We start from the raw sequence: 62,983 nt of genomic DNA, 5'->3' as shown, positions 1-62,983 counted from the left end.
AGATACCAACAGTTAAAGAAAAGACTAAGTTGCAGAAAGTATTAAATGTGCAGAATATGCACATTATGGTAGCTATTGTCATCAGAAAATTAATATTTTATATATCCAATTGAACAATTCAGTCCAATGTTTATAAAGTCAGTAAAATAGGAAGCCATAATTTGAAAATGGAATAAATTCTTTTACAATTACATGTAGATAGGAGTGTATTGCTATTTTGACTATAACAGTATGAAATACTTATATAATATGGACTGGCCTTGAGGGAGATACAACATATATTTCCCAAACTAGACTCATATTGCCCCGTGTCAAAGATGAGGGCAATATGGGTTTTGTGAGGGCAGTATAATGTGGTATATCCCAAAAGTTAAGCCAGTCAATATTGTTATTGTTATCGGGCCAAATCAGACATCTAGAGCAAATACGTAAATCAACCATGACAATCACATAGAACTGAAAAACTTTGTCAAACTATATAGCACTGTGCATCCAGTTCTTGATGAAATTTTTGATACACTGCAATCAGTGTATCTAATTTGGTGTGATTATTACGTCACAACATGCACGCAAAGTGCGCAGGTTCTCGTACGCATAATGAATGCGCAATGAAAATGACACAATACGGCACGGTGAATATGAGACTTTATTTCCTGCTATTTTAACCCTAAAGTAAAGTCCATAGGCTCTTCATGAGAGGGTAATATGGTCTCATATTTACTGATGATCTCTTTGAGGATTACAACAAGTGTAATATGATTTTTTTTTAAACCACTGCTCAGATGTCTGATACGGGTAATAATTATATAATATTGACTGGCCATGAGGGGTATATCAGAAATATTGACCAAGCTCAGATCATATTGCCCCGAGTCGAAAGACGAGGGCAATATGGTCTTAGCGCGGTCAATATTTCTGATATCCCCCGAAAGTAAAGCCAGTCAATATTTTTATTGTTATCCAAATCAGACATCTAGAGCAAATACAGACATCCACCATGACAATCTCAAGAACTGAACAAACTTTGTCAAACCAACACTGTGCATCCAGTGCTTGACCAAATGTTCAATACACTACAAACAGTGTGTATTTGGTGTGATTATTACGTCACAATAGAGTGCGCGCAAAGTGTGCAGGTTCTCGTACGCATAATATTAATAGATGCGCAATGAAAATGCGAGACCGTGGAAAATACCAAGGTATATTTTCACTCGTCTCTACACGCAAAGTCAATACGCGCAGGGAGACCAAGGAAAATACAAAGAATATACCCCTCCGTTCCCACTGCTAGTGAAAACTAGGGCAATACGGTTTTGTAAATGACCAGCTCAGATGTCTGATACGGGTAATAATACAGAATATACACTTACCATCGCCTAGGATGAAGAGAAAATCACATTAACAATATAAAGCCTGATCTTCTAATAGTCCTCTAAACAAGATACCAGAAGTTAAGGAATAATACACAGGTCTGCTCTCTTCAAGAATCATTTGCTACACTGATGCAGAATGCATGATTCTGCACCTATTAATCCCAAGTTCCATCCATTTCATTACTTTGAAGAGAGTTTATTTACACCTCCAGAAGGCCAGAATCCCAATTAAGTTCCACCAATTTCATTTATTTGAAGAGAGCTCATTTACCCATCCAGAAGGCCAGAATCCCAAGTTCCACCAATTTCATTTATTTGAAGAGAGCTCATTTACCCATCCAGAAGGCCAGAATCCCAAGTTCCACCAATTTCATTTATTTGAAGAGAGCTTATTTACACCTCCAGAAAGCCTAATCCCTAATCCCTTTGTTCACTAAAAACCATGTACTGCAAACTTTTTTAAATAAAAACCATGTGCTGCACTAGTGCACTGACACAGAATGTATGATTGTCCACTGCTTATATTGACAAGTTCAACCAATTTACTATCGGTACAATAAAATATAAAAAAACTAAAACAAATTACTTTCATTTACCGTATGTAAAAAATTGACAAACTTACATTGATAGTTAACACTCTCATGGAAGTACAGCTCTGCAATCATTTGAAGCACCTCCTTTCGTAATTCTCATCATATTCATCTGCTGAGAGAAAATGAGCAAATCTTTGCATTCAAGAGATGCCTTGAATTTACATTAGTTTTAGCAGAAACATCAAATTTGCTTCTAAAATTGAAACAATTACTTCATGCAGTGATATTAAAGTGCAATCCAACCCTTGGAATAAGTTGATTTGTATGAAAGCAGAAAAATAACAGACACAGAATGGCAAAATGAATCGGACCAAAAGTAGAAAAGTTATGAATGTATGAAATATGAGATCACTAATTCTATGCAAATCTCAAATTGGTAGCTCGGTCAGTGAATTGTGACGTATGAGGTGGAAAACTCTCCCATACAAAAATATCATTAATTTCTGTTTTTCTTGTAAGTTCCTTCTCTCTCGGGGCACTACTCAAAATATAGATAGCATATTAATGTAGGTCCTCTAAGAGAGAATAGACCATCCTGAATTTTAGTCAATTTATATGATAGAACAGATGGGAAAGTACTGGGTAGTCCTGCACTATATCACATTGACATTGGCGCTTCAGCCAATTATTTTGAAGTGCCCATGCGTATAGCCCCCATCCTGACTCTCCTTCACTACCACCCTTCACATACTTTACAATCTACCACCCTACTACCATTTACATGTAGCTCTTCAAACATTCTACCTCTACCACCATCCAACTTCTGCTACCATCCTACCTCTAATACTACTGGCACCTGGAGAAATTGTGCCTGTATACATGAGCAAACTTCATCATCATCATCACTGCTACCATCATCTGGTATTTTGGATTTATGTGTTAATATTATGCATCACCTGCAACAAGAAAGCTGATTTCTATCAATAAATTTGAGTTGGCTACTGCCTCCTAGAGCATGACATGTTATGTCACTTTACATGTTCACAATTCCAAATACAATTCAATGATACCTGGGGGGTGTTTCATAAAGCTGTTTGTAAAGGCGTAACCCTGGTAACTTTTGGGACATATCTTGAACTTACCCCTACATATACATAATAATTATGTTGTACATCAGGGTCTGCTCGCTATTCATAAGGACCGCTATTCATAATTTGAGAAAAGGGTCATTTTCATTAGGACCCTTATTCACCATCAAAGAAGAGGGTCGCTATTCATAATATGAGAATTAAGAGGGTTGCTATTCGTAATACAAAATCAGGGTCGTTATTCACAAGGACCACTATTCACAATCAAAGAAGGGGGTCGATCGCTATTCATAATACGAGAAGAGGGTGGCTATTCATAATACTGGAAGAGGGTCGCTATTCATATGAATTAAATAAGCAAACAAAATGATATTAAGAAAGGGAAATATTGGAAGGGGGACACCCTCACAGCTGTGGCGTAGCTATGACAGGAGGGCAACACATGGCCCAGAGTATTTGTCGAAAACATTTATTGAAAACTTACATTTCTGAACAAATAAAGAAAAAAGGCATGCCCCATCTACACAACCCATCATCCTGGACCCCATTCCTCCACCCAATCATCAATTTTCATCAAATTAGTTCATACCAACTCTATGGTCCCTAATATCATTAGATCTTCATAACCGCTCTTGAGCATTTAACCCCCCCCCCCCCCCCCCCCAAACTGAGAGTCAACATTATGAAAATTTACTTTGGTGACAGGACGAGATATTTTACAAGCAAACCACCTCAGCCCCCGGAAATAAATATATATGTCTGACATCTGAATGTCTGAGTCGTCATCATAGACATAAGATGAGGGGGCGGAGGTGTGGACTGACTGGGGATATTTCATATGTAATGATGTGTTTGTTCTGTAATTATCTATCTTGTTTCATGACAATTCACGTCAGCCTTACTCCTCGTTTGTTTTGTTCCCTTTACTGTAATCTTAATATTTTGGTTTGGCTGTATTAAGTAATTGCTTCTTTATTTTTCGTGTGTGAACCTGTATGCTTGTTAACATGGATTTGAATCATTATTGTGCGTATTTTCTGTGTTTGCTTTAAATCTATCATGTCTCAAATTCAATAATGTTTAACTTTTTCTGAACCTGCTGCATTTACCGGTAAAGTAAATGTGCTGTTCAATATTCAGATCGCCTATCAGCGAAAAACTTCCAAGGTCCAAAAGTGTTCAAGCCCCCTATCCCCCAAACAAAACACAATTTTAAAGTGCTGAAGGCATGTAAACATGGATTTGAATCATTATTGTGCGTATTTTCTGTGTTTGCTTTAAATCTATCATGTCTCAAATTCAATAATGTTTAACTTTAACAATTTTAAAGTGCTCCCCCCCCCCCCCCCCCCCCTCTCTGGGCAGTAACTAGGCTTATGGTCCAGTCCAACTCCTTTTGTTTTCGGTGTCAGGAAAGTTTCAGGAAATCAAGATTTTGGATAACTGAAGTTAGATTGATTAATATGATTACTACTAACTATCCTGACATATGACGATTCCTGATAAAATAAAAATCTTGAAACTCTACATTGGCTACAATTGAAGAGCTTGATCTGGGGGCCTGGTCCTTGACTTCTGGCACTGGATATGACATATGGCTAAGGCTATATAATTTGTAGGTCCATAGGTCCTATTAAAAACCACTTTCCACTAAACATTGCTGTATAAACAATTACTAGTTTCTAAAATAGCATGGGCCTGCTTGTTCTACTTAATGTCTCAGTGGCGTAGCCAGGATAAGATCAGTAAGGGGCAGAGTGGTGGGGCAAGATTTCTCACAAGGGGGACAAATTATGATAGGATTATTTGTTATGCTTTCCTTTATTTTTGTCATCACAGGAGTGGGGCAAACATATTAGCTAGGTTTTGAGGATGTCTCTATATAATTATCAAAGATAAAAGGTAATATATACTTTTAAAGAAAGACATATAATACAGGGGACGCCAGCACCGTTTGCACAAGGCATGACGGTCACAAAATCATATCTTATTTGGCTTCAAATGAAAAGCAACCCTCTTCTCATAAAATTGAATAGCGACCCTATTCTCGGTCCTTATGGGTAGTGACCCTCAATACAAATTATGAATAGCGCCCCTTCCTCATGTTTATGAAAAGCAACCCTCTTCTCATAGAATTAAATAGCCACCCTCTTCTCGTATTATGAATAGCAACCCTAATCTCTGTCCTTATAGAAGCGACCCTCTTCTCGTATTATGAATAGCGACCCACTTCTCGTATTATGAATATAGCCACCCTCTTCTCGTATTATAAGTAGCAACCCTCTTCTCGTATTATGAATAGCAACCCACTTCTCGTATTATGAATAGCCACCCTCTTCTCGTATTATAAGTAGCCACCCTCTTCTCGTATTAAGAATAGCGACCCACTTCTCATATTATGAATAGCCACCCTCTTCTCGTATTATAAGTAGCGACCCTCTTGTCGTATTATGAATAGCGACCCTCTTCTCGTATTATGAATAGCGACCCACTTCTCGTATTATGAATATAGCCACCCTCTTCTCGTATTATAAGTAGCAACCCTCTTCTCGTATTATGAATAGCCACCCTCTTCTCGTATTATAAGTAGCGACCCTCTTGTCGTATTATGAATAGCGACCCTCTTCGCTTATTATGAATAGCCACCCTCTTCTCGTATTATAAGTAGCAACCCTCTTGTCGTATTAAGAATAGCAACCCTCTTCTCGTATTATGAATAGCAACCCACTTCTCGTATTATGAATAGCCACCCTCTTCTCGTATTATAAGTAGCGACCCTCTTGTCGTATTATGAATAGCGACCCTCTTCTCGTATTATAAGTAGCAACCCTCTTGTCGTATTAAGAATAGCGACCCTCTTCTCGTATTATGAATAGCGACCCACTTCTCATATTATGAGTAGCGACCCTCTTCTCGTATTATGGATAGCGACCCTCATTTCGTATTATGAATAGCCACCCTCTTCTCGTATTATGAATAGCAACCCACTTCTCGTATTATGAATAGCCACCCTCTTCTCGTATTATGAATAGCAACCCACTTCTCCTATTATGAATAGCCACCCTCTTCTCGTATTATGAGTAGCGACCCTCTTCTCGTATTATGAATAGCAACCCACTTCTCGTATTATGAGTAGCGACCCTCTTCTCGTATTATGAGTAGCGACCCTCTTCTTGTATTATGAGTAGCGACCCTCTTCTCGTATTATGAATAGCGACCCTCTTCTCGTATTATGAATAGCAACCCTCTTCTCGTGTTATGAGTAGCGACCCTCTTCTCCTATTATGAATAGCGACCCTCTTCTCGTATTATGAATAGCAACCCTCTTCTCGTATTATGAATAGCGACCCTCTTCTCATATTATGAATAGCCACCCTCTTCTCGTATTATGAGTAGCGACCCTCTTCTCGTATTATGAATATCCACCCTTTTTTTGTTTTATGAATAGCCACTCTCTTCTCGTTTAATGAATAGCAACCCTCTTCTCATAGAATTGAAAAGCGACCCTCTTCTAGTATTATGAATAGCAACCCTGTTCCCGTGTTATGAATAGTGGTCCGTATGAGTACTGACCCTCAATATAAATTATGAATAGCGACCCCGATTTCGTATTATGAATATGGGTCTCTATGAGTAATGACCCTTGATGTGAATTATGAATAGCTGCCCTCCTCTCACATTATGAATAGCGGTCCTTATGAATAATCATGCCTTTATGAATAGTGACCCCTTTTTCGTTTTATGAATAGCGAGGTTACCCCTGTAGATCACCCCTGCAAAACAAGGGGTACGTAAAAGAGCTGTTATATTAACCAGCAGAGCCAATTGGCCCTCTGCCCCCTCCCCTACAATTAGTTTTGGGAAGTTTTTTTTGGGGTTGATTTGAAATTTCATTCGTAGAAGCGACTAACAAATACAGTTTTTAAAATGTAAAATTGCGACTTAGTCTTTTCAAAACGTACTTGCTTTGCTTACCCAAGCAAATACTAATTTGATTCTGAAAAAGAGTGGACTAATTCACACAATGGCCAATATTTCCATAACTTATGAAACACATATGACACAAAATTAACAAATACCTTGGACTTGCCCATCATGGGCGTCAATCCTTACGTAATACCTATTGTTCAGGGGGGGGGGGGGATGATGGGCATCAAAACAATATGGACTTGAAAATTTGAGTTGTTGATATTTATCGTTCTAAATTTCACAACTTTCAACATCAGAATGTGTAACAAAGCAAAGTACCAGTAGATCTACTGTGAAAGAAATTTGCTGAAAACACAAGATTGGTTGACTTTAAAAAAAATTAGTTTTAACCTTAGAAACTGCCATAGCTTAAAGACCCCCCCCCCCCCCCCCCCCACTCGACCAAAGCTTCAGTCTTGTAGTTGTATGATGGGGAGCCCTTTGTCTGTGCATCTATTATTAGAATACATACAATTACATGTAGGCGATTGAGGCCCTCCCCCCCCCCCCCCCCGATCGAATAATGAAAAAAAGGGAAAGAAAAAAGAAAAAGAGAGAAAAAAAGAAGGGAAAAGGAAGATAAAAGAAGACGATTAGACCCCTTCCCCCCTAATCCTAAATTTGCATTCAATTTTCTGACTAGACCTGTGCCCCCGTATGATGCCAGCTAGTCCCCCCTCAACTGCTGACTCTAGCTACGCCAGTGCATATGTTCGGGATGAATGATATGATGGAAACATTTTCAAGGGTTGTAGTATGTGAATATAATTACTGAAATAAGACTAAATCAGTACTAACGTTATGTAGATCTAGCCTATAGTCTATACAGACTATAGACAGCTCGCCCCTGGAAAACTCGACACAATACCCTGGACATCTCGCCACAATACCCTGGACAACTCGACCATGGCGAGTTGTCCAGAGTATTGTGGCGAGATGTCCAGGGTATTGTGTCGAGTTGTCCAGGGTTGAGATGTCTTTGTGGCGAGTTGTCTGGACCCCGTCTCATGATGTAGCTGCTAGCTGTTCGTTCCCCCAGTGATTTCTTCTTAATAACATTCTATAAATTAGGTACCTGTCCTTGTCTAGATCGACCCTCTAGATCTACAGATACTACGCGTACAGTATACACAAACCCAACATTACACTAGTCCAAATCAAACAACACAGTAACACTAAACAACAGTTATAGTACTAGTATTTATAGTATATTAGTACCTGCATGATCTGGCATGTACATCATGTACATGATGTAGGCCTAGGGCCAATTTATTGAAGATACATACAATAATGTATGTAGGCGGCTAGGCCTACCCTGATTTAATTAACATTGACTTGTACACATTATTTGATCTAACTGTTACTAGTGTTATAACTAACGGTTATCCTATACTTTAGTGCGTTTTATTATTTTGGGTTTCTAACTTCAGTTTAACCCTAACCCTAACCCTAAACCTAAACCTAAACCTAACCCTAACCCTAACCCTACCCTAACCCTAATCCTAACCCCCTAATCCTACCCTAACCCTAATCCTAACCCTACCCTAATCCTAACCCTAACCCTAACCCTATGCACGTAGAGCTGTTAACTGAAGTTAGAAACCCAAAATAATAAAACACACTAAAGTATAGGATTGCCTAACTAACCGTTCTACGACAGCACAGTCACAGTGGCAATTAATTAGTCAAGATAATCAATACAACAAAGATGATAAGGCAACAAGTATAATTACTCACCCATAACACCATCATTCTGTCAAACTGTACATAGGACTCCATGCATGCAGCATGCGCATCCATCAAGCGCCTTGGTAGTCTCATTTAAAGTCTATGCGATAATACACGCAGGAGCAGGCTCGTGTGTATTGTCAATGGTGATGACAACACATTTACCAATTTTCATATGGAAAGTTGTTGCTTTGGGCAACACATTTACCAAATCGGTAAAAAAAGCAACACATTTACCATTTTTGCAACAACTTTACCATTCACAGGCAACAACTTTACCAAAAATAGGCAACAAGTTTACATGGGAAATCCCTCTCTCTCTCTCTCTCTTTCTCTTTCTCTCTCTTTCTCTCTCTCTCTCTCTCTCTCTCTCTCTCTCTCTCTCCACTACCGTAAACATCCCGTCACTCCATTGGCATTGAAGTGTGTTACTATTATTAACTACAGTACGCCAAGATATTGTCATTCAAAGTTACTCCCTGGCTGAATGGAGAAGTTAAATTTGATTTCTCTCAATGGCTAAGCGTTCTCTGTAAAATCGAGAGACAGTCAAATGGAATTCTCTGTATCACGTAAAGCTTACTGTACACCATGCTCTCATTGTTATCATTAAAGTGGGTTGTGAACTTGAGAATGTGATATCATCTTTAAAATAATCTTTTTGTAATACTGGATATCTCACAATTAGGCTTGTGTTTCTTATCTAATTAACCATTTTCAAAACATTTTTAGTGAAGTTTTTTAAATCTAAAGATTTCTAGAGATTGGGAGAACTCAGTATTTAAAATTGAAGGTAGCTACATGTAGAACTTCATGTACAAATATTGTAAATCAGAAAGAGATGAACCCAACATTTTCCCATTAGTTTCTATTTTTAGGCAATTAGAAAGCTGTTTTATGGTCTTGAACATTCAGCTTTCATTCCATTTCATTTCATTTTATTCAGATGCAGTATTGATTTTTAAAATCATTCACTTCGAGTCTTTGACATTCAACACTGTATGTCTGTCTGTCTGTTTCTCTCTAGTAGATATAAAAAGAAAGATTATAAAAAAAAGCTTGAATGTGTGATTGTTGTGATATATCAAAGCAGACAAGTCAATCACATTATCCATGTTCTGATCCTGACCCTTCTCACCTTTTAAAACACAAATCCCCCTCGACAAAAATCTAGAGGGGTGACTCACAATATACCACAAACTCCAAGGCTTGGAACATAACTAATCCCTCTTACAATAGGCGCCTTGATAGAAGAGCTCTAATTGTATGCCTTCTTGGACCTCTTTGTTGGACCAAGCGTGAGCTAGCTCTGCTCTCCTACCAGAGAATTATACTGGAGGCAGACTTTCTGCTCCTACTCTTTATCACACTGAAATGTGAAAATCTTTAAAAGTTTCATATTTTGTCTGTCTGCACAACAGGGCAGAAAAATAGATGTTTGCTTTTCAATATGATGTACCGACAGAAAAAGAAAGTGAAGTTGTACTTACCAGTACATTTCAAGGGCAAACTAAATTGCATTAATATAAAAACTGATCCAGGTGTTTGTAGGAACTATCCAATATTGGGATTTCATGGCTTAAATGAGTGTTGTTCAAGATATCTGCACTTAATACAGTATTTTCTAGGCTCTGTGTGCTGTTTTAGCCACACTTGTATGTATTGATTTGTCTTCAAATTCCATATGGTAGTAATTTGCTTCTTATTCAGGTTTCCCCAATTTTAAGATTTCCTATTTTTAAGTTCTGTGCACTGATAAGCTGTTCCAGACAATGGGCCGAGCCTGTGTAGGTTAGCTTTCATGTCCTTTCATGCATTCATAACAGATCAGGAGTAGACCCGAAGATGAGAACAAGGTTGTATGGCCTGATGCTACGCAGTGAGCATCGACAATAGACTGGATCTCTCTATGCTGGATATTACAAACCAACTTTAAGCCTAAGACCTCGTGCACACTTAAGATTCTTTAAAAGAAGAAGCTTTGTGTGTTTTTTTCTTCACAGTTGTGTAATTTGTTGTGCTTGAGTCAACCCCATGGAGAAATTGCGGCCAGAGACATGTCAATAGCTTTCTCGGGTGCTCTCTTTATCTAATCAATATTACAGAATCAAAGGTTGAGAAACTAGACCTATATTGTGCATGGAGGGGAATTACATGTACATGTATGTGGGTCTAATCAAGGAGGTACTCCTGGGTCTAATGTGTAGGCCTGCACCTTTTGAATTGATATCTGAAGTACATCTAATTTTATTGTTGAACATGTACTTTAACTTTAATAGAGATCACCACTACATCAATTGTACCGGTATATGCTGTATATAGGGAAAAATTATCCCATGAGTTAGTGTGATAAAACATGTGAGCTGAAACACAATTTATTTATTGATAATTAGTTTAGAAGATTAAGTTCCCATTTCCTTTTAGTTTTTACATTTTAGTTCCCATGTATTCATAAAAATTGGAATATGATTGTTCATAGGTCAATTTTTTCAATTCTCTATCATTTCATTGATATCTTGTATAAGGCTTTTGATTTGATTTTCAATGCTTTTAATACACTTATATGGAAATAAATCCGAAACATGCATGTACATTTGATTTTACATGCTTCTCAAATAATTTCAAAATAGGATAAAAATGCCTGTAAACCTTAATGTTCAAATGAATTTATACATCAGTTACACCACCTAACCGACTACAAACTGACTGATTCTTAGTAAGTAGGAATTTTTTTTTTTTTTTTGTGGGGGGGGGGGGGAGGGTCTTGTCGTTAGGACTGTGGTATTTACATGTACATGTATGCAATAGTAAAACAGAATCTAATTCTGAAAAAAAAGAATAACTAACAGATTATGGAATCTTGCAGTATTCCTTTCATTTGCATTCCACTTCAATTGAGGCTTTGCAGACCTCAACAAATAGAGAAAAACAGCCAGAAGAGAACCGACTGTTCGTGTTTGCTGTCCACGGTAAAGGGTTAAGTGTGTATTGAGGGTGAATTGGCCAATTATTTGCACTGGCAGGAAGTCTCATAATGTTAATTGGGGCTAGCAAATGACCCCATGCCGAATAAATGTGAAGCCAAGGGCTGGCTGGCTGGCTGGCTGAGTGTGATATGACTCTGAGGTAATAATTGTAAGGCCAGGCCCTCTCTGACTTACAATGGATACCACTGTAGTCTTTCAGCTACACGCACATATTAACAGTATTTAAGTGTTACATGTACATATGTCTGAAGAATTGTGTACATTTGTAAATGAACTGTAACAAATATTGGGGGATGCGATGTATGATGTCATTTATGTCCCTGCCCCCCCCCCCCTTCCCCTTCAAGAAAAAGTTTGCAGTATTATTTCATAAATATCAAATATCGGGACAGATCTCCGAGTGTTAGACAGTTAGACATATCCCCTAATGATAATGGCAGAAGATTTAACCGCACTTTATATCGTTTTGTTTCTCTCAGCTGTAGCCAGCTATGGGCAGCTCATCCTTGCTGGAAGCGGTGCATGTGAAGGAGACAGTTGTTATGCAGGTGACTTGCTTATAGGTCGTGAAGACAAACTCTTTGCTTCTTCAACTTGTGGTCTGAATGGGAGGGAACCCTTTTACATTGTCAGCCATCTTGAGAACCGCAACCGTGAGATATTTCACTGTGACTCCCGGACACCATGGCAGGAAGGCGTCAACGACCTCAACCATGAAATCAAGCATGTGGTGACATCGATGGACAACTCGCAGAAAAAAGTAAGATGGTGGCAGTCGGAGAACGGCTTAGAACAGGTCTACATCCAGTTTGACCTGGAAGCAGTCTTTCATTTCACCCATCTTATCATGACCTTCAAGTCCTTCAGGCCGAAGGCCATGGTCATCGAGAGGTCCTCGGACTTTGGACACACGTGGAAGCCGTACAGGTACTTTGCCTATGACTGTGCAGGAAGTTTCCCTGAAGTGTCCAGAGCACCCATCAGGAATATCAGCCAGGTGATCTGTGAGAGCAGGTACTCAGCGGTTGAACCATCTACGGGAGGAGAGGTAAGAGACATCTATATAATTTATCAGGTTTATTGATTTGCTCAAGAGCATTGTCACTTTTCATGAGTGTAAGTGTTTGAATTAGAACAAACAAAAGAAGCTCTTTTGTCAGGACAGTTAGAGTACAGATGGATAGGCCTGTATGTAACTCTGGACGTACTGGTCTCAAATGGCCTGTCAGTTCTAGGAGGAGAGGATGTGCTACATATATATCCTGCTTTGTATGATACCAATAAAACTAGTTCTTCCTGTTAGGATATGTCATTTGTATAAAATTATGGCAGCTAATATTATTCCTTATGAAAAAAAATGATTGTATTTGTTTTAGAATTAATCAGGGTAGCTAACACCTTGAAATATACTAGATTGGCAGAACTGTTCCCTTTCTATTCATTTTTCTTTTTCACCACACTCTAAATTTGTGAAATCACTTGGAAATTTGGACTTGCCACTTTCCTTTTTTTCATCAGCATCAAAATCATTAACTCAATTAAAAAATTCTTGACTGTATTACTATGAAGCACGTGACGTGTCTATGCTCTAGATTCAAGGTTGACCTTCAAACTCTTGTCGAATACAGGTGATTTTCCGCGTGCTACCACCCAACATCCCCATCGAGGATCCTTACAGTAGAGAAGTACAGGACATGATCAAGGTGACCAACATCAGAATCAACATCACCGAGCTCCATTTCCTTGGCGATCACCTGTTCGATGATGGCGATGAAGTCTTCAACAAGTACTACTATGCCTTGTATGAGATGGTTGTCAGGGGTAGCTGTCACTGCTTCAACCATGCTTCACGCTGTGTACCAGCAGATGGTATGGAGTTCAAGCAACAGATGGTAAGGATTTGTTTAATGTCTTTAAGAGTTTACGTACATACAAAAAATATTGATATTGAAGATTTAAAGCCCCACTGTACTCCTCATAGCTACTTGCGTCCTCTATACAGCAAACAATGCCTAATTGGTGACCATTGGTCCCCCATGGTCCCCTTTTTTGTATGTTAATTAAGAGCTGATGTGATGAGACAACCACCTGTCAGTAACCATGCAGGGAGGACTAATACCTCCTGGCCAAACTAGTACAGATTGGCTTTAAAGTTATGCATTGTATTCAAATCAAGGCAAGATGAGAGTCATGTAGATTGTATCATAGACTCATGCCAAAGTTTTACAAGCATGTAGTACAAACCATAGTCAGTCATACCTGACATATAAATCATTAAATATTCTTATGGGTTTTAAAATATGGATGGATTTAGATGGAAGAGAGACAACTAATCATTGTGTCCAACAATTTTCTTGTACATCTTAAACCTGGTTAATCTATTTCCGGATTATTGACGGAAGAAAGGAGAAAGGTTTCTTTTAAAAATATATTTACCAATTTGTACACGTTCACATAAATCATAATCATTTTATAGATCAATGTCAAAGATCAGGTTTTCATGATACTGAGGTGACCCATTTATCAACATTTCCATTTAAGAATGGGTACTCACTTAATTTCTAGTAATTGCATGTATCAAGAACACTTTGGAATACACCATTCTATCACGTATGAAGTCTGCATTGCTTACAGGAAAGTGTATTGTTTATCCTGTATTACAGTTAGACATAACAGTCGTAAACGAAAATCAGTTTCCTCCACAGTCTGTTTTTACCCAATCCGGTTTGTGGGTTTAAGATTTTTTTTCCCACCATTGATATTAAATGGACCCAACAGTCATTTGTGTTTTTGATTTGTCATGTTTCTATGTTGACTGTTGCCATCATTATGTTTTGACCAAGAATGAAGCAATGTTTCTTTTGCTTCATTGAGAAGGGTTTATGTTGTTGGATGGGTGATTCCCTTCCCTTTTAATAGGCAGATTTGTGTTGTTTTTCTAATGAGGAAAGTGAAACTGTTTGTGGTCCATGGTGTTGGTCACCTTCCTATCTGTAGTGTACTTTATGTCCTACTGTGATGCCCAGTGGCAGATGGTGAAACCAGGTCACTCCGTGCCCAAAAAAATAATACATATCATGAACACTCCAGATGGACTCTGAGAGTTTCTAGTTTTGGTCTCTACCTCTCAACTTTCCCTGTCTGCTCCCCCCCCCCCCCCTTCTTCATTCTCTCTCTCTCTCTCTCTCTCTCTCTCTCTCTCTCTCTCTCCCTCCCTCTCTCTCCTTCTTTCTAACCCTCCATCCCTCCTTCCATCATTCCCTTCATCCATCCCCTTTCCCTCTTCCTCTATTCCATATCTCTTATTTTATCTTTCTGCCTCTGTTTCAGTCTATATTTCTATATTCCTCCCACTTTCCTATTTGGAAAATCCAGAAATATTGTGTAAATACAACCAACTGTTACTTGCTTCATATTTGATAACCTATTTCCAGCCTTTTTTTTCTTCACAAACTATTAGATGTTACTTCTGTGCAGGTGTTTATCTATGGTAGAATTCCAAAAATGTTCATACAATCTTTCTGATTGTTTTGGTTTCTCTTGTTTACACTATTTAAAATGAGCAGAAAATGTCTATTCCAGAAAGACGAACTTGCACTTGCACTTGTGTGAATTACTCACACACTGAAGTGATTATAGGCCAACATTATTAGATTTAACATGTTACACGCATACCTTCCCCAAGTGTGTTTCACTGGGCTCATAGTATGGGAGTAGTTTCTACTTTCTAGTAATTTCAAGAAAGAAAGAGAGAAAACATTATTGCGTGAGGGATGTTTCTTGAAAGGGGATTTTTATAGGACCAAAAAATGGGAAGAACAGGCGAGTGAAAGTTTTAGCAAAATCTGATCAAAATTAAGAAAGTTATGAACTTGTCATTAATCAAACACAAATTGGCAACTTTGCTCAAACTTCACTGACTTTAATCCCTCTCATTTTTATGCTACTATTAAAACAAACTGAATGTCAAAATGGACTTCCCCTTTAAGATCGCTATGTTTCAGGACCTTATAGGATAGAACTACCAAGGGAAAGGGAACTGTTGTACATGTAATAGGGACTCACCATTCCTTCTTTTTTTCTAGTTTAGGCTACATGTAGGCTTGTTGGCATGTTGACATGACACCTGACATACATGTATGAATCATTTTATTTGTGAAAAAATATCTTGTCAAAAAAAAGTTAACGATATTGCAAAACACTAAAGGATTGCCAATTCTTTTTGTATCCGAGTAGCCTTTATGATTGTTGCTCAAATATATGTTAGAGTGGTTGATATCTTTAGTTTACAATGGAGTCAAACCGAGATATAAAGGGCATTTAGAAGTTGCTAGCAAAACCCTCTTTATTTTTTCTTCAAATCTGGAGTTTTTACGAAGTTCTTAGGCAACTACATGTTACCTATAAACACAACAAAAACCTGAATCGAAAAAAAACTCACCTCTGGAGTGATTTTTTATAAACACCGACCAAAACTCCACTGGTTTTTGCAGTGTAAATGCTCGCTCTCAAAACACCAGTGAATTATTCCAGTTTTTTGGTCACTTGATTCTCCCCGTTCCCATGCTAATGCACGTAGAGCAGCAACAAGTAGCACATGCGCACAACACCACAAAAAAAAAAATTATCAAACACCATCGTTTTTTTTTAATGAATTTTTCCAGTAGTTTAAATGAGTTGGGTTTCTTTAAGTTTATCACATTTGTTTTTAATGCAATGTAAATGGGGCTAGTGTAGCTTGAGACAGCCAGTAGAGATGATCTGCTTGATCCCTATCATACCTCATCTTCTATTTCTGTGACATACCAGTTTGATGAAGTGTCTTTTCACTACCCCCATCAATCAAGAAGGTTATCTTATGATAGTAAACTAGCCTCCACTATATACACTCTGTCTTTTATCTAAACATTGCAAGCTCAGCAGCGTGTTTGATTTGGATATCCCTATCTATCGTCTTGAAGTGAATCAATTTTCTTAATTCCAAAAGGTGGTCTTATATTATATTCTTATATGATAAGAAATAAGCATTTTAAAGTTTTTTTTTTTTTTTTTTTAACAATCTACTCATTCAAGTTTAGTTCATTAATTTGAGGTTATTTGATATGAATGTTTTATATACTGTATTTTACATTTGTAAAACATTGCCCAATTCGGCCTTGTAGGCCGCGATGCATTGTTGTTCTTTTATTTTCAATAAAACCATTATCTATCCATATTATATAGGCAGAAATTATTATTAATTTTGTTTTATCTTTTATGGTAGACATAATTTTACAAATTTTTACGTTTGTGGATTGTATTTCAAAGTTTCAAAAAGTCCCTACGTGAACTTTTGGCAATTCTCCTTTCAGATAGAGTGAGGCTTTTAAACCTTTGACAAATTGATAAATATTCATAAAGAATGGGAGCATTTATAGATTCTCTTGTATAAATACTTACAGTACACACTTGATGCAACTGTTTTTAGTTTAACACCAAAAAAACTCACATGGCACCCTTTAACAAAGAAAATCACCCCTATGGCAAAAGAAAAACATGCGTTGGTCAGCCTTTGTACAAGGCTAGTGTCATTGATACCTAATTTGTTTTTGCTCATTAGCAAAGCAAGGCTCAATGGCATTGGATGACTTTTATGTCATAGCCGACACTGCATTTCAGAGGAGTCAATTATCGGTCCAGTATGTACATGTAGCCTATACCTTGATCGTATGCTCAAGTTTCCCTTTGGTATATTTTGATACATGTATGTATGATGGAGCTCCATTGAGAATATCATGTTAGAATATATTTGTTTTTACTTTGAAAGGTATCACACTCATAGAGAAAGTTACCTCAAAAATGGTATATTGAATCAAGTATACAGTTTTATAGATAAATGATTAGATGAAAACGGAATTGAAGGAGACATGTACACAGTAATGATATAAATCTGATAAAGGCTCTGTAAAATCTGCAAAGATAGGTGTACCGGTACCTAACTTTTCTTTTCATAGAACTTGTCACTTATGCGATGTCTAATTATTCACAGCCTTGTTCACTTGTCTCTCAATTATGTGAGACTCCTATCATACTGAGTATCATCATTTGTAGCGTGTGACGTTTGCATTGATGGCTAAAACTGACCGGTTTTAAGGTGAATAATGGAGGGGAAAATAATCTATTTCTTCCCAGTCAGAAGCACCGTGGTATGAATCATAATTGAGGGAGATTATGCCGACTTAATACAAGGACAATAGAGAATGTGTCACTAGCAGTGTCGGTCTATATTCTCTGATAGAAAGTACATTGGTCCAGGTGTTGCTTGCTTTAATACTTTGAGAGGGGTCTTGGAAGGGTCAGGGGGTGCAGTCTTGCCCTCCTTTTACCTAGGAGGCCTGCTTCTGTCAGTTATTAAAATATGGTCTTATCAAAATCTGAAAGACACTTCCGAGTTAGGAGTCCACTGATGGTGTGGTTATGATTTTTTTTGGTGAAAATTATCATACATGTATATTGTATATCTCATTTATATTAATAAAAAACTTTTTTCATTTTGAATAAGTGAATCCTTCTTTTACGAATTTTATACAAATAGATTTAGTATATATGCCAAGTGCGCTAAAGAAATGGTTGTCATATGGTGCATAGGTTAGTAGGTTACACAGTCTATGGAAAAGGATGTTGCCTGTTTTTACTGTAAACACAACGTTGGAAGTTATTGTGATAGATGATCTTCCTAACCTGTCTCTCCTTTCCAAAAAACAATAGTAGTAGTAGAAAAATACAAATTGATAACGTTTTTTCAGCTTACCCAAGCTACCTACCTATTATATATTCTGGATATGTCATTTTCTTTTAAAGTTCAAGTTTTAATAGATGGGTTCAGACAATAAATGTTATTCCATTTATGTGTTATTGTTTATCCTTAAATTCCTTTGCAGTTCATTTACACAATTCAAAGTATTATCTTGTTATCTTATGGGGTGATTTATCTTAATTCCATTTCTTTGTTCTTTGTGTGTATTTTATTTTGATAGGTGAACGGACAGTGCGAATGCATCCATAACACAGAAGGAAAGAACTGTGAGCGATGCGAGCCCTTCTTCAACGACCAGCCATGGAGACCTGCCGGATTACGAGGAGAAAATAACGAGTGCAAAAGTGAGTAACTGACAACATGCATTCAAGTAAATCATTACGATTTTCCTTATTGATATAGGCAAGTTCAAATCGTATGAGGAACATCCAGTTTGGGGGAAAAAACGTGTTTTCAAAACACATGACAGTCGGATGTGTCAACACACCTCTGTTTTTCCTACATGTAAAGTGTACTCTGAGATTGAGAGTCGGATTATGTTTTAATCCAGCTGTACACAGAAATATAATATTAAATTGCTGACCACCAGATTTTATTCATCTTGAAACACTTCGGACCATGTCATGTTGTTTGCCAAAAAGTCATTAGTTTATACCAATGTGAACACATTTTAATTTATTTGGTTGAGAATGAAAGACCAAACAAACAAAATTCTGTCCAGAGACTACCTGAAAAGAGATGTAGGCACTAACGTTCACTGATCACTTGCTGGCAATAGACATCATATGTTGAGAACCAGAAAGGTGTTAGCTCTATGCAGGAGTATAGGAGTTAACACCATCCTGGCTCTCAGCAGATGATGCACAATATTTCCATTTGAGAGAGTGAAGATGATCAGACCACATGGGTTTCAAAGTAATTAATGAAAGGTGAAGGTCATTATTAATCTAATTACCTCAACATGTGTAAAGTTACTTATGTTTGCATACATTTTTGCATTGTAAAGGACCCTATCAAATATTAGACTATCTGATAATTTCTTTAAAGACCTTAAATCAAAATATCTAAATATGATTGGCGGTATTTGAATAATTTCTCCTTTTTTTCCCTCACTATTTCAGGATGTAACTGTAACGACCATGCAACAAGCTGTCATTTTGATGAAGCAGTATACCGGCTGACGAACGGTGCTAGTGGCGGTGTATGTGATAATTGCTTGCACAATACCGTCGGTCGTAACTGTGAACAATGCAAGCCGTTCTTCTTCATGCATCCAGATCGCGACATCAGGGATCCAAACATCTGTGTTCGTGAGTTTCACCATTATCTCTTCCTATATTTGATCTATTTTGCGAGGGTGTGATGCATGAACAATGAGTGTTCACAAAAATAAATTGATTGAAATTGCACTGTTGATTCAAGGTGGCTTGAGAGAGTTCCCTAAACTAGAGCATCTAATGAGTTTTTGAAAAGAAATCCATGATGAAATTTGGTCCTCCTAATGCTTTGTTGCTTTGATAAAATTTAAAGAACCACAGCAGATTTGCCAGCTTAGTTTGTTCTGTGCTTCATTTTGTGATCTGTGCAAATAGATCAAAAGATTTGATTTTGATTTATTATTGATTTGTTTTATGGCTTCATATTGACATTGATAATGCTTATTTGTTTATTATAGTCAGATAAAGAAGATTAGAAACAAGATTCGCCATGCTACGTATTTGTAGATTTTGTGTTATATCTAATATGCTCTATTGGTTTGTGTCAGTTCTGTTATTTTGGTTATTTCTGTTATGTATTAGATTTAAGATCTATGTCTGACTTCATTTGATTGAACTGTCGATTGAAATAATTTGTTTTTGTTAGTGCTGATTTTTCAAGGGATGTGTGAGATAATGTCAACTATAATACAAATATTTCTATTGAACCTCATTTTATGCTTTAAGAAATATTTGATGGGAAAAGAGCCATTTAATTATTGAAAACAAAATTACAGAATAAAAGAGAACAGAAATGAGAGTAACTACATGTAACTGCAAGCATAAAGTAAAACCGATAGGATCAGAAACTCATATTCATAAGGTACATTTGGTAAACTTGTAACTAAGAATTATTTTCTGAATATTATCTTCTGCACATTCCCTGCCAGAACTAACAGAAATGTTCTCTTTGTGCATGCAATGTTGATGGGAGGGAGAGAGAGAGAGAGAGAGAAAGTTCTTGTGTGCTTTTCATTTGAATCCACTATTAACACTGATTTTATCGCCTCTGTGAATGGCCCGCCCTCCCTCCAATGGCCACTCCTAGCATGTAACTGTGATCCTGCTGGTTCTGAGAATGGTGGTGAGTGTGCTAGCCACACCCAGGGGGAGATGGTTGCCGGGATGTGCCTGTGTAAACGCTACGTGACTGGTCAACGATGTGACACCTGCCAAGATGGATACTGGGAACTCAACGAGGCTAACCCAGAAGGCTGCAGAGGTAACGATGCGATCCCTTCAAGAGACATGTCTTTGATGGAGGAGTTGATTTATTTGTTTTTTGCTTTAGTAACCCCTATAAGTTAAAGATCTCTTTGATTGGGAATAAGTTTGAATTATGTTGTGATGCAATATGTCAGGGTCATGTGTATGATATAGTAACACTTCATTTCATTATTGATGTTTATTTGTTTGTTCTCTGAAATCATAAGGATTCTTTCTTGGCATAAATGATATGCATGACAATTCTTTTCTACCAGTTTAACAACATTGCTACATTTAAAAGGAAAGATAAATCTGCTTATTTGTTCAATTTGAATGAACTATACATAACTTCTTCAGAAATTAGTGCTGGGGAAAATACTGAATTTTTCATTATATGCATCAAGATGATTTGACAATGTACAGTGTAAGTACTTCATGTTTTCATTTTTATGGAAAGATAATCGCTAATACGATAAAGGAAGTTTTGTTTTTCAGTTTATGGAAATCTCATCCCTGATACAATGAAGGAAGTTATTCTAGATTCATGAATTAATTTATGTTTATGTTGCTATTTCAGAATGTGCATGTGACCTTCTTGGTTCTGAGAATAACATGGGATGTGATAAGTCTACAGGTAACTGCAGATGTAAGAGATACGTCACTGGTCAAAACTGTGACAGGTGTTACGTAAGTATCAAACCTATCTATTGACTACTGTACATTAATTTAGCGCAGGGCAATTATAATAACTATTATTTACAATCATCCCTTTTAAGAATTTGAATTCAGATGGTTCTCTTATGCATTGCTCTTTCTGCTAAGAACAGGGTGTGTGTATTTACTTGATGAAAAGAAAGTATTGACTCAAAGAATGCAGGTTTAATAGTTAGAGTGCAGCATTTTACATGGAATAAATGAAATCATAAATATCCGTTTCCATAAATAGTCAATGCATAAACATTAAATTATCATTTTAAAAATCGTTATGATATATCATGATCATTATAACAATTGTTGTATTCATAGTTGCATGATCAGAAGTAGCTAAAACATGGGATAGATGTGTTTAACTCTAATCTTGAACCACAGGCTCATTTTATAATTTGCATTAACCTTCCTCCTCAACATAAACCACAAAGCTTATATTGGATGATCTGTTTCATGTTAACCCTATACAGGAGGGTTATTATGGCCTGAGTGCTGATCTCTATGGATGCAAACAATGCGAGTGCGATCCAGGCGGTTCGTACAACAACTCGTGCAACCAGGCATCGGGACAATGTCCTTGCCGACGTAACATCGGGGAACGCCAGTGCGGGCAAGTCAACTCCGGCTACTTTTATGTCAACATGGACTATTACACCTACGAAGCGGAGTATGCACGAGCTGTCGGCGATCTTTCCGTGAGTGTACATGTCCGTTGAACTTTGTTTAAAATTCATATCAATCTGGATATGTAAATTTTACCCTTCAATTATACACATCTTGAAATTTGGATTATTAAATTTAACTTCTCCTGCACACCAAATGTTCATTAAATTTAATATATATGAGACCAAAGTCAGGTCTGATATATTCATTCATAGACCTCTATTGATGCTGCATATGAAGACTCAGAGAAAACAAGAAATATGGCCTCAGGAGATGTATGCAAATGTTCTTTAAGTACAGGAGGCTTGATACAGGTTTTAATGTTAGGACTCTAAAGAGAGAGGTCCTGCATTGGTCATCACTAAAGCAAGTTTTCAAAAAAATTAAAGACGATACTATCATACGATTTATTTCTCATGTTACATTAGTCATTTGTTTGCTATGATTTTTCTGTACCATTGTCTGTTGTTTAATTATTTTACATGTGATATTTTCTTTGTTAGGACTCTAAAGAGAGAGGTCCTGCATTGGTCATCACTAAAGCAAGTTTTCAAAAAATTAAAGATGATACTATCATATGATTTATTTCTCATGTTACATTAGTCATTTGTTTGCTATGATTTTTCTGTACCATTGTCTGTTGTTTAATTATTTTATATGTGATATTTTCTTCGTTCACAGTTGGTTGACTACTATCCACGTATGAGAGAAAGTGAATACATTGGTTGGACTGGACCTGGTTTTATGAGGGTACACGAAGGAGGGGGCATTGAGTTTACTGTTAGTAATCTCCCAATGTCTGGTAACTACGATCTCATCCTCAGATATGAACCATTGGTAAGTGCCACGTATGTTTACTCCTATTGTAATGTATATTGGTAATAAATCGACAGATAGAGAAATTTCGATCCCACCGCTGCCACCTTGTTAAGATAGAAAACACTTCATTCAATGAAATGACCATTGATTGAGATATGGCTGTGCACAAGTTGCAGTGAATATGATCATGCCTCAAGAGGGCGGCAAACACAATGGTGAATCTGATTTGTACAGTGAAACCTGTCTACAAAGACCACCCAGGGGAGACAAAATAAGTAGTCTTTGTAGACAGGTGCCTACAGTACATGTTTCAATGAGAAACCATTTTCAGGGGGGAAACAAAATTGGTCTTTGTTGACAGGTGGTCACTAAAGCAGGTTTGACTGTATCATGTTAACTTGTCCTTTATTTATACGCTAAAGAGGAGTTCGTAAATCTATGATTAGATGAAGACACTTCAAACTTTAGTCATAGTACATTTTGGCTCCTGAAAGCAGGATGAGCATTTATCAAACATCATTTAACACAGAGTTATGCCCGTGTTTCTGTCAACAAATTATTCATAATGCACTAAAATTTCCCATGTTGAAGTTACATTGCTTGCTACTGATCAGTTTCGTGAATCTATTGCATGTTTCCTATATTTGTATCTTTGAGTTGTATTAAAGTGAGGTATTGTTGGTATCTGGACATTTTGTTGTTGTGGATTTATTGATAATAACCCAATTTGAATTTAATGTTTCTTTCAGCTCCCAGGCGTGTGGGAAGATGTTAGGATTACCATCAATCGTCCTGGTGACATCCCAACACAGAGTGTCTGTGGTAACACCATCCCTCAAGATGACCTTCTGGTGACAACACTGCCTTCAGGAAGCAGGTAAATACAGTGAATTGCGGTTTGGTCTACAACCAGTTCGTCTATTACCCAATTAGTCTATTCCCATAAGGTTTCCATAACACTACAGTCTATTGGGGAAAACGAGGTCACTCAGAGATTTTTACTTTTTTGAGGCACTTCTTGAGCATTTTGAAGCGCAATTTGTTTAGGCCTTCAATATTACACCATATCACAGACTCTGATATCACATAGGGCTGTGCATCTCAGATTTAACATTGTTAAACGATCCCTTTAAAGGGACTTTGTAACATTGTTCAGATGAGAGATAGTAGTGCTAAGGCAGTGACTTCAATGCTAGATGTACAATTAAAGATAATCTGAAAATCTGAGCGAAAACGGACCATTATTCATGGTACAAATTGGGAAAAACTGATCCAATCGATTCCTTAATTCTCCCAACTATACTATTACAATTTAATTACATTTTAGGTGAATGGAAATCTCACAAAGCAATAAAATGGCTCTACATTCCATTCCAGACATTTAAGTGTTGACAGATTTTTTATAGCCTGTTTTTATGTCTTTTTTTCATGGAAAAACGGTTGGGAATTCAAAAAAAAATTCAAAAAATGGTTGGGAGAATTAAGATTCAGAAGCGCCGCACATCGACGCCCGTTCGAAAAACCCGTTGAACTTGGTTAAAAATCTTCATATTGCGTGAATTAATTTCGGATTTGGGGCATCGTAGTTGGATAATCCATACATGCACACATAATTTTACGTGTTTTGCATCCTGATTCAACAGATTTGTGAAACCAACCATCACAATGTTACTAAGTACCTTTAAAGAGAAATGATAACGTGTTTGTCAGACAATCACCTAGTAATATGGAAAGATTGATTTTATTCACTAGGATTATTTTTGTGAAGTGTAATATATTGAATACCTACGTTTCTTTTTTATGCAAAAGTTATGTTTCATGTAATATTTACACATAAGAGAAACGGGGCTTGTAACTAGATACACTGGTTGTTGACAATTTATGTACATGTATTACTATGTTCAGTATGATCACCCCAAAAAATGTATATATATATATTGAATACTCGTTATTTGAAAAACTGTTATTGAATATCTGTTACTTTTATTTATTTATTTTTCTTTTTCAGACACGTTGTCCTGAGTAATCCAGTGTGCCTTGAGACAGGCAAGACGTACACCATCCGTGTCGACTTCACTCGATACAGCTCTGATAACCAGGATAGCAATGCACAGATTCTTCTCGACTCTGTAAGTACTGTTCAGGGAGTTACCACTAAAATCCCATACTGTAACGCAACTAACGTGTCCACATTATATTCAAAGAACAGTTTCAGAAGTGGCTTTGAATCAAAGAAGAGAATCATTTAGTGTTTATAGAATGACTGCATGAAAACATATGTATGAAAATAACTTTTGAAACTGAATATTACATTTAGGCACGTGAGAGTTTAAAATTGTTCATGTACATGTAAAGAAGTTAGATTTGTCCTAGTTTACCATGCTTGTAATCAGTCACATCACCAAATGAATGCAAACAATACTCCAATCTGACAAATTCTTGACCATTAGAGGTGATTTTTTTGGTCATTGTTTTGTCGGTCTGTTGTTGGTGTCATTGGTGTAACTATTTAAATGTATTAAAGCCCCACCGCACTACTTATAGCTACTTGCGCCCTCTATATAGCAAACAATGCCTATCGGTGACCATTGATCCCCATAGGCCCCTTTTTTAATGTTAATTGAGAGCTGATTTGATGAGATAACCACCTGTCGGTGACCATGCAGGGAGGTCTAATCCCTCCTGGCCAAACTAGTGCAGATAGGCTTTAGGGTGTTCAGATGCATTACTTTTAGTCTTTGTTCTTTCACATTTGTAGTTGGTTGTGATGCCGAGGGCAACCATCTACCCTATCTTCCAAGGACCCGACCCAATCGAGCAGTACCGTCGTGAGCAGTGGGATTACTACCGATGCGGAGAGGCACACATGTCTGCCGTACATTCACCTTTGTCAGATATCTGCAAAGAACTCATGTTCAGCATGTCAGCACTCGCCTTTGATGGCGCACTTCGTAAGTCATCTTCTCTGTCTTTATAACATACAGTCAAACCTGTCTATAGCAACCGCCCAAGGGAAACACAGAAAGTGGTCTTTGTAGACAGGTTCCTCTAATACATGTTTTAATGAGAAACTATTTTCTAGGGAAACTAAAAATGTGGTCCTTGTAGACAAGTGGTCTTTATAGACAGGTGGTCACTAAAACAGGTTTGACTGTATAATAATTGCATGTTTTTAGAAAGAGAACCATGTATTTTTGTGTGATTTGCTATTAATCATTTTCGTATCTGTATTTTTATATCATGTATTTTCTGCCAAATAAAAATAATAATAACTCTATTAAATTTTGTAATGAAATCAGAGGAAGGTGAGATGCACCATGTGAAATAGTCAAGAAGATGAAAAAAAGGCACATTTCAAAAGAATTCAGTGTTTAGCATGAGGCAAGGAATGGAGGGCTATTCTTCGCAAGATTTCCTCTTTACATTAGAATAAATGCAATGGTGTGGTAACTGATCTCATGTTTATATTATTTAGCGTGCCAATGTGATCCAACTGGCTCACTCAGCAACATGTGTGATGAGACTGGTGGACAGTGCCAGTGCAAACCCAATGTGATCGGTCGTACCTGCAACCAGTGTGCTCCTGGAACGTATGGCTTTGGGCCCGAAGGATGTACTCGTAAGTATAGTCCCATCTATAAGCTTCTGAAGATGTATTGATCACACAATACCCTTTTATACACATAACAGCTCACATATAACCCATTATCATTAATAGTGATCTATCAGTTTATGACAGGTTCAGTGACCCAATCAGAATTCTATATCAATTGTCTCTCCAAGTACCTCGGTCTTGAGCCAGTTTGCTGATTTTACTTGGTACGAATTCAAGTAATTTTACAAGAAAGGATGATGGTCAGGCGCGTACACGATTTTCCAATTTTAACCCCCCCCCCCCCCCCTCGAAAAAAAATCCTGCATACGCTACTGATGCTGGTTATGAAATAAAATGTGTTAAGCGTCATTTCTTGATTTCTTTATGCAAAGATCCTGATGTTAACAGTTTGATATCTTTATTCAAAGATTCAAATGCATTTGATTTTCTTTTAATATTATCTGTCAGTATTTAATGCAATCACATCTTTCTCATTTTGTACGACCATATTTCAAGTATCCAACTACCCATGCCTGTATACACTTCTCTATCTGCAGCCTGTGACTGTGACGGAACTGGCTCACTGAACGAGTTCTGCAACCAGCTAACGGGCCAGTGCCCCTGCAGACCCAATACATACGGACAGCAATGTAATGAATGTCAACCAGGATTCTGGAACTTCCCCAACTGCCAACGTTGTAATTGCAATGGACACGCTGACATTTGTGATCCACGTACAGGAGAGTGTATCGATTGCCAGAGCAACACCGCTGGGTTTGAATGTGAAAGGTACATTAACATAAAGAAAAAAGTTAGAATTTGCAAACAACCTGAGATGGCTCTAGGTCTACATATAATTGTGAGAGGTTTTGTTTTCAATATTAAGCAATCAGTGTTTTCATGATATAAATGCAAGCAGAATATAGTTTGGTTCATGTTTCAGTTTTATAAAGCTATAATTTCTTTTTCATTCTTCTTATTGTAAGATTTTCTTAATATTTTTTTGTTTTAAAGGGATTGGTAAAACGAATTCTACTTTGTTCTTAGAAGTACTTTTCTTCACCTCTGGATAAGGAAACTTCTTGTTTCCAGTACAAGGATAGCTTTATATTCAAGTGTACCCAGATTCGCAGATTGATTGTATTATATTGTAAAGAGTGTGTGTATTGATAGTTGACCATGTCACCAAAATCTTTGCCATGGAAGGATGATGAAACCTACTATTGATTGAATGCTATTTTGATTGTTTAATCAGTTGCAAGCGTGGTTACTATGGAGATCCCACAAGAGGCTCTGCGTTGCCATGTCAGGCATGCCTTTGCCCAGGAGGAGCCGGTAGCGGGAATCAGTTTGCAGAGTCTTGTCAGTTAGACCAGGCTACTCAAACTGTTCAGTGTGATTGCTTCTCAGGATACACAGGTAAGAAACCATGGGAATGGGTTATTGAAAAATGTCTGCACAGGTATGGTGACATTTGCCGATACAAAATATGTTTGCAATCTAGTAGAGTAACTAATGGAAAGAAATTCTGTTAAAATTATTGTGAGTGTTGGGTATATACAGTTTAGCAAAAGTCAGAGTATTACGTGACATAATAGAATAAGAAATATTACTGACTTCATTTCCTTATTAAAGGTAATACAAAGTTTTGAGAAATTTTGAAAATTCGGCGGATAGGCATTCTTTACACTTTTGATATATTTGGATGCCCCTGTGGATGTATTATAAGCACTAGTAAACTCAGCCCCTAAAACACTTCTGCTTTCGAGAAAAATTTTGATAAATTTCAAATAGCGCCTACGTCCGTACAATGGTAGCTGCGACCCTGAAAATCTCTGAATATGTAGTTGTGGTATATAATTTCCAAACGGGAATAGCTATCGGTCGATTTTAGTCAAGAAATAGTCGAGAAACATTGTTTTATAGCTTTATTAATATCTTGACCTTGAGAGGGAGCTATACAACATAAAGAGGTTATTATTTACAATTTCATAACTTTAGACTCGATTTCAACTACGGCAATGATCACTAAATATTGTAGGATCGCATATGCTTCCAATATGTAAATTTGAACCAAATTCATGACCTCATACCAAAACTTTGTATTACCTTTAATCAAATCGTACAAAATGGAAAAATATACGTAATGATAAAAAGCTGCCAATGACAGCAGGTGGCAGGGCTTGCCCTGTCGATATCCATTGTCAGATAAGTGAAGAAAGATATTTGATATGTTAATAAGCTGTAAAATGTTCATTGCATTATGTAATCAAATGTTCATTTTCACTGGTGTGTGAATAATTTGTCAAATATATCAATGTACCTTGAAGTGACTAATAAAAATTAAAAAGACAATTTCAAGACAAAAAAAAATAAGAAATACAGGTAGGGAATTATGTAGTGCTGCTCAGATGGTAAAGTCCAACTTTAAGATTTAAACTACAGTTTGTTTGGTTCTAAAAATACATAGACCCTGTTTGTTGTTCATCATGATGTTGTTATAGATTGCGTTTGGACACTGAGTATACGGCGTAGGCTTGGCTTAGAAGCAGCAGAGGATAATGACTATTAATGAAACATTTTTTCATCTTCCTCAAATGAGTAGATACATAATGTAAAAATTATGCTTATTACTTGTTATTTTTTCCCCTTAATTTTGTAAGTGCTGGGATAAAGTCAGTTGCTCAAGAGTATAACAGCTCCACCCAGTATATAAAGTCTTGGATATTGTGTTTGTTTTTATCAGGTATCCGCTGTGACCAGTGCGACAACAACTACTTTGGCAACCCAACTGAAGCTCGAGGTGTTTGTAACCTTTGCAGCTGTAATGGTAACACCCTATCCAGTACACCAGGAAACTGTGACGCCAGGAGTGGCAAGTGCTTGCAATGTCTCTATAACACCGATGGCTTCAACTGTGAACAGTGTGCTCCAGGATTCTATGGAGATGCAATCCAACGAACATGCAGAGGTATGTGACAAGAATATGTTGCTTCTTTCTGCCTTTTTGCATTGTGAAAGAAACGTTGTGGAATTGATCATCGATCATCTAACATATAAGTATTGGTGTGTAATGCAAGGTTCTGGAGTCATCAAAATGATAAGAAATTTGGCCCAGTCTTGGTAAAGTTACAAGCACTGTACACAGAAAGAGGTATATGGGACTACGCAATATCAATCCAGGCCGGATAGATATGAGAATTTTACAAAATCTATCAATTAGTAGGCGGTTTCCTGGCAAAATTTGTATCATCACGTATTAGTCAAAACATATCCTTTCACATGATTGGTAATTAGAGCTTCCATTTCATTTTTTGAGAGGGCGGCATGTCCAAAACTGGTCTATACCTTTAAACTGATCATCTGTCCTGAATACTCTGTTTTTAATTCATTTGTATCGGGTACACAATAGACCACCAGACAGTTATCATGTCATCAATGAATAAATAGAATGAAAATCTTATGCAAGCAGGAATTTTATAAAACGGTGATGTTAACAGGATAGTCCTCTCTGTTATCTTTATTTTGTCCTTGCTCTTTTGCATCACCATAGATTGCCAGTGTAACGTTCTCGGAACAGACCGCTCACAGTGTGACCTGGATAATAACTGTGGTGTTTGTGACCCTGTAAGCGGTCAGTGTCCATGTCTACCTAATGTACTCGGTCAGCAGTGTGACCGTTGTGCTCAAGACCATTGGAAACTGGCTAGTGGCACGGGATGTGAGGCGTGTAACTGCTGCCCATATGGAGCAGTCTCATCAAGATGCGATGAGGTAAGCTGCAGAAAATACAAAATTATTGGCAGTTGTTAGTCACTAATACAGTCAAACCCGCTTTAGTGACCACCTGTCTACAAAGACCACCTGTCTACAAGGACCACATTTTTAGTTTCCCTTGAAAATGGTTTCTCATTGAAACATGTACTTCAAAAGGAACCTGTCTACAAAGACCACTTTTGTGTTTCCCTTGGACGGTTGCTATAGACAGGTTTGACTGTATATGTAACTGATGACAATCAACTTGTAAATGATTAGACTTTTGAGATTGATATTAAACATGAGGGAAGTGATAGTCAGGCTAGTCATTAGGTGTGTATGTGGCTCCTTCAAGATGGGCACTTCTGGTTGTGAACTAAATGGTGAAGTTCAAGAGATCTGAAAACATGTGTTGGGATTATTATAATCTTTATATGAGCCTATGGTTTCAATAAGAATAAGTGTAAAGATAACTGTATGTCCCTCTTCAGATGGTTGATTTCAATGAATTAGACTTGCTAGGAACCTGATTACATCACCTGGCTTGACCAGGACAACTGCTGACAAAATGCCTTGTCGTTGAACAGAAGCAGAAGGAAGGAAAAAAATATTTCAACTCAAGTTTTTCAATTACACACCACCATCATAATGATTCAAATCAGAATATTCAACCAAAGTCTTTGCATTACACTTGATGAAACCAAAGAATTCTTCCTGATAAAGCGTTTCAATATTTGATCTTTTCATACAGTTCACCGGTCAGTGTGCCTGTAGGTCTGGCTTTGGTGGAAGGGAATGCTGTGACTGTGAGGCTAACTTCTGGGGAGATCCTAGGGATGGATGCTATGGTAAGATTCAACAACATCTCATGAATTACAAGAAAAATGAGAAGAAAAAGAAATATCAAGTTTCTAGTTTCAAGTTCATTTTTTTTCACATTTCACAAAAAAAAGAATTCACATAATTGACAAAATTAGAACATAATATGAAATATACTCAAAGTGTCACATTATATAATTGATTCTTTGAAAAGACATCATAATTAATTGTATTGAATAGAAGGTTATACAGGGTGAAATGTGAGGAACCTATTGAATATATATACTCATGTATGAACATGATTGTAAATTGTATGTGAAATTTGTATAATCTTTTTATAGATTAATTCTATAGATTAATATCATCTATTTTCATACTGGCAATGCTATACTTGTGTCTTTTGAAATTACATTTGACAAATTACAGTACCATTTTCATAGTTATGATAGGATTTAACTGTTTTTATACACAAGGGCGTATGTATTTGTGCTACAAGTCTACTACCTCTTTCATTTTGTGATTGTGATATGATGTACATGTACACTGTAAACTTGCTGTACAAAAGCCTATTTCCATAGATTCATTCCTACGTAGTCGAACACATTCCTTTCTTATAAAAGAATGTGATTATGATGCCCAAGGATATATATATATTTGAAGAGTTTAATTCCAAAAGGAGCTAAATCCATTTTTGTAAGTTCAGAGAAAAAAAAATTTGTTTACCAGATTTTGTACAGGCATCTATGGAAAAGAGATATTAGATGTACTTTGTCATAATTGCTCCCAAAATTTAGGTAAATAATTTTGTTGAAAGACAGGTACTTTAGTGAACAATGTTCTGATATCGATAATACAATATTCATCAAAAGTGGATTTAGCTCCTTTTGCACTTTTATTTCTTTGTTACAATTAGAATATGTGACTCTAATGCCCCATCATTTGTGTTCACATTCTAGAATGCGACTGTGACGAGCAAGGGTCAGCTACCAGCCAGTGTGAACGGGCTACGGGACAGTGTGTATGTCTTCCAGGAGTCACAGGGTACAGGTGCGACCAGTGTGCGCGTGGCACCACGGGAGAACTGCCACGCTGTGAACCGTGTGGAGAATGCTTCGATGACTGGGATCTCACCATCCTCCATCTCAGAAGTGAGTTCATAGCAAAAGCTCCAGGGTTCCAGACTGATACCAGTCATTTAAAAGTCCTGGGGGTGTTTCACAAAGATCCTAAGTTGGACTTAAAAATCATGGATAGCCGTTAGCATCTTTGAAAATATTTTGTGAAAGTTATTTTAAAAGGCATAAAATGTTGATTCAAATCATGCATATGTTCTATTATCAAGGAAATTTCATGTTCTTGATATGGAATTTATGTAAAGTCTGAAATAGAAATCTGTTAAATGTCATTTTTGATATGCCCTAAAAGATAATATATTATGTTACAGCCTAGTTATACATTAAGACTAGAATAAGCTGTAGGTCTATGTGAGACTGGATAATATTGCTGTTAAATGAATCAGGAGTTTTAGGTGATAGTAAAACTTAACAAGATGCTAAAATTCTTTATAACCCTTCCATTCTTTGACATTTTGATTCTTAATGTACAGGTGCATATAAAAGATTTTTATACAAAGTGGTATTTGAATTTGAATGAATATTGGAGATTCTTTCATTGTACTTACTCTGAGAAATAAATAATCACTTTGGTGATATTAAATTGTACCAACGTCAGTGCGTGATTACTTGTCACTCCTTCCATCACAAACTATGAGTAGAAAAGATGATTGAGACTGACATTAATAATAATAATAATAATAACCTAGGCTTCTATAGCGCATTTCATCTTCAGAGAAAATAACAATGCTCTTTACAATACTAAAACAACAAAATTACACATAACTACTATTTCATGAACTAAAGAAAATATCAAAATAAGGACAAGATTAATAATAATCAATCATTATAAACATCAATTGCAGAGAAATGAAAGCAAATTATTGAAAAGTGCAGTAATCTAACTTCATTAACATCTATTCTTGCTGTTTCTATTTTAATCTAGATGAGACTTATGATCTGATTGCTCGCGCTCGAAACATCAAGGTATCTGGAGTGTCGGGTGTCTATGATAGAGAGTTTAGCCGTCTTGAAGGTCTGGTAGATTACGCTGAATCTCTGATCAGAGGAGCACCCTCTGTGACGGAAACGGATGTAGATAACATCCAGAGTGAGCTAGATGATATCAGGTACGTTTGTCTACGTCTCTCTTAAAGGCATCGTTAAACAATGTTAAATCTGAGATGCATGGCCCTACTTGTTATCAGTGTCTGTGATATGGTGTAATATTGAAGCCCTCAAAAAGTTGTGCTTCAAAATGATCAAGAAGTGCCTCAAAACAGTAATAATCTTTGAGTGACCGGTTTTACCATACTCGTTTCCCCCAATAGACTGTAGTGTAATGAAAACCGTTAGGAAAACGCAAAATTTGATTTTGATTTCCAATCATAAATATCTTGATAATCAGACAGGCGATCGGCTTGTAAAAGTCATGGGGTTCCTGACTGACCTAAAGGTTTATAATTATCATTGCAACCTGAGCTAAATCAAGGATTTTTTTTAAAGGATCTAAGACAAAGTTACCGGATCACTTCAAAGTTGAGAAAGTATTACTTATGGGAGCTTTTTATGCGGCTCATTGTAAAACTGTGTTTAATGAATTTTGTCTCTTTACAAATGAAGGTACTTCTGCTACTTTGCAGATTTTAGATTAGAATTTTGCACAGATAGCTTAGTGAATTTGTGCGACTGTTTGAAAATTTTATGGTGCCATTTGCAAAAGGTAAACTAGAAGTTATGTATAACATGAAGGTTTCATGTTTTCTGCTTCTAATTGACTGTATAATTATGCATTCATATCATTGGACCTTAGGCATTATGTTTTCAGGGTGACTATCTTTCACAATATTTTATTCTGTGAACATTAATTTTTTTCAGCAAAGTAAATTTTACAATTAAAAACAAAATTAATACACCCTCTCTCGGTTAAGGCAATTTAATTTGCGAGTAGACATCGCACCATCAATGTTTTCAGATGCGCATTCATTGTTGCGTCACTGCCTGTGCTGTGCGCTCACATCATATTGACATGGGTGCCATTTTAAATTATGAGTAAACAACTTTTTTTATACAGTAGACTTGCGGGTGCACCATGCACCAACTTTGTTTACTTGTAATTTGATGTCAGTGCATACACACTCTTGTAACTGTGAAAGGGTGTATTGAGGATTGAACTTTTAATTCAATACACCTTTTTAGTTGAATTTGGAATATATAAGAGATAATCTCTGTTCAATCCATTTTACAGAGCAACTCTTGAAGAATACCGTCAGCAAGTACAGGGTCTGGAAGATATGCAGAGGCGTACCCGTGGCAACATCGCTCGCGCAAACCGGGAGCTTGATCTTCTAGAGAGGGAAGGCGACGAGCTGCAAGCAGATGCCGAGAGATTGCAGAGAGAAAGCTATGATTTTGGAACAGCAAATGTAGAAGGTACCTCTCATTTGATCGATGTGACTTGTGTGTCTCCGTTTAAAGCTCCACTGCACTACTTAAAGCTACTTGCGCCCTCTATATAGCAAACAATGCCTAATCGGTGACCATTGGTCCCCCGTGATCCCCTTTTTCTTAGGTTAATTAAAAGCTGATTTGATGAGATAACCACCTGTTAGTGACCATGCAGGGAGTTCTAATCCCTCCTGGCCAAACTAGTGCAGAGGGGCTTTAAATGAAGTTAAAGCATTCAAAATACCAGCTAAGATGCTGATGCGGATTTAATCTACAAACATATAGATAATTATAAATAGAAAGTGGATTCAAGTAGTATGCAATACATGGATAACAAAAGAATCATGATAAAGTAGTACATGTATATATTCTTTGCAAAGTACTATTATTTGTTACAATTCAATTCCTTTTTAAAATCCCACTGACATATGCAGAACGTCTTGTTTAAGTGCAGTGGATCACAGGCACAGACGTGCATGTAAGAAATAAGACAATTATGAAAATAAATATGAAATCTCATCTTAGGAAAAGTATCTAAGAAGGAAGTGACCTGAGTGAATACCTGACCTCAATGGTTCTTTCTGTGGACACGTAGATAAACTAAACATTTGAATATATAAAAACCAAACGTTCTGCTTATCTATTAAACCTAGGTGCCATGAACAGCATCCTGCGCAGTCAGAACCTATCCCGTGCAGCCGAGGGTCGTGTTGATGACACCCAACCTACGCTAGACCAATCAGCAGCCGTTCGTCAGGAGGTAGAAGATCTGATTGGTGAACGGAACGCAGCCCTTGAGAGTGAGAGGCAGGGATATCTAGACAGGTTGGATGATGTGGATAATCAATTGACAGGATTAGAAGGACTTCTTGCAGGGCTCAATGAAGAGGTACGATATCCATCTCTTATTCTAGAGCTTTTGCAATCATTAATTTTCCTTTTTATGCCTCCGTTACGAAGTAGCCGCAGGCATTATGTTTTCGGGTTGTCCGTCCGTCCGTCCGTCTGTACGTCTGTACGTACGTCCGTACGTACGTCTGTACGTCCGTACGTCCCGTTCTCGTGATCGCGTTATCTGAAGAACCGATTGATGGATTCCTGCCAAACTTTGGTCATGTATGTATCTTGCAGAGCTGATGAACTGATTAGATTTTGGGGTCACGAGGTCAAAGGTCAAAGGTCACAGGGCTCATTATGTATGCAAAAACAGCTCGTGATCGCGTTATCTGAAGAACCGATTGATGGATTCCTGCCAAACTTAGGTCATGTATGTATCTTGCAGAGACGATGAACTGATTAGATTTTGGGGTCACGAGGTCAAAGGTCAAAGGTCACAGGGCTCATTATGTATGCTGAAACAGCTCGTGATCGCGTTATCTCAAGAACCGATTGATGGATTCCTGCCAAACTTAGGTCATGTATGTTACTTGCAGAGCCGATGAACTGATTAAATTTTGGGGTCATGAGGTCAAGGTCAAAGGTCACAGGGCTCATTATGTATGCTGAAACAGCTCGTGATCGCGTTATCTCAAGAACCGATTGATGGATTCCTGCCAAACTTAGGTCATGTATGTTACTTGCAGAGCCGATGAACTGATTAGATTTTGGGGTCATGAGGTCAAGGTCAAAGGTCATGCGGCTCATTATGCATGCAAAAATAGCTTGTGATCGCATTATCATTAGAACAGATTGATGGATTCCTCCCAAACTTAGATCATGTATGTATCTTGCAGAGCCAATGAACTGAGTAGATTCTTGGGTCATGAGGTCAAAGGTCAAAGGTCATGGGCTCATTATGTATGCAAAAATAGCTTGTGAACGCATTCTCATTAGAACTGACAGATGGATTACTATTTAACTCGGGACATCTTGCAGAGCCAATGAACTGAGTAGATGTTAGGGTCATGTGGTCAAAGATCAAAGGGTCATATATGTATATGAGAAATTGCTTGTAATCACGATATTCTGAGAACCTGTTAATGGATTACAATTGAACTTGAATTTGAACAATTTCTTCTGTTTTGGTTTGTAAAATTGCTCTATGACGGAGGCATCATTTCGACTGCGCGCAGTCGAAGTTCCATCTAGTTTTGTATCTTTCTTCTTTTTGCCTTCTACTATTTTCCTCCATTTTTACCTCTCTTTCATTTTTCCCCCCAAAAATCTATAATTTCTTAGCTACATATTTTTCTATGTATTAATTTCTAAGCATACTTTGTTCATGTTATATTGTAAAACAGCATCTGAGGAACTAACAATTCAACAAGCTCTGCTTCTAGTTAGTTCCTCTTTCCTTGTTCCTTTATCTATTATATTTGTTTTTTCATTGTATTATATATTCTGTAATATAATTATTCATTGTATTATGTTTTGCATGAGAAATAAAATCATTTGAATATCATTTGGTGTTAATTCACTCGTTTCTTACATTCTTGAACCCATGGAACGAAAGTGTAATATAACGCTTAGAGACTTTGGTGGTAAGCGCTTTATAAGTAACGTTTTTATTATTATTATTATATTGTGCAAGTGTATTTCATCGCAATCTGTTAGCTGTTCAAGAGGAATTTTTTTAAATTTAATAATATTCCCCTTTTATATAGCGCCCAATACATCGATAGAACGATAAGCGCTTTACAGATATATTTTTACCCGTTATTGGATTCAGGCTAACCCGCACACAATGTATGCACATTTTCCACTCCCTGGGAAGCATTCCAGCCAGTCGCCATTTTGCAAGCGCACACTTGCTCATCCAACCACATGAACTTTCCTTTTGCCAAGGAATTTACTCAAAATTTCAGTTCTCTAAATAACTAATCAGTTAATTGTATGATAAATCGAAAATAGATGAAACCTTGACTTGGAATGATCATTTACACCAAGTTACAATGTGCATTTCCAAAAGTATTGGAATAATCTCCAAGTTAAAGTTTCTTCTACCCCATGCAACCTTATTCCTACTATATAATTCGCTAGTTCTCCCGTATATAACATATTGTAATAGTGTATGGGCAAATTGTGGTTCGACAAAAATCAATTCTATTTTCAAACTGCAAAAGAAAGCCATACGTATTTGTACAGGTTCGCATTTCTTAGCTCACACTGATCCTTTATTCTATAAACTTAAAACACTAAAAATTTTCGATCTGAACACTACTCAAGTAGCAGTTATTATGTTTAAGTACATTAATAATCTGCTTCCACCATCCTTTGATAACATGTTTAGGTTTAATAATTCCGTTCATTCATACTCTACTCGCATATCTGGAAACTTCCATCTTACAAACCCCAAATTATCAATAACACACAAATCTGTTAGACATTCTGGCCCGGACATTTGGAATGATTTACCCGACAACATAAAGTCTTGTTCAACCATCTACTCCTTAAAAGCTACACTTAAACGACAAATAATACAATCATATGCTCCCCCTCTCTAAATTAGTATAACAAAACCGTGACTTATTTATTCTTTATCATGCAACTGCTCACTGCACCTGCACTTGCACCGCACCCTCTTGGTCACTCAGTTTTTCGAAGAGAGTTATGTCGCCAATTCTTTTTACGAGGCCGCCATCCATCTCCAGCCTAACCGCTCACGATGGTGGTCTCCTGCGTTCCAAATTACCTCTCTAATTTATTGAAAATATTTCATATTTCTTATGTTATTGTATGCTTCGTACATGTTTGTCGAATGATATAATTGAACATGATTTTTCATTTAATTACTTTTGTAAACATTGTATTCATTGTATTTGTTATTGTTCGAAATTTTGTACTTTGAATTTGAATTTGTATATTTTTGAACGCAGAAATAAAATCAATCAAACAAACAAAAATCAAAATAAATCGAAAATGGAATAAAACTGAGCATTTCCCCTGTCTTTACCAGATCTGTGGCTCACCCGGAGATTCCTGTGATATTTGTGGAGGAGCAGGGTGTGGCCAGTGTGGAGGACTGGGGTGCGGTGGCTCCGTTCAGAAAGCAGAAGATGCACTCCGACGAGCGACAGAAGCGGATCAGAAGCTGGACCAGAAAGAAGAGGAGGCTCGTAGCATGCTGGATGAGGTATGGATATATGTGCAATCGTAGACATGGGGCATATTGACAAGTTTAATCACTTATTAAATACGCATAGAAGTGGGCTCTCATGGGGAATTTGGCACCATTCAGGCGTTTACCCAATATTATCAGGTGTTGTCAATCACCAGGATAATCCTTTAGTTTTATGACCGGCAAGCATTTTTTTAATGCTTTGCATTTTGCCGCCAATTCCCCTACCCAAATGGTAAAGTCATTATCTCACTTTTCCCTCACCCAAAGACTCTCTGAGAGACTAGGTGATATTGCTTGATAGGACTATGGGTTTGCTGTGTGCAGACTTGTACACCCATTAATGTTTTTTCCACCAAGTCTGGTGTCTTTCTGACTAAGTATTGAATTGAATTGAATACCAGCCCAGGAAATTTCACAAACCAACACAACATATTATATGAGACATGTGTGGTGAAGAGGTATTAACTGTTATATATTTGGTGTGTATCAGATGATGCAAGCCAAGGACCGTACTGGTGAGGCACAGGACTTGGCCCAGCAAGCATATGACCAAGCACTCCTAGCTAAACAAGAAGCAGAACAAGGACAGATCAACATCAAAGACCTCATCAACAACATCACAGACTTCCTTGGACGATCCAAGTCAGAACCCGATGATATAAGACTTCTTGTGAACGAAACCCTGAACACCAAGATCTCTCTCTCACCAGAAGAAATTGAAGGTGAGTGTTATTAGGCCGATGTTTATGTTTTAATGATACAATTTCCTGTTAAATCCAGGACGTTCTCTAGCAGCAGCTCTGAGTATGTTTGATCTTTATTGAAACTTTGAAACTTTTTTAGTCTCTGAATAAGAAATGATGACTTATAAGAAAAGAAATGCTTTTTGAACACCCTTACCTGAACATACAAGAGATGAAAATTATCAATCACTAGGAGCTAACATCAGTGATAACTTGAGACAATAACAATGCTTTTTTAGAAACAATGTGTAAATGTCAATTATTGCATTGATATTATTATTAGAATATATGATCACAATATGATACTTATCATATTAAAAGAAACCAGTGATATCAATTTGTGGTATTTTTTTTATGAACAGACCTTGCCGAGCAGATTGAAGATATCATTGCAACCTTGGAGAATATTGATGAGATCATCGCAGCGACCCGAGATGACCTCCAACGTGTCAATGACCTCAAAGCTAGAGCAGATGCAGCCAGGTATTTATCAACTTCCATTTTTCATCAGTTAATTTTTTTTTAGGATAATTAAACCTCTCATAGAAAATTGACTTGGCTGAAGCAGATTTGCTGCTCCAACATCCAATCATTAGTGATGAGCTAATTATCTTTTAAAATATGGTGTCAAGTAATGAATAGTTTCTTCACTGTGCCTATCAAATGAAAGTACTCAGCACCAACCACAACGATGGTCTGAAGAAGCTTGCAGAACAGCCAGTCAAAGCTTAGCAAAACATGTCATTTTTTTTTTGTTACTGAATGTGAAAATGAAGTATTTCCCAACATAAATCACTGGTCAGGTTGATTTGAGAATATCCTGTAATCGTTATCAATGGTATGCTAAAACGAGTGATCTTATGCTATGGTCACATTACCCAAAAGTAGCCTGCTCGGCGGCCGAGCGGCAAGTTTTTAACCAATTCTGCCCGGCGGCGGCCGCCCAGACACCGCTCGTTTTTAGGGCATCGCTCGGTCGCCGCTGAAGTTTTAGCGCGGAGTTAAAATTTGGGCGGCGCCTGCTCACTTTTCACTCGCCGCCCAAAATACGCTCGGTGCCTGGGCGGTCGCCGCCCGGGCATCGACCTAATCGCTGGGCGATGCCTAATTCCAGCAGCGACCGCGCAGGCTACTGATCGGTCGGTCGCTGCTCTGATTTGTGACCATAGCTTAAGCTAGATAGAGCGAGATATAACGGTTTTCTTCATTTTGTGTAGGGAGTATGCTGAAGGTGTATTGGATTCTGCTGAGGATGTGGTACGTGCTTTGAATCAAGCAGAGGCTGCGCAGAACATTGCCGATAATGCCATCAATAATGCTACTGAAGACATCGAGGATGCAGGAGATTCTCTTACTTCGGTAAGTTGTAAGGAGACCAGGGGGGGGCGTTTCACAAAACTTTTCATCAGTGACAAATGACAGATTTTGTTATAAGCTACTGAAATCCTTGCTTCTGATTGGTTATCAGCAGATTTGTCACTGATTTTTGTCATTTGTCATTGGAAAAAGGCTTTGTGAAACGGGTCCCAGGAGGAAAGCTCAGGGGAACAAGATGGGAGAGACAGGGGAAAGAAAGATGTAGAGGGTAGTAAGGTAAATGAATAAGAGGTGGTAAAGAGAGTAAGGGGAAATATATATATATATATATACAGTGAAACCTGTTTATAAAGACCACCCAAGGGAGACAAGAAAAGTGATCTTTATTTACAGGCTCCTTTAGTACATGTTTCAATGATAAACCATTTTCAAGGGAAACAAAAAAAGTGGTCTCTATAGACAGGTGCAGACATGCCAACCGTTCCGATTTTAACGGAACTGTTCCGTTTTTGAAGTTTTTATAGCCCTAAAAAACGGAACGTTCCGATTTTGGGGAATTTGGCTTTCCATACATAGCATTGATCCGATCGAGTGCTGAACGGATTGCATTGCGCAAGGTGCGTGCAGCGTGCACTGATATGTACGTACAGTAGCAGCGTGTTGCTGCGCGCCACGTGCACTCTGATATGTGTTTCCGTACGTAACATTTCCGTACGTAAATACTTGCGCTGGCAAATCTCGTAAGTATAATTTCTATACATTTGCACGCATATCAGCGCAGCATGCATGCATTGGCTATCGCGGCTAGCGCACCGTATATGCATAGGGTCCCCATGCAAAGTACGTGTTTCGAGGTACCGTATACTTTGTGATTTGTGATTTGTCTCGGAAGAAAATCTGTCAAAATGAGCGGAACAGCAGCAAGACGAATTCAGAAGTACAAACAGGAATACAAGGACCGATGGCAAAAAGCTAGCCCGCCACCTTCCCACCTCGAACCTTTCGAGTTCCGCTAAAATTGTGCGCTGCGGAGCTCCGAGGGTGCGTTGGTATCGCTGGCAAACTCTCGGGCGGCTAGCTCCCCACGACGGACCATTCGCGGTATGGCGAGAGTGTGTGTGTGAGATACGATTTTGGATTCGAGAACGCACATACCACAACCGTGCGCGTCATTTTCAACTGTCGTATGTCTTTGACAAATTTTACATGTACGATTTTTAGTACAGATACTTGGTCAGTTTTCTTCTTATATCTTTGGTTTTACAACATTTAGAAATATAATTTCTTCAAATTTGCTCCTGACTCGGTTCAGACTAATTGTCTGATGTGTTTTCAAGTCAATTTCTTGAATATATTTTTTTGCATGAATTTGCCTAAACCTAGTATGACACAAAAATTACCCATAAACTTGGGTTGAATTTTAGGGGAAATGGTCCCTAGAATAGGCTCAGATTGCACCAGAGAGCATCTGGAAACCCAGAGCTTCCAGGGCCCTAAAGCGGGCCCTGGACCCCGGCTAAAAGGACTTCGCGCTCGTGATGTGCGCTTTGCGCACATAGTGTACAGATTTCTGATTTTCAAATGTTGGCATGTATGCAGGTGGTCGTTCTATACAGGTGTTCTCTAAAGCAGGTTTGACTGCATGTATATAAAACATAGAATGTCATAGAATGTCTATGAGACTGAGACAATTCCGTGGTCAGTGGGTTAATGTACTTTTACTGATGACTGACTTGAAATGTTTCAAAGGGTACAGGTCATTACTCTCATGTCATTCCGTGCTTCTACTTTTTTTTATCCAGATTGAATCTGAGGCCCGCGATGCCAAGGACAAATCCAACAACCTTCTTGATAAGATAGAAGCCATGAAAGCGCAGTTGGAAGGTGTCCAGCTCAAGGTCACAGATAACCAGGAGAAGGTCACACAGGCGGTTGACCTGGCAGAGATGGCCGAGGGTCAGGCTCTAGATGTTGCAGGCGTAAGTAATGTCTTTAAACGTTTAGTCATGGCTCATGATATGGGGTAAAAATAAATGTTCTCTGAGAGGTCATCGTCAAAAATTCTATACCTTTGGAAGATTCAGGATCATTAAATGGTGCTATTGCGAACTTAATTCCCAACATTGTTGGTACTATTTTACCAAAAAAGATAGTAATGAAGTTCATTTTGTTTTTAATAGGATAACTTTTAAAGTAATTTGAAGCAAAGCAGAAAGACTTGACAATGATAAGACAAAGTTTGTCTTTAAAAAATTAAACAATGGACAAGATTATTTGTGTTTTAATCGTTAAAGAAAAGAAACTTTGCATTTGTGTACAAAATACCTGTAAATTCACTTTCAAGAAAAAAGAAAATGATGAGGTATTCAATGTCATGAAATAGAATTATCTTTAAAGCCCAGGCAGTATTTCTTGGCTCTCGGGAAGTATAATAAAGCTAATGGAAAACACAGTACATAATTCTATTGCAGATGTTACTGTATTTTTGTTTTATGATTTTATGTAAACAATATATAAGGCATCAATGCTGAACACACCCGTATTCCTCCTTTGTGTACAGAGAGTTGAGGAGATGGAGCGAGACTTCAACCAGACATCCGATGAGGTCATGGCTAAGGTCGCAGAGGTCGAAGGGGCCAAAGGTCGTGCAGACACTCTCTTCCTTAATGTCATCGCATTTGAGGAAAAGATTACTAAAGACTACGAGGATCTCCAAGGTAAGTCATGAACCTTTCATTAACTATTCATCTTATAAATGTATAATTTATGGCAGCAAAGAAAACATGTTGAGTGAAGAGTCAAAACTCATCACTTCAATATTTAGGAGGATAAGTGAATGTCTTCAAAACTTCAGGCTGTTGGCTATTCCTCTTCTGACCTATTTGCTGTCATGAATTAAATGTCAACCATGATTTCATCAAGCCTCATCTTGTAGATAGATGGATGGATGATAAGTAGATCACATGGATGCAATGTGCAAGGTGATGTAAGAGGGTAATTTAAAGATAGTCTGGACCTTGTTGCACAGATGTTGAAAATAGACTCAAAATCACTTCTCATTTAAAGAAGTCAATTCAGAGCTTACCATATCCCGTTATAGCTTGTTCATTTCATTCGTTTATAGTTATACTAAATCCTGTTCATCTTGTTTATTTTTGTTCATCCGTTGCAGAAATGGAAACTACCTTTAACAACAACAACGCCACACTGCACGACCTTACAGCAGAAATCGCTGCATTGAATATGAAAATGATGCAGATACTAATGGATATACAAACCAAGGCAGCTTATTACAGGAGCTGCACTGAGAGTCCTACTGCCCCATAAAGAAAAAGTAGATAATTTCCCATAATTGTTCCACTTCTCAACAAAAGTTGTAGATCATTGAAGACCAGTTTTTATGGAATTAACTTATCAAAAAGATATGGTTTGATAAGTAGACCTTAGCATCATTTCCCCCAATTACATTACCTCCTATTTTTAATAGTTAAAATATACTCAATACTATGTATGAACTCGTATGTGGGTTATAGATAGTCTAGCAAATATTTTTGCATTAAAAGCTGGCTGGATGTTCTTTCGAATGAACATTAGAGTGATGTCATCTTGATTCAACGTGTTCCGATTCATTTAATGATCTATTCCATCTAGCCATTGAAGGCACCTTGGAATTGATTTTTTTTTTTGTAATTCTTAGTTGATCTTAACTGTAAACCCACACCTCTACCTTCATGTACTTAAAGGCTGTCATAGTGTGCTATATCATTGACTTTGTGCACAATAAAATTGTCTATATTTGCTGTAGAGGCTACACTGCATAACTAACGTTTTTTAAATGAAATGCTGTATTTTCAAGTTTAAGTGCCTTTTATGCTTACATAAATGTGGACATTTTTTATCAACATCAGTGTCGGGTGTGTTTGTATTTTTTACCCCAAAAGTATTGAGTCTTGCACTTTTCTATCAAAAGCAAGATCTGATTAATATAGTAATGATTGTTTTATATGACAAGATATTTTCACTATGGTGCTCAGTAAGTTATTTGCATTTTTACTGGTTGTTGATGTTATTAATATTCTCAATTTGTTTACATTCTCACAACTCAATTTACATTTATTGTGGAGAGTTCAAAAAGATATGATGAGAGATAGTTTAGTGATGAATTGGTTTGTTACGAAAGTGTTTTTTATTGTAATATTGGACAACATGTTGGTGAGATATATATCGAGTGTACAGTTGCTTGATGAAAGTCTCTTCGGCCAATTTCTGAGCTTCCTCGGATTTAAAACCATCAATTATTTGACTTCTGCTAGAGTCTTTGAAATTCAAATTAAACATGATTGGAATTGGCAAAGGAATGGAGTAACGTCACTGCCGTATTTATTCCCTTTCACCCTATTTGATCCATGATTCCCGGTTCTAACCCTAGATTAATCCGTGGAAGAGATATGTCTTGAGATAACAAATAACCATGGTTTCATTGTAAGTATATGTAGTTTAGAAGTTTACTGTACAGAACAAAACAGAATGGCAAAGTAAGTGTGAAGAAAAAAAATTGTAAAGCTTTTTATACATAATAATAACTATTTAATCAGTAGATATCAATTCATAGATAAGTTTCTAATTTCTGTACAGAATTCAAACAGACCAGTCAGTATAACACAAAATAACATTATTGAATGTTGTTTGAAAATGTTTGTGTATGTATTATATGGTATAATGCGATTGGGTGCTTATATGTAGTTTTGTTTATTTACAACTGTTGGTATCATATCTGTTGTTATCTATTTATGTTTGACTCTAGGATTAGGTTTTTCCATGTTTGAGTACTTTCTTTTCTAATTTTGTCCGTTCTTTATATCAGTGCGTGTAAGTATAGCATGCCAAACACACCTCTCTCAGCAATTAAGTAATCAGGGCTCTCCAGACAAAACTGTCCATAGATTCAATTAGATTTGACTTCTCACTAGAAGTGGAGTCATGGCACATCACCGTCATCGCATAAATTCTCAAGGGATGACTAAATCATGTCACATCAGAGTCCGAGTCATAATTCCATCTCTAATAACTGACTTTCAACTCGTGAGTGCTTCTAAGGATTCAAAGAAAATACACACTTATTTATAAAGCAAAGTCATGTGCATTTCTACTGCCTGGTTTGAATGATATTTGTGAATCCATTAAATATTTCAATAAATGTTTACTGAGGATAAAGTAGCATTCAAGTATAATTAGAATGGGCTTTCATACCTACATGCAGCAAGTATTTTCATAACTATGCAACACTTTTGTTACTTTTTTAACTAGCAAAATGAGAGGGAAAAAAATGTATCTGGCAGATTTTAATAAACCCTGTTCATGTAAATAAACTGATCCTGTGATACTCATTTATCAGATTACAGAGCTATCCTACGAGTGAGAGAAGGGTGAAGAGAGATCATTTAGATTATAGAAGTTATATCAATGTATGAACTTTTGTTTTATGTTAGCGGGAAAAAGGCCTCAAAGAGGAAGAGTGAGAGAGATGGAGACAGACAAACAGACACAGAGGGAGAGAGACAGAAAGAAAAAAAGACAGACAGAAATACAGACATAGATTGAGAGAGAGAGGGGCAAAGGGTGGATAGATAGGTGCATGGAGAGAAAGATATATTTCGAGAGAGAGGAATGGGATCATGTATCTGGCAGATTTTAATAAACCCTGTTCATGTAAATAAACTGATCCTGTGATACTCATTTATCAGATTACAGACCTATCCTACGAGCGAGAGAAGGGTGAAGAGAGATCATATAGAAGTTATATCAATGTATGAACTTATGTTTTATGTTAGCGGGAAAAAGGCCTCAAAGAGGAGGAGTAACAGAGAGAGACAGACAGACAGACAGAGAGACAGACGGACAGACGGAGAGAGAGAGAGAGAAAAAAAAAAAAAACAAGGAAAGGCACAAGACACATATTTAGGGGCATGAAACTACAATGTCTTGTCTGATCAAAATTCATGACTACATGAAATGTGTATGTCTAGTTATAATCAAAATAATAAAGCATTTCAAGAGAATTACTTCCCGTATTGCATTACTAGTACATTATATTACCAGTATATTGCATTACTAGTATATATTGCATTATAGTACAGTATACAGTACAGTACAGTAGTACTAGTATACTACTACATGGGAATAAAGCGTACACAAAAGAGAAAGACATTATAGAAACTGTCCGTTATAATTGTCACTGACAATTGTTTTGCCATATGCCCTAACATATTTGAACATAGAAAGTACAACTAAAAGTGGTTTGTTTGTCGATCTAAAAACATAAAACAAAACAAACTTCCTATGAACTATACAGGTGTATAATAATAATAAATCTGGATCTTTATAAAACTTGATACAAAATGCCGTCTCTAAGAGCTTAACATATATTATTATTGCAATAGCATTTTACTAGTTTTATGAATACGATCCATTATCTCTAGTTAGGTACACATACGGCTCCAACAGGAAAATGGTGTTCATTTTAAAAAAAAAGCAGATTCCTAAGTAAAATTTAGTGCTGAAAACAAGGGCACAGACTGATTTTGTTTTTAATTTGGTTTTTTAATAAAATGTGCCCATAGTGTTTAAATGTTATTTTAGGAGCCAATCATTTTTGTATGCATTTCAGAAGTATGTTGGCTGAAAATGCTCGCCTTTTTCAAACATACAATGACAAACAGTATCGGTTATAAGACCCACAGTCCACAGAAGACCACAGTCAGGAGCCCTGCATTTTGATGTAGATGTGTTATAAATAAATAAATAAATAAATAAATTTGCTCTAAAAGGGCCCAAAGGATCGGCTATTCTAGACAGTCAAGAAGATTGCGATAAACTTTTTTTTATGGGGTAATAGGAGCGCTTAAAGGGGAGCTTCAGCCTCAAAGCACCCCGGACGCGTCTTATTTTTTCGTACCACGACGAAGTTGCCGTGAGGGTTCAAATCTCAGTTTATTTAGTTTCTTTACCTTTATGAATAGTGAAGCAAAGCAATAAATAATCAAAGTCTAATTGTTTGTGACCTCTTTGCAAGCTTACGTAGCTTGTTATGTATGAAAATGAGTCCATACTGGAATCTGGGCTCGCCGTGGTACAAAAAATAAGACGCACCCCGGACACGCTACTTGTTTATCATACATGATGAAATTCGGTGGGAAATTTGATAACTTAATAAGTTCCATTTTCTTTTCACGAGAAAAATGTCACCAAAAGACATAGAGGGCGATTGACTCGATGCTGAGGATTACAAAATCATATTCATGGATACCATCAATATTTGATTCCACTGAATTCTTTAAAAATCCATTTGTTAAATAACTTTTGATTATGGGTTCATTTTGTACTTCTGACATTTTAGAGGAGATGAGCTCCATACCCGCCCCCTAAAAAAAATCAGTGCTCACTGAGTTGGAATAATTTTTGTTTACCTCTTTTCATGAAAAGATTGTGCAGTATGATATATTCTATAAGATAAAGTTTATATCTCCTCAGAACTTTATTGAGTAATCTAAAGATTCATACTAATCAATACATTTCAAAGAAGACAGAAACTTTGTATATATCAAGAATAAACCATATTGTCACAATCATTTCATGAAAAGAAGTAAGAAAAAATATTCAAACCGATGGGCCACATTGTATATATATAAAAGTGCGAGAATTCTTAACTCTGACATGACAACGAGTGTTCCAGATAATGTAGGCGTGAAGAAAATGGTCTAGGAACGTGAGACGTAGCTGTACTTTACAATTTTATTACGATCTTTCGGCTTGTGAGGCCTTCTTCAGGTTCTGAAGTGCAAACATATACAGAAACAAATACATTGTATGAACAAATATACATGACGAGCATCACGAACATAGCAAAAATTAGTACGAGAAATACTTCGGAATAAACTTAGAAATGATATTAAGTTTGTATGCCATGTATATTTGTTCATACAATGTATTTGTTTCTGTATATGTTTGCACTTCAAAACCTGAAGAAGGCTTCACAAGCCGAAAGCTCGTAATAAAATTGAGCTGTTGGAGCCATGATGAATTGAGGTTTTCTGGTCTGTAAAGACAGCTACGTCTCACGTTCCTAGACCATATTCTTCACGCCTATATATATATATATATATATATATTGAGATAAACATTTTGAGGGGGATGAGGCAGTTGTTGTAGACAAACAATGGAATCTCTGCCGATATAATAATAACCCTGCAAAACTTTTTTCAGATCTTCTACGAAATATATTGTGATGTAGCTTTAAACTATTATTTCCTACAAATTTGTTTTTTTCTCTCTCCACTTTTAGAACCTCCTGGCACGCCTGGGATTGCCATCCCTGCTGCCAGTAAACTATTTTGTATATACTCCCTCTGTGTTGTTAAAAAGTTCATGTTATTAATACCGGTGTGTTGGCTCAGTCAGTAGAGCGTCCGCCTCACTGAACCGGGAGGTCGTGGGTTCGAACCCCGGCAGCGTCATACCAAAAGACGTTAAAAGACGGGAGTTGCTGCTACCTTGTTTGGCGTTCAACAATAAGGTATAGAGCAACGTCGATACATATGGCGCTGCTCAGTGGCTGCCGGGCTCACGATCAATTAGGCAAAAATAATTTCCATTTTCGGTTTAACTTAATAAAATAAAATTTCGGAGTGGACTTAAAAAGATTATTATTATTATTATTATTATTGTTCAAGCCTGTTTTAAAGGAGGCTGAATCGCGGGGAAATATTTTTAAAAATCAGCCATTTAAATCTTTTAAAATATATAATCCTGTAATAATTAAAGGAATTGGGTATCCTTGTCTCAGATTCTAAACAAAATCCTGGATTAGCTCATGCTGCTATCATAATTATAAACCTTTAGGTCAATCAGGAATCCCATTACGTTTACAAGCCGATCGCCCGTCTGATTATCAACATATTTGTGATTGGAATTCGAAATGCCAAAAACAGTTTTTCCAATGGTTTTCATATCAATATAAAAATTCCTGGCTAGTTTTTTTTTATAGTGTGCATGAACTTTAAAAAGAGCCCAAAAGACGAAAAATTTGCTCTATGTGCGATTGGTTTTGCAAGTCGATATACGTCGTAGAGAATGGAACAAAAACATGGTTTGACGGTATTATAAACTTGATGGAACTTTTGGAATCATTACTTAGCCTCTATACATTTTCTACTGAAATCGTTTGGCACATGTCATTTATTTGTAATCTTGAACATTTAGTGTAAGTTTACTTGAATTATCTGAGAATACATTTTCTACCATTACTACAACTTTTCCAAACAAGATAATATTCCTTTTTTTTTTCCTTCTTCTTTTTTTTTTCAGGGCCCCATGGAAGACCACTAAGTATTGGTGAATGGGCTACCCTGTCAAAAGATTAGAAATAAATAAATAAATGAATAAACTTAATATTATCCTAGTTTAAGGAGCATTTGTATTCGCTTTTCTTTCTTCTTTTTCCTACTCTCTCCCCCTCTCTCTCTCTCTCTCTCTCTCTCTCTGTCTCTCTGTCTCTCTCTTTTTCTCTCTCCCTCTCTCTCTCTTCTTCTTCTTCTTCTTTTGTTGGGGGGGGGGGGGGGGGCAGCCTGGATGTACTTCCCATGCGTTGAGTCTGACCTGACCCTCACTACTCCAACTGCAAACCATACCTCCGTTTTACAAGGTTATGCACGTATTCTTCCAGGCTAAAAAATTGACCTTGTACATGTAGGACTGTAATTATGATGTGATGAATCGTTAACGTTTATCATAATAAACGATTGTGAAATGACCGTGATGTTGTATTTTGTGACTGATATCGTTTACAGGTCTATCTCGTCCTTTATATCCCCTCGATCCACAATATGAAGTTACCCTGGCCTATATTTCTGTCATTTTGTCCTATTCTTGCCAATCCCTTCTCTCTCTCTCTCTCTCTCTCTCTCTCTCTCTCTCTCTCTCTCTCTCTCTCTCTCTCTCTCTCTCTCCGTCTCTCTCACTCTCTCTCTCTTTCCCCCCCTCTCTCTCTCTCTCTCTCGCTGTCTCTCTCTAAGCAGGACATTTGCCATATTATGATGATTATAATCGTAGTATATCAAGTAAAATATGCTCCGTTTAGTACTCATCCGAGATATTATGCATTTAAAAAAAAATCATTTAGTTGTGTGAGAAATTTAATTTTCAGTATAAGTATTAGCGTAATGTACTCGGATCTACAAGTGTGTAGTTGGTGAAAAAAAACTTTTTTTAAGGGCTGTTGTTGTTTTTATATCCGTATAATAAAATCAGATAAAATATACATACAAAGTAATCATACAGAGAAAAAGAACAAAACGGCTGGTAGTCCATTTTCAGCTGCAACTATATTATTGCTGCTGGTCTTCCATGGGGGCATGGGGCTCAACACGATAACCTAAAATCAAAACAATAAATTTCTTCAAAAGGACTGTAAAAATCTATGCATATTTATATAGAAAGTTGGAGTTATCTCCTTCCTTTGGTAAGCTTAATGCCGTACTAGCAATGATATCTGATTTAAAGGTAAGGAACACAAATCGAAGAGGATATTTCTAATTTCTCATTTATGTACATTTATTTATGAAAAACGCACCCCAAATAAAGTACACACTGAAACGCTCATACTCTCTAGAAATTGTATGCCCATTGTTGATTTTTAAATTTTGATTCGTACGAGATGTATACATTTTAAAAAAAGCAATACGTTTTCACCTAATCTATGACCCCGAGCCAAAGTTGCATAGTATTCGAAAGGATCCGTGAATGGAGAAGAAGCGGAAATATATACTTCCGTGATTTCACGGATACTTCCGTATATCATTTTTTAACAAGTTTATGAATTCCGGATGAATAACAGCCGGTATAGATGGAAAAAATATGTATTTTTTGATATATTTTGTATTGTTTTAACAGTGTAACCCCGTCAATAGTTTTATTACTTTAATAGGTGGGCGCCCCGCATGAATGAATAATAGGCCTCTATCGAAGGTATTCATTTTGTTACATGGTGAAATAATAATTAAGGTGGTTTTTCCATCATAAAGAACGATATGTTTCATCAGGAATTACTACTACTTACACTACCACTATCATTAGGTTGCATTATGGTGGATTATGGACTATTGCAGAAAACTAAATACATCCCTGTGCCTGCATGTTTACATGTGTATATCCAGTAATACCGAATGAAAAGATTAAATTCGAGGGAACTTCCTTCGATATCTTCTCAGGAAAAAAATAAAAATATAAAAACTATAATTGTTCATTTTAATAAAGGTAAACTCAAATAATATGTAAAATATACCAAATAATACTTATAGTTTCTCACTTAAAGTATCAAAGATAACATTTGTTACGTAAGCATAATGCAAAAGATGTGTATCATTATTATCACTTCAGCGCGTGTGATATGTTTAAATATAAAGAGAGAGAAAGAGAGAAGATCAGAGAAGAGAAGAGAGAGCGAAAGAGGGGGAGAGGGAGAAGGATAAACAATAAGTAAAAGCACTTATAATCAACTTTCTTAATTTCCATTCAGGTGGGGTATCGTCGTGGTCGTGGTCGAGTGGTTTAAGGCGCTTGACTAGAGATGCGAAGGTCGAGGGTTCGAATCCCGACACGGCACTAATATCCTTTGGCAAGATATTAACCTGCACTTGCTACTCTCCATCCAGGTGTCATAATGGTACCCGGTAGGATGTGGCCGTCATTGTTGGTCAAACAACTTGTGAGCGTCAAGTAACGCCCGGCTGGAATGCTCCCCAGGGAGTGGAGATTGTGCACACAGCGTGTGCGGGCAGCGCATATTTTTTTTACACAACTGTTTAGCCACTTCGGTCAAATATACTGTGCAAACGACTAGACAGAGTCTAGTATTAATAGCAGTTTTGTTGGATTGCTGGAGCTGTACATGTGTGTAGATACTCGTTATTTGTTTCGGGTTAAATGTATCCTCTCTTCTCTTTCATTATGTATTTCTGTGTTCTCCTTCAATCTATCATCTTCTCTTTTGTCATGTATTTCTTTCTTTTTTCTTCAATCTATCCCTTTTCTCGATCCTTCGTCATAATTATACTTCTTTGTTTTTCCTTCAATCCATTAAGTTCTCCTTCGTTATGTATTTCTTTTGTTCTCCTTTAGTCTAACCTCTTCTCTTTTATTTCATGTTTTTATTTGTTTCTCCTTCAATCTATCCTTCTCTCCTTCGTCATCTATTTCTTTGTTTCAATCTGATAGATTCCCTTAATTTCTCCCGTATCTTTTTGTATTTCCCTGTCATTTTCCTTAGATCTATGATCCTCCTATAGCTCTTCAATTATGTATTTCCATGTCCTTCCTTTGACTTATCCTCTTCTCTTTCCTTATGTATTTCCTTGTTTTTCCTTCTCCATATCCTCTCCATATCCCCCCACACCCTTTCTATCATCTTCCCTTCCCTCAGTGTACGTGCTTGCACATAATAGTTCGCTGACGACTTAGACTCTTTCACCAGAGCCCTTCTTGGAATTTTTTCGCGAAAATGGCTAAACAATTGTGTAAACAAAATATGCGCGGCCGGGCAAGCACTGAATCCAATGCGCGGGGTGCGCATATTTTTTTTACACAACTGTTTAGCCACTTCAGTCAAATATACTGTGCAAACGACTAGAGACAGAGTCTAGCATTACCCTTCGCAATTTTGTTGGATAATTGCTGGAGCTGTACATGATTGTGCAGTGGCGGATCCCCCCTTGAGAAAAAAAATCATGTAAAATCACGTGATTTTTACCTTTTTGGGGGGTTGGGCCCCCCCCCCTGGCGCTCAAGGGGGGGTGCAAATTGAAATTTTTTTGATGATCAAAAAAAAAAAAAAAAAAATGTGCTCACTACCCCCCCCCCCCCCCCCCCCCCCCCCCCCCCCCCCCCCACCCCCCACTGAGCGAATTTTTAGCCGGCGCGTTTTTCAAATTTTCGGGAGCAAAAAAAAAAAAAAACTTGGGCCCCCTCCCCTAAGAAATCCTGGATCCGCGCCTGTGATTGTGTATAGGGTCTACATAGTTTTACTCGTTATTTGTTTCGGGTTAAATCTATCCTCTCTTCTCTTTCATTATGTATTTCTGTGTTCTCCTTCAATCTATCCTCTTCTCTTTTGTCATGTATTTCTTTTTTCCCCTTCAATCTATCCTTTTTCTCCTTTTGTTATATTTGTTTTTCCTTCAAGCTATATCCCCCAGTTCTCCTTCGTTATGTATTTCTTTTGTTCGCCTTCATTCTAACCTCTTCTCTTTTGTTTTATGTATTTCTTTGTTTTTCCTTCAATGTATCCTCTTCTCCTTCGTCGATCATCTATTTCTGTGTTTTAATCTGATATAGATTAAGTTTCTCCTTCTTTATGTATTTCCCTGTTTTTCCATAGTCTAAATCTATGATCCTCTTAGCTCTTCAATTATGTATTTCTATGTTCTTCCTTTGACTTATCCTCTTCTCTTTCCTTATGTATTTCCTTTTTTCCCCTTCTCCATATCCTATCCACTATCCTTGTTTTCCCCTTTCTATCATCTTCCCTTCCCTGGGTGTACGTGCTTGTAAGTGCGCTGACGACTTAGACTCTTTCACCAGAGCACTTCTTGGAATTTTTTCGCGAAAATGGCTAAACAGTTGTGTAAAAAAAATATGCGCGACCGGGGTAATAGTATATTTGTAAAGCGCTTAGAGACATTTGTATGAAGCGCTACATAAAAATTAAATATTATTATTATTATTATCTATATACCTCCAGTATTATATCGTAAAAGAGTGTTTGCGGTTTAATTTCTTACATCAGTTGGTTCTACAGGCACGCGCCATGGTGGGGTTGGGATGAACCTTTTTTCTCCGAAAAAAAATACTATAAAATATGTGACATAAATGTACATCAAAAACTCAAAAATATGTGATGTAAACATTATTACAGGTCAACAAAAGTCAACATGAATTTGTAATTTTTTGGAAACGCCCCCCTCCCAAAAAATGAAATGAAAGTTCTTATTACCAATCATGTGAAAGAATATGTTTTTACTAATACGTGATGATACAAATTTTGCCGAGAAACCGCCTACTAATTGATATATTTGGTATATTATTATATCTATCCGGACTGGATAGATATCGCGTAGTCCCATATACATTTTTCTGTGTACAGTGCATGTAACTGTATACCATATATCATATATCATGTATCACATTTTGATGATTCCAGAACCTGACAGAACACACCATGGGTGTCGATCCGTAACTGATACCTATTCATCAGGGGGGGGGGGGGATGATCTATTCATTCATCCCCCCCCCCCCTGATGAATAGGTATTACGTAAGGATCGACACCCATGGTACACACCAATACTTATATGCTAGATGATCAAACTTTTCCGAGCGATTCCACACAGTTTCTTTCACAATGCAATCGCACGACCAGAACTGGTCTATACCATATAAGAAAAATCATTCATGCAATATACACAGGTGAATTGAAGAAAAACAAATCTTCTTTTGGGTTCGAACGTGGCCTATATACAAAAGAGCTTGGTTCATTCATCATTACGTTCAAGTACATACGTTCAAGTTAAATCTGTGTGAATTGTATGCCGCGGATGAGTGATTACGTTTAAAGGACCCCTGACGTCGAAGGAAGATATTCCGCGGAAGATATTCCCCATTCAAAACATCTCACTGCAGCGAGGAACAAGTGCGTAATAATATCCCTCTCAAAATCAATATTTGCACTGTGCACTGCCTTAGTCGAGACGAACTTTTCGGTGGAACTCAATATTTCGAGTGTAGGCCATTGAAGCGCTTCGCCAGTCTATTTGAGGAATTCGAGTAGCTTATACATCGTGTCAATGCAAGATGATGGTGTTTGGGTGTATAACGTTGCTCTTAGCTGTGTCACTGGCGCAAGTTGGATGTGGACATAAAATACTCATGAATGCTATCCTAGGTGAGGGAAGTCATTTCTTATGTGCAGCCTCGATAGGTGAACGTCTTGTTGAACAGGGTCACAATGTTACATTCCTCATCAGTAATGCTTACGCACACCGGGCCAGTGATCCTAAATACTCTCAGCTCTTCGATTTTGTCGTATTTCGTCATCCTATCCCAGTGGAGAAAGTTCATGAACAATTTGAGGCGTTCAATGAGCGTGCTTTCATGCCTGCTTCGGCACAGATGTGGACCTTAACCGAGGTCATGCGAGACGGTAGGGCTGACGATTGCGACGCCGTGCTGGGCGATGTCGAAATCATGAATCATTTTCGGAGTGCTAATTATAGTGCAATTATCTATGACATTGGTTGGTTGTGTCCTGTGATTATTGCCAAACAGTTTAATATACCTTATATTGCTTTATCAGCTGTATCGTCACCGTGTGCTGTGACTAGTTCATCTGGATCGGACAATTCACCAGCTTACGTGCCAGCAATATTCAGTGGTTTCTCCAACAAACTGAACTTCAAGGAACGTGTGCAGAACTCGATCGTTCACATATTTATATTACTGTTTGGAATATACTTTCGCATGCCATATGATGATCTGAAAGGCAAATACAATATCGCATCAGACACCTCAATGGACCAACTTTTTGCTCGAAGTGGATTGTTTTTGATAAATACTGATTTTTCAGTTGAATTTCCGTGCGCCATACCGCCTAATGTTATTCCTGTAGGGGGTCTTACAACACGACCATCGAACCCACTCCCAGATGGCCTAGAACATTTCATGCAAAGCTCTGGACAAGATGGAGTCATTGTCTGCACCATGGGTACCTATTTCACCTCGGTACCAATTCAAGTCGTAAACGATTTCTTCAATGCTTTTGCACGCCTTCCCCAAAAGGTCATCTTCCAATTACGGATCATCCCATCGAATATCACCCTTCCTCCCAACGTGTACACATTGCCATGGTTACCGCAAAACGATCTTCTGGGTCATGAGAAGACCCGTGCGTTTATGTATCAAGGAGGAAATAATGGTTTCTACGAGGCGCTTTATCATGCTGTGCCTATCGTGGTCGTACCCATTCACGGCGACCAGTATGACACTGGCGCTAAGGTCAGCGCTCACGAGATCGGCATCACCATCGATAAGCTCACCCTGACAGAGAAGAAGATCCACGATGCACTCCGTGACGTCATCACCAATGATTCCTACAAGCGTAACATGGAGCGACTTTCAGCCATGTTTCTTGATCGACCGATGACACCTTCCAAGAAGGCGGCATTCTGGATTGATCACTTCATCAAACACGGTGGAGCACAGTATCAAATACCTTTTGTCAACCTTAGCTTTGTGGAACGCAATCTTATAGATGTATTAGTTTTCTTCATCGGATGTTTTGCCCTTGTATCCATTGTTCTTGTGTTTATGGGAAAATTTTGCTTAAGATTTATCAGACATCTTTTACGACGGATATCAAAAGAGAAAACAGAGTGAATTGTTGATATTTGTGATTTCGTTATTTTTGACAAAAAACAGTAAATGGAAATGGGAAATTCCTTTAAAAACGGGGTATTTTTTTATTTACTATACATTCCAGTTTATCAATCATTAACAAAGTGTCGAAATTGATTTTCGGGGGATATCATGAATTACTACTTAATTGCCATCCGGGTACCGAGGTTGTGTCATCATGAAAATTAATGAGACATGACATTTGACTGATGTTCATTTCTGTTATCACTATAATTAATACAAAACATTTGTTGTTAATCATATAATAATTATCTAGTCAGTAGACCTAATGTCCCGAACAACAGTCACAGAATCACCTAAAAGTTGATGTATCAGTTTAACAACGACAACTCTTCTTTTCTTCTTTTTCTTTACTCTTTAAAAATACCTTAACATACATCGCTATACGTGATCAACTCGAATTAATTCTGAAGAATAATTGCATGGTACGAAAGATTACAATTTTACAATCAGTCTTTCACTTTCAGTAACGAGAAATTCCCAATACAGAAGCTTTTTCTTAGGGGGGTATTTATTTCAAAGTTTTTTCACATATGATACAAAAAACTTTAATTGATTGGGGGTACTCATAACATGTTTAGGCTTCTACCAACCTTAGAATCAAGGGCATCAAGCCCCCCTCACTTTTTATTACATTTTAATGGAAAAACATTCATTTGTGGCTTGCCCTACCTTACAACACGTACTATATGCAATTCTGCATTCTCACTATCGAAATAAAATTATTCGTCACAGATGAATGAATTATTTCGTATCGCGACACTTGAGTATAAATTCGGTTAAATTACGAAAATTTGCCTATTAGTGTGGTACGGTATGTCACTGAAACAGCTCCCGTAGGATTTTTGTGCCCAATTTGATTTTTTTTTTTTTTTTTTTTACATTTTTGGACTCATTGGGGTCCAAGCTATCAGAAATTGATGGGGTTCAAATTTTCCCGAAGACACCAAATTTCCCTATTGCGCGTTATATATGCCATTTTGGCGCCCAATATGGACCCCCCCCCCCCCCCAGGAAATGAAGGAGGGGTCTGAAAATTTGAACCCCATCATTTTTGGCCAATTGGGACCCTTTTGAAGCCAAAACAGCAACAAAACAAAAATCAACTTTGGCAAAAAAATCCTACGGGATTACATACCATACCGCACTATATTGTGACCGTTCTTATGACGGAGAAACAGGGAGAGCCCTGAAAAATCGAGTTCTTTGATTGAGTGTTTCGTCTCATTTGGCAGTCACAGAACATGCCCTTAAAACTGAATAATTGAATATAACATTTGGTGAGATGATGTCCCAGTTATTGACACACACTTCATGTCAAGAAAGATGGAAGGGTCTATCTGGACCAAAAGGATTGGTCCTTCACTGGTTACTCACTGTACATGTACCTTTGATCTAGTGATCTCGAGGTACTATAGACACTGTGTGAAGAATCGATTGTCTAACAGGAGTGGATGAGCGAAAGCTTCCCTATACTAAATTTTAAGTTTGGTAGAAGTCTAAATTACATGTTATTTTCCACATAATCTATATTCCCACATATAAACACACTTGAAGTCATGTTAGACATGGCATATCTTCAAAAACTTACTGAGAGAATAATCTATATAAGAACGATTAAATTAATGCAGACCAAATTTGAAATGAATTATTGATTTCATAATGTTATTATTTCTGGTTGAATCGCTCTTATATATACAGTGCGTCCCTGAAAAAACGAAACCGAGAATTATCGATGTTTTATCATAACTTAATCACAATTATAATTAATAAATGACACGTATTTGTAAAGCTTAGATCCTCCTCTTTCATCATTGAAGCAACTCATATGATGCATATTTCACGCAATAAAGACTATAGTTATACGCCACGGTGTCAACGAATTTACATTATTCATGTTCTACTTTTGTATGCAAATAAGGGATCAATGTATTATCGTGTTTCCTCTCCTGTCTCTCTTCTACCTGTATTCTTATCATAATTATTATTATTTTCTCCACTTCTTCATTTTATTACCGGTATTCTTCCTCACTTTGTCGACTTTTCTCCGCTCTCCGCATCATCTCGACTTCTCACAGATATTAATGCAAATTACTCATTTATTTGACAGACGTAATACGTGACATACCATGCGGTATTTTGTACAAATAGATAGATTAATACATGTATTACATAGTTTATACTGGTATTAATTTGTTACGTTATTGAGATGTATACATTCTTATAGTATGAAATGTAAGAGAGGTCTTCAATTATTTAATTAGTAGATGAAATGACTGTGCGTATATGGATTTTGAATGACACCTTTACCATGTAATCATAATTAGATTGATTGTAAGCTGTAACATAATTTTTTGTTAATGCAACAGCTTCCTCTTAAACACTAAATTTCAGAACTATTAAGATATTAGGAATGATACAGATAATATCATACAAGAAATGGTTTAACATGTTCAATTTGTCAAAAAAAATGACATCTAAATGGACTTGCAGTCTATTCTGAGAGAGTGCCAATAAAAATAAAATTAAAAATTGAGCCTATTTTTTAAACCTTATTTCTAAAGGACAATTTAACTTGCACAAAATAGTTTGTGGTCGTACGTTTTGTTTGTGCCGTTTGTTCTTCATTAGAGAGGGAGAGGGAGAGTTAGAGGGAGAGAGAGAGAGAGAGAGAGAGCTATATAAGACCGAAGGGGAGACAGGGAGAGAAAGAGAGAGAGAGATAGGCAGGAAGCTGAAGAAACGGGTCATGCGTTGGAAAACACAGATCGTGGGAAATGAATGCAGTGAAACTAGTTTAAATAATGGCGAGAATGTCAGACCATTTCAGAGTAGGTCAAAGAGGTGATATACTTTTAGCCTGGTATCAAGGCAAACTTTGTTCTTTGCCTCTTAATAGAAATATATAGCCGAGTCTGAAATACGTAGACTAACTCCAGTCCTGCGCAAAACTCCTAATTACATATCAATTTATGTAGAGATAAATTATTCTACAATGCTCTACATTCCAGACATAGTGATATAATACGTTAACACTCGGACAATTTTGGGGTCCAGGCTAGTCGGATTAGATTAAGTTCAAGTTCTAGTCCTTTGATTTCTCAAAGGTTCGTCTTGAAAAGTAATCGAGAATGACAGGCGACAAGTTAGAAGTTACAGTGAGTGGTGTACTAATATGGTTAATCGGGGCTGAAACACAGTAGGGACCATGATGAAAGGGCAGAAGAGGATGAAAGAGAGAAGGAAGATGGAGAGCAAACCTGAAAAGAAGAAGTTAGAAAGGAGGAGGAGGAGTGGGGGTGGTAGTACATAGAGTAGTATAGCAATAGAGGAAGTAGTAGTAGTAGTAGTAGTAGTAGTAGTAGTAGTCGAAGTAGTAGTAGTAGTAGTAGTGGTATAGTAGTTTAAGTTTAAGTATCGGCAGCATTGTGTACATATAGCCTTCATATACCGTAGTGTATAAGGAAAGCAATTAAGCCACATCCCCCTATACTCGACTATAGCTAGTACAGTCACCTTTTCTCTACAGTTTGTAGAATAAATATTGTGCCCTTCTCTACGTATAGGTCGAGTGAAATCCAAATATACTTCCCCTATCTATATATCTATCTGAGTATCTTCTCCCGGTTCGGAGGTTGATTGCAACATCTCTCCATTTCACTCTATCTTCTGTCATTCTGGTGCACTCTTGCAGTTTTAGTCCACTCCAGTTCTTGACATTCTCTTCCCAGTTGATTCTGGGTCTCCCTCTAGGTCTACTTCCTTCCACTCTTCTTTCCAATATATCCTTTAAGAGGCTTTGGTGCCTTCCACTAGCTCTCACAAAAGAATTGCATGCTTTCATATTACAATACTTTTCACATTACCTTTCTTTTCCTGGTGATCATGCTACAGCATGTCTGACATAGCAACTCCTAGTATTGTATGGTCTATACACTATGAACATGACTGACAAAGAAAGCGGACAAAATATACAGTTCCTCAGGTAGACAAAGGAACATCCCTTCACTGCTATTATGTAAAAATGTGTAGAACAGGTGTCACATGCATATTCACCTTTTTACATAATAGCAGTGAAGGGATGTTCCTTTGTCTACTTGAGGAACTGTATATTTTGTCCGCTTTCTTTGTCCGTCTTGTGCATAGTGATAGTAACCAGGTGGTCAGCTCCGGTGAAGCTACATATAATACCACTGTCTCTTGTTTTAGCTCAATAATGATTCACAGATGATGTCATTTAGGGAAGGAGATCTGGAACATTTTCCTAGGGTGGAGCTTAAGCAGGTCTGAGAACTTTTTTTTTAATTAAAAAATCTATGTAAAATATGTAGATGTTTGAATAACAAAATATGAGCCTTGTATGCAGCCCTGAACCTTAACAGGAATCAACTCATATTTGGATTTCACCCGAACTTTAACTAGCAAACCTTTCAGGGGTCAACTAGACTATTATGTAAGCAACGATCCCATACAAATGGTTGTCAATATTTAAGTATCACGTAACAGTTTACACAAAGCTTAGCAAACAGAGAGGACGACTATTATCACCAACAATCCCAACCATTCAATTATTTCCAATTCAGCCTTTCAAACTAGTAATAACAAGTGTGGAAGAAGACAAAATCAACTCATGATCATATCTTCATAATGGAAAGACATTTCTCATTCATATTTACCAGGATCAAGGTCAATATCAGTCCGGTCAATTTCAGGTAAAAAAAAGCGCGGGTACGCCATTATTAGCAATAGCATTTCATAAAGAAAATAAAGAAACGCGCACACGCGCATGAGCGCGCGTTTTCGTTTGTCACGGCCGAACGCAAAATAATTCATCCTGGGTATTTGTTAACACAGTATTCCTCATGTTTTCCCGAACAATTTGATACCAGGTTTATCTCTTTATGACCATTAATAAGGGAATGAGCGTCCGTTCAAGATAAATGTGCGTGCGCGCGAGCTCTTGTAATACATAGCATATATGGGCAACAACATGCCTATACAAAACCCTTATGGCTCTTCGGGATGGACGGGAACCCTCAATTTTTGTCTTCATATTCGGATAGAGTACGAGTCGGAGATGTGATTTCATGTCTCATTTGGCCATTAAGTATATCGTGTCATCATCATATTGACCTTGGAACTCAAAATACGAATTTGCATATTATGACGTCAGCATATTTATGGAAAATCGATTGTATCTCTGTAAATATTGATTGATTCTCTTCTTAATGTTGATATCTTGTAGTTGAGGCAATTGTCTACAAGTTCACTGCATATTATTTTTCGTTTTGATGACATCATGAAAATTTCGATTAAAGGTAACTTGACAGATTTTCTTAATTTGCGTGTTAAGCCTATGGACCCCTTTGAAAAACAGCTTATAGCTGACAAGGGCAATCCATCCCATGAGTGGAGAATAAATAAATAAAATAAAATAAATAAAAAATAAATAAAATAAATAAATAAATGGAAGGTGCCAATTTAGTTC

The 62,983-nt window shown here is 37.2% G+C and overlaps 2 protein-coding genes across 2 annotated transcripts; both read left to right on the top strand.

Annotated features, from left to right (window-relative positions):
• The first annotated feature begins 12,096 nt into the window (after positions 1–12,096).
• Positions 12,097–46,345, top strand: LOC582206 (laminin subunit beta-1). Its single transcript, XM_030972670.1, has 28 exons — positions 12,097–12,726; positions 13,307–13,570; positions 18,695–18,818; positions 19,596–19,784; positions 20,779–20,952; positions 21,514–21,623; positions 22,115–22,339; positions 22,989–23,144; positions 23,876–24,003; positions 25,135–25,255; positions 25,885–26,077; positions 26,602–26,745; positions 27,279–27,510; positions 27,977–28,140; positions 29,468–29,692; positions 30,275–30,495; positions 31,229–31,325; positions 32,253–32,444; positions 33,355–33,538; positions 34,657–34,841; positions 35,510–35,745; positions 38,752–38,928; positions 39,407–39,638; positions 40,022–40,142; positions 40,877–41,018; positions 42,779–42,955; positions 43,537–43,693; positions 44,149–46,345. The coding sequence occupies exons 1-28, from the start codon at positions 12,106–12,108 to the stop codon at positions 44,301–44,303; spliced, it is 5,346 nt and encodes a 1,781-aa protein (XP_030828530.1). The 5' UTR covers positions 12,097–12,105; the 3' UTR covers positions 44,304–46,345.
• Positions 46,346–55,500: 9,155 nt separating this feature from the next.
• On the top strand, positions 55,501–57,957 carry LOC100888948 (UDP-glucuronosyltransferase 2C1-like). The gene has a single exon (XM_011681344.2). It carries the CDS (start codon positions 55,876–55,878, stop codon positions 57,454–57,456), a length of 1,581 nt encoding a protein of 526 aa, XP_011679646.2. The 5' UTR covers positions 55,501–55,875; the 3' UTR covers positions 57,457–57,957.
• Positions 57,958–62,983: the final 5,026 nt, after the last annotated feature.

The sequence above is a fragment of the Strongylocentrotus purpuratus genome, unplaced genomic scaffold (genome assembly GCF_000002235.5).
Source record: "Strongylocentrotus purpuratus isolate Spur 01 unplaced genomic scaffold, Spur_5.0 spur5_scaffold_6, whole genome shotgun sequence".
NCBI lineage: Eukaryota > Metazoa > Echinodermata > Echinoidea > Camarodonta > Strongylocentrotidae > Strongylocentrotus > Strongylocentrotus purpuratus.
Note: the sequence above shows the minus strand (reverse complement) of the source record. Positions and strands in the feature narration are given on the sequence as shown.

Coding starts and splice junctions, on each gene's coding strand:
- LOC582206 (XM_030972670.1), top strand. CDS start 12,106: ATGATAATGGCAGAAGATTTAACCGCACTTTATATCGTTTTGTTTCTC. Junction 32,445..33,354: donor CACCATCCTCCATCTCAGAA/GTGAGTTCATAG, acceptor ATTTTAATCTAG/ATGAGACTTATGATCTGATT. Junction 35,746..38,751: donor TTGCAGGGCTCAATGAAGAG/GTACGATATCCA, acceptor TGTCTTTACCAG/ATCTGTGGCTCACCCGGAGA.
- LOC100888948 (XM_011681344.2), top strand. CDS start 55,876: ATGATGGTGTTTGGGTGTATAACGTTGCTCTTAGCTGTGTCACTGGCG.